We start from the raw sequence: 72,089 nt of genomic DNA on the forward strand, positions 1-72,089 counted from the left end.
GTCGCCCCTTTTAGTCGCCTCTTAGGACAGGCATGGGATACTGCAGGTGTATTCTACATATGTGCAGGGGGTAGTGTGTTTGGTCCGCGAGAGGTATTTTATTTCCCTGAAGTCCGCCGGCAAGCCGGTTATGCCCCCCTATCCGCCACCTGGGACGCGCCACGTGGGAGTATCATCTCACCCCCTGCTACGCCAGCGTAGTAGGTTCGTGGTCAGCAATTAGAGACAAGAAATCATTTATTAATCTGCAGAACACACGGGATGCTTGCTTTGCATGGAGTGTAGTTGCGGGCGTAGTTCCAGCTAAACATCATGTGGATCGTTTTTCTTCTTATCCAGATTATAATTTAATTCTAAATTTAAAATACATACCAATCCCGATGGAAATAAGATATGAGAATATTCGTAAGATTAAAACGAAATCTCCGTGAATGTATTCGGAGCGCAGTACGATGAGAACAACTGAGTGTGCACAGGATAGAAAGAAGGCAATAAAGACTTTACTCTTATACCATTGTACGTTTCACATAAAACGTGTGACAAGAAAGTAGATCTACTACTGCATCAGATTGGCGACATTGAGAAGTATCACTTCTGTTTAATTAAGTATCTTGCACGTCTTGCACGACAGCGTAGTAGGTTCGTGGTCGCGCAAGTAAAACCGGCCCATGATGCTCTCCGCGTGGTGGTATTAATCACAAGTAGTTTCATCGTTCCAAGACAATCATCCCTTGGTCGCCCCTTTCGACAGGCAGGGGATACCGCGGGTGTATTCTACATGTGCCTCCCCCACCCACAGCGGGTGTGTGTTGATGATGATGATGCTTGTTGTTTTAAGGGACCTAACATGGAAGGTCATCGGCCCCTAATGGAACGAAATGAATGACATGAGACATGAAGTTAAAATTTAAAACGTATCCACTGACTAGAGTTAAAAAAGTGGTGATGAAGAAAAATGAGGGTGAGATTAAAACAATCAGTGGATCTAATACGCAATGCCTTATGTTCTCTTAAAAGAAGAGGAAGTACAGGAAATCGAAGGAATAAGGCATTGCCCAGTAGTACAGATATTAACACATAATTTACGTTAGAGGTTAAAATAACACATTAAAATGCGCAACACAAACTAAAATGAAGTCAATGAGATAAAAGCGCAACTGACATAAACAACACTAGGACAAAGGACATCATCACACACGATAAAACAGACCGCTATCCCTCATAAAGCGGATGACGAGGTCTGCTGACTGCTCGTCATCGCGCAAGATAAGGGAGATTGTACTCGGAAGGTTAAGACTACGGCGCAGATCGACCAGGTCCACACACTCCGTAAGGATGTGTACCACGGTAAGATGGTTGCCGCAGGTATACACCAGAGGGGGTTCTCCTTTCAGTAGATGGGAGTGCGTCAAGATACCGTGGCCGATCCGAAGACGACATAATACCACGGCTTCCCTCCGCGAAGCCCGAAGGGAAGTCCTCCATACCTTCGTTGTTCCTTTTATCGCTCTCAGCTTATTGGGAAGTGGGATGACCTGCCACTCCATCTCCCAATGAGACATAACCAGATGCCTCAGCTGAGAGCGAATATCACTTGCTGGAACCTTGAAAGGCAACGGGGGCAGTGTGATGATGATGATGCTTGTTGTTTTAAGGGGCCTAACATCGAAGGTCATCGGCCCCTAATGGTACGAAATGAAAGAACAAAAATTCAAAGGCATCCACTGACCAAAATAAAAATAAAATGTCATGAAGAATGAATGAATGGATGGACAGGAACCCAACAAAACACAAAACAAAACAAACAAACAAAAACCAGTGGAGCGGACTCAATGCAGATCGAAAATAACATTGTTAGCGACCAAGGAACCACTTACAAAGCACAATGATGCTTGGTGTCTAAAGGGGGTGCAAAATCCACGTCTAAGGCCCCACAGAATGGTACATGTCGCGAGTAAAATAGAACCATGGTATGTGTCATGTTGGGGTATTAATCAGAAGTAGCGAAGACTCACGGTGTTCCACAAAAGATGGTACTACTCACAAGTACTGTACTTCGTACAGGTAACGCAGACCTATGGTGTTTCGCACACAATGGCGCCACTTACAGCCAACGCAAACCGATGAGTTTCCTCACCTAGGGTACTAGTCACGGGTGCCGGTCCCAAGGGCCCCGGGGTGTTCCGCACATAGGGAGTACTAATCACAGGCAACGCAGACTCACGGTGTCGCTCATATAGTGGTACAACTCACAGGCTACGCCCAGACCCGCGGTGTTGCCCACATGGGTACAACGCACGGGTACTGGAATCCACCAGGCCAGGCTTTTTACTGCAACGAATCACAAACGTATTTCGTACCATGTTAGTGAGACTACTCGCAAGTACATGCAACCCATGGTGTTCCCCGCATGATGGTACGAATCAAGAGTAGTTTCATGGTTCTAATTCATTCATCCCTTGGTCGCCCCTTTTAGTCGCCTCGCACGACAGGCAGGGGATACCGTGGGTGTATTATTCGTCAGCCTCCCCCACCCACAGGGGGTGTGTGTTTGGTCCGCGAGAGGTATTTTATTTCCCTCAAGTCCGCCGGCAAGCCGGTTAGGACCCCCCTATCCGCCACCTGGGACGCGCCACGTGGGAGTATCACCTCTCCCCCTGCTACGCCTGCGTAGCAGGTTCGTGGCGGGGGCAGTGTAACTGCCTCCTTGGCAGACTGATCTGCTAACTCGTTTCCCTCTATGCCCATGTGGCTGGGGAGCCACACAAACGTAATTCTGGTGCCGGCATCCGAACAACCGGCCAGCAGGTCCTGGATCCGCTGCACCAGAGGGTGCCGAGGGAAACAGGTATCAATAGACTGGAGCGAGCTCAAGGAGTCAGTACACACGAGAAAGTGTCGGCGTTCATTGTACAGTGCGTACCGCAGAGCTCCACAGATAGCATAAAGCTCCGCTGTGTACACACTACAGGTTTCCGGGAGAGCAAAAAGAAACCGATCATTTCCGACAACGAACGCACAGCCCACCTTCGTATCTGTCCTTGAACCATCCGTGTAAACGACGACTGAACCTGGATAGCGGCCAACAACGGACAGGTAGAACCTCCGATAAATCGAAGGGTCCGTGTCTCCTTTCGGACCAGTGTGTAAATCCAGGATGATTTCAGGTCGTCGTACAACCCACGGAGGTACCCCACTTGGTTGTCTGACAAGGCAAGGAATCGAAGGTACGTCAAACAATTCATAACTGCTATCCAAGCGTATCCCAACCGGCCGCGTCGCACGAGGATGAGCAGCGTACAACAAACGGTTGCCATTGTTGAACACGCAGGGATAGCTCGGATGAAGTGGCATCTGTCGCAAATTTGCAGCATACAAAACAAACATTTGCTGGCGCCTCAGGTCTAAACGCGGCACACCAGACTCAGCGAGCAGGCTAGCGATGGGGCTAGTACGAAAAGCTCCCGTCGCCAACCTAACCCCGCTGTGGTGGATACTGTTCAGCTTCGCAAGAACGCTTGGTCTTGCGGAGCCATATGCTGCACTGCCGTAGTCTAACCGGGATAAAATGTGTGCCCAATAGAATCGCAGGAGCACCACGCGGTCAGCTCCCCAATTAGTGCTGCTAAGAAACTTCAAGAGGTTAAGCCTCTTGGTGCATTGCACTTTTAGCTCCCGCACGTGACATGAAGCATAAAAGCAACAAAAAACGAGCAAAAAAAATAGTGGATTCAACTCAAATAAAGGATCATACATAATTTATTACTGTTCAAGGGACCACTCATTAAGCAGAATCCTGAATCGAGGATGCTTGATGTCTAAAGGGGTGCAAAATCCACGTCTAAGGCCCCACAGAATGATACATGTCGCGAGTAAAGTATCATAGTATTTGTCATGTTGGGGTACTAATCAAAAGTAGCGAAGTCTCACAATGTTCCACACAAGATGGTACTAATCACAAGTATTGTACTTCGTACAGGTAACGCAGACCTATGGTGTTTCTCACAAAATGGCGCCACTCATAGCCAACGCAAACCGACGAGTTTCCTCACCTAGGTGTACTAGTCACGGGTACCGGTCCCACGGGCCCCATGGTGTTCCTCGCATTGTGGGTACTAATCACAGGCAACGTGGGTACTAATCACAGGCAACGCAGATCCACGGTGTCGCTCATATAGTGGTACAACTCACTGGCAACGCCCAGACCCGTGGTGTTTCTCACAATGGTACTAATCACGGGTACTGGAAACCCACATGGGAACCACTCTCTGCTGCTACTAATCACAAACCTATTGTGGACCAAATATAGTGGTACTGCTCGTAAGTAAAGGCGACCCATGGTGTTCCCCGCGTGATGGTACTAATCAATAGTAGTTTCATGGTTCTAATATCAGCATCCCTTGGTCGCCCCTTTTAGTCGCCTCTTACGACAGGCAGGGGATACCGCGGGTGTATTCTACATGTGCGTCCCCCACCCGCAAGGGGTAGTGTGTGTGGTCCGCGAGAAGTGTTTTATTTCCCTCAAATCCGCCGGCAAGCCGGTTAGGACCCCCCTATCCGCCACCTGGTACGCGCCACGTGGGAGTATCACCGCTCCCCCTGCTACGCCTGCGTAGTAGGTTCGTGGAAAATTTCGAAATGGGCTATAGTTTTTAACCACTCACGACTGGGATGTGAGAGGCCCCCTTTTGAAATAACCGAGATCCAGCAACAGGTCTCTTCTCGCACGACATTTTTGTCTCTTTCCTCTTATTTACTGTATATCGGATCACGTATACTGTATTATTTCACGAGCTTCGAAATATATTCAGAAATATAAGTTATTAGCACATAATAATGTTATTGGATTTTACGTCCCACTAACTATGTTTTTGAGCACCTTCACCACCGGATTGAGACAGGATCGAACCTGCCAAGTTGGGCTAAGAAGGCCAGCGATCTACCATTTGAGTTGCTACTCAGCCCGGCTATTAGCACATAACAATAATTATAGAAAATATGATTTTCATTCAGTCATTTATATCTGCCACCTTTTTACCGTACGAGCTGTACTAATGGAGATATTCAAGAGTTTATTATAAAGTGTTTCAATAACCAAGCAATGCTGACGAGGAAGTATTGTTATGCCATCACAGAAGCAAACTAACTGGCTATGATGGTTGTTGTCGTTATTGTCTTTATAATATTCGAAATAATAGTAATATTATTTGTGTTACGTCTCACTAACAACATTTACGGTTTTCTGAGATTCGAGGTGCCGTAATTTTGTCCCACGGGAGTTCTTTTACGTGCCGACAATTTACAGTCCCCGGCCTAATTTACAGAATCAGTAAGATTTTCTTTGATGATGATGATGCTTGTTGTTTTAAGGGGCCTAACATCGAGGTCATCGGCCCCTGATGGTACGAAATGAGACGAAATGCAATGACAAAATAAAAATACAAAATCCTCCACTGACCAGAATTCAAAACGTGAGGACGAACAATGAACGGATGGATATGAAGTTAAAACAATCAGTGGAGCCGACCCGCAATGTTTCAGTCTCAGGAACTGACGGAGAACAATGGTACTACTGACGAAGGGACTACTTCTAGAGGTCAATACTGAATTGATGATGCTTGCAAGCTAAAGGGGTCATCGGCCTCTCATAATGGTACTTATCGCTTGGAAAGAAGAACCATGGTAGTTGACATGGTGCGGTACTAAGCAACAGTATCGTAGACTCGCGGTATTCTACACATTATGGTACTACTCACAGGTAATACAGACCTATGGTGTTTCACACATAGCGGCGCCATTTATGGGCAACGCAAACCTATGGTTTTCATCACATACGTGTACTGACCACAGGGACCCGTACTATCCCGTGGTGTTCCTTATGTAGTGGGTAGTAATCATAGGCAAGCCAGAACCCTTGTGTCGCTCATATAGTGCTACTAATCACAGGTACCGTAAAAGCCTGACCGCGTGGTACTCCTGATTGCTACCAATCACAAACCTATTTGGTACCTAACATAGTGGTACTACGCGCAAGTAATAACGACCCGTGGTGTTCCCCGCGTGGTGGTACTAATCACAAGTAGTTTCATGGTTCGAATCCAATCATCCCTTGGGCGCCCCTTTTAGTCGCCTCTCACGACAGGCAGGGGATACCGTGGGTGTATTATTCGTCTGCCTCCCCCACCCACAGGGGGTGTGTGTTTGGTCCGCGAGAGGTATTTTATTTCCCTCAAGTCCGCCGGCAAGCCGGTTAGGACCCCCCTATCCGCCACCTGGGACGCGCCACGTGGGAGTATCACCTCTTCCCCTACTACGCCTGCGTAGCAGGTTCTTGGAAGATTTTCTTTAAGTCATGGAATCTGAAGCGATTTAAAAGTGGTTTGAAGGCTTGGTGCATGCAAGAAAAGAAGCTACATTCAATAGTTAGATATTTACAGTTGGTACAATTGCATTAGCGTTACTCAATTGTTACTACAGCATTGGATGTGCAACTGTCCACTGCTGGGTAGCATTTGGCGCCAAACTGGTTTATTGCAACTAGCGGTTTTTCATTGTTTGTTTGACACTATAATTCAAAGGTAAGCCATAATACTATTTGTATTTCATTAATTCACTTAGAAATGAAGTATTGTTTGGAAATGAAGGAGTTCTTTTAATTTTTTGCAGGTTAGGATGTCTGGTGACATAACACCTCGGCAAAGGGCACAGATAAAGGTCCTAACTGAGACAGGAATGTATTTTCAGCGTGAAATTAGCAATAAGGTAGGTGTGTCTCAGCCTACAGTGAACCGTATCAATAAAAAACTAGCTTTTGGTGAAGATCTGAGTGTAAAAAGGAAAGGCCATTGTGGCAGAAAACCTCTTTTTTATAGAGTGGTGAACGATGCCTTACTAAAATTTGTAAACAAAACCGTTATTCAACAGTAAAAATGTTAAAAACTGAACTGGAAGCAAATGGAGTCCAACACGCCGAAAGCTGAAAGATTTAGACCTCAAAGCGCACAGACCTTGCAAAAAACTAAGGCTCACGCCTGTTATGATGGCTAAGCGATTAAAGTGGGCCGAGGAACACAAATATCACATTAACTATTGGAAGTCGGTAAGTGCTCATCTACAATGTTTATGGTGGTTATTAGAGAGATTTTGGAGGTTATGTAAGGAACTGATGTTATCCTATATTAAATTTCAGGTTTGCTTCAGTGATAAGTCAACCTTTGAAATTCTTGCGCAGAAGTCCCAGTTTGTTCGTCGTAGATCAGGCGAAAAATATCACCGAGATTGTGTTTCCCGGACGGTGAAGCATCCTGATAAAGTAATGGTCTGGTCAGTAATAAGTGGTGAAGGAAAAGGACGTTTCCATATAGTGGAAGGTACCATGCGTCAGGACCAGTACAAGGAAATTCTGCGTACAGAACTACTGCCTCAGATACAGGAATGGTTTCCCAATGGGAAAAAGATGACTTACGCAAGATGGAGCACCCTGCCACACAGCTAAGTCGGTCATAGACTTTCTGCGCCATCACAGCATACCGTTACTGCCATGGCCGGGAAATTCCCCCGACATGAACCCAATTGAAAATGTGTGGGAGTTGGTAAAGCGAGAGATGGCAAAAGAAACTATAACTACAAAAAGGAGACTCATAGAAAAGCTCAATGAGGGTGGTAGCACAAAATTTTGAAATCGCACAGGCATAAGGAGATTTGCTATAATTTCTAAGGAATTTCCTAACTAGTCATGCAAATTTGTTTTAAAGGGTTAATAAACAAATGTTCACTCATTTACTAGAATAAATGTAATAATAATCTATTGCAATTAGCAATTAAATAAAATTTTGTGAAAAAATTGTGTTGATTCTATTAATTTGACCGGGGACTGTATAGCACCACACACGTTTCCATAACATGTTGACTGCATTTTAATCAGTACAGTGGTTCTACTTCAGATACAACACGACACTGTTCACGTAGTGAACCACTATAAAATTGTGTATCCCTGATCCAATATACAGTAAATACGTAGAAAGAGACAAAAATGTCAGTCGGTCACTTTGTTTCTTGGCTTACGCTGCGTGAACCACCAACGATAGACGCCAGGTGTAAGCGTACGAAATGTAGAGCATAGAATCCTTTACAAAAAAAAAGCCCGGGATGGCACATACCTATTTCCAACCGGCTGCCCTCTAGAAGCGACATTATGCTACAGACCGCGGTAAAAAATGTAACTCCTTAAAATTAAATATATATTTCGATATTATCCTCGAGTTCCTCATCAAAATAAATTGTTTGGCCTCCTCAATTATTTTATAAGGATTACAATAACCTTGTAAGGACATTATTTGAATGAATGGTTCAGAAGTTATGACCATTTTAGACTGTAGTGGTAATACGTGTCAGCAGGACGGGCGACCGCTGTCTCATATCACATGACGCACGCAGAAGGCGGAAACGGAAACAAGTGAGCGCGATGCGGGAAGAGACCCCTCTGGCTGAAAATAGTCCGGGGTCTAACTCTGTCGGAGCGAGTTCTAGGTGCCAAGTCGCCGGATAGTGGAGCCCTTTTAGGTGCCGTTGATGCTGCGGCTGTGTCACTGTGGAGAGTGTTCTCAGGGCTGATGGAATGATCCTGGGTGACATTTTGTCCAGGTAATGGTGTGTTATCAGCCAGGAGGAAGGCAGGTTTTATGCGATTAATGCTGACGTGGACAGGCTTGCCTCTTATCTGCACACTCAGGGTCCTATCACTCCGATCGAACACTCAACGTGGACCAGTGTATGGCGGCTGTAGCGTACCGCTTAGGTACACATGAATACAAGTGTTCTAGTCCCTGAAGATGAACGTGGAATGTTGATCATGCCGTGACGCTGGCAAAGGATGTAGTCGACTCATCTGTTGGCGGAGTCTGACTACGAAACTTGAAGTGTCCTCAAGGCGGTTGTCTGTCGTGGCACAAAGCATTTCTCTTAGAAGTCTAATTGGTTCTCCGTAGACTAGCTCTGCCGAGGAAGCGCCACGATCTTCTTTATGCACACTTCGGATACCAAGTGTACCGGGCGGTACACCCCTACGCCGCACCTTTAAATCATGCGCCAATAAATCCTCCTCTACAGGAGAAACTCTGAACTTAAAACTGGACCTAATTAAACCTTTCCTCTGAAGATGTCACTGTGCGAATTTCGACGTGTTTTTGTTTACTATTTAAAGAAGTTTGGACATTCTCTCATAGATGCCTCTGCAAAAAACTATGATCATGCACCCTGGTGCGAAGTGAAGGAACTTTATTTGAAGAAATTTTGTATTCGCAAGTTTGTTCTTTTCTAAATTTAATGCATTCATTTTTGGGTTGGCAATATTTATCCTGTCTTTCAGCCTGTTTTGATTTTAACCAGTCAAGAATTTCTGTAATTAATTTTCTACCAATCACAGGGGTCTTCTTCGATTTTGGTGTGTAACTCTAAGCGACCCAATAAAATCAAGTGGGTGTGGTTGTTTTATTCATGAAAGGTCTCGAACTTTCCCCGAGGGTATAAAAACTGCTGATTTACACGTCTCCTGGCCACTTCAACATCTAACTTATGCCCGGTTTCTGGAACGTGAGATATCGAACCTATAGCGGTATCGAATGGTTAACTTGTGTTTTGGCGTTGCACGAACGTAAGATACATCTATCGGTTCGACAAATCGCTTGCTAACTTAGAGGGCCCTGAGCAGGAGATATCTATTTGTTAACTTGTTGGGCGCGTGCGCAGTACTTCAGTATAAGCAGTTAACATTGCGTTTGTTAAAATTTTCTATGGCTTTCTCATCTTCTTCCGTCGGCCTAATGTTCTAATGAACTATACAGTAGTGAAAATGAATTCAAAGAAAGACTGAGGCTAAACAAATATACTGTCGTAGGTATGGTAGAGGTTACAGGCGACAATTTGCGTCCTGTGACAAATAATTTTCCATTGTCCCCTGTTGATCAATTATTAATTACGATAACCTTTAAGATTCAGTAATACTGCGTCTTGTCATATTTGTATCTGTGACTGCATTCGTGTCCATAAAAGCACTGGTACCAGTAACCGAGTATAACAGATAATTACACATTTATCGTAGTAGGCCTACTGCAGGCTTTCTTGCATTGGCAGTGAGCATATACTTTTATCGTGGGATTGTTTTTAATTAACGATATTACATTACAAGGAACTAACAGGTTATATAATTATGATAATTACGCGATGTATGTCGTTATACTTTGATCAAACAATGTTCATATTTTGTAATAACAGGGAAGAGATACGGTATACTTATAAGGCTCAGTGCAAACTGCATTGTGCGTGATATGTGCCATTCGTGTGCATATTTCATTAGAAATCCTCAAACAATATAAAATTCTTCTGACAGCCCTTAAACACCACGAAACTGACACCCACTTCTGCAAGAACTAGTCGAATATCAATTTCTTCCTGCATGGCAAAGAGGGGATAATAGGAGCTGCACAGAAAGCTCAAATGCGATGCATTACTTGTGCGCATGCGCCTGACAATCTAGGGAACACACCTAATGCACAAAAACAAAGCAGTACGAGGGGTGGCATCTAGTGTGTATTTATGAAACTTGATCAACCAGCCAATAGTTGACAAGTCGATAAGTTAGCTGCTGTTCCGCTGTGCAACGCAGCGAAGATGTATCGAGTCGACAGCTGTAACAAAGCCATAGTTATCGGAAAGATATCTCATCTTTCCAGAAACCGGGCATTAGTGTATCGACGTGTAGCAGGAGGCGGGAAGCGCCTCTTTCATCAGGCAGCAGCTCTTCCGCAAGGTAATGGCCCTTTAACATCTATTTTCTTGCTAGCTCAGCAGTTTAACCCGCTGGAAAGGTCCGAAACTTTTACCACGTAACCTACTTTTCTGTCACGTAATTTTTGCCGGCTTATGTAAATATCTTTAACTATAAATCGGGGATAGAGAGTGCCTTACCCTCTCGAGCTCCCATTCATTTTGATTTGAGGTGACTACGTTTTGGTAACCGATTTTCTTCTCTTCCTTAGTGTTCAAATTTCTTCCTTATACGGGACACCTCCATAGTTTGGGAACAGCCCCTGTTTCATCGGCCTAGAAGTTTCATGTAGGAGTGCAAGTACACGCCTCCATTCAACTTGGTGTTGCGGGCCAATTATTTAACCTGTTATTTTCTGCTATGGCCCAGTAGGTTGGGTACGAGATAACCCTGTTTCATTTGTTGTAAGTTGTGCCTTGACGGCGATTTATTGTAAAGTCTGAGATTGCCTTAAATAGGTTTGAGAAACTGAGAGCGCGTCTGCTCTTTTTTGGTGTTGTAAGAAGTCCTCTGGGAGGCTTGAGGTTGAAAGTTGGGAGCAAGTGCTCCATGTGGTAGGGGTTTTCTGCCCCTTTGATCAAATTGTGCTGTTGTAAAACTAGGGGCGTGTAGCCCGAGAGAGTGTAAGTTCTGGGATCTTGGATCTTTCTAGTCTTGTTTATAAATTGTTATTACCAAAGTAAATGTTGTTAAGATTTTGTCTTGATTGTTAAAATTCAAAAATATGATCTTTATTTGAAATTTTAAAGTTAACTTTGATTCTGTAGTTAGACCCATTCATCCCGGCACCTTCTTTCACCTCTGGTATTCCACCAAACCACGCCAAACACCAAGTAAGAAAATTGGTAAAGCTTGCAGCCAAGATATATACCATGAAAGCACATGATGGGTGCCTTGAATTGACGGTGGAAACTTTCAACCATTCCACTGCCCCAAGGATACCAGCTGGTTGTTCGGTAGCGTGAGGTTTCGGTGAGAATCCCCAGGTTTCGGAACAACAGATTCAAACTGTCTGCCTTGGTCGGCCGTGATACGGTGTGGTGATCCAAAGCGATGTGATGCGTTCCAGTGGTCAGACTTCTGGCCAGCGGGTGAATCGATCCACTGCTGTCAGACAGTATCGGTAATTTCCAGCAGGAGGGAGTGGGCCGATGATATCCAGATGGACGTGCTGGAAGCGAGCAGACGCTGGGGTAAAGTTGCCAACTGGAGCGTTGTTATGGCGCGTGACCTTCGAGCGTTGACATGGCTGGCAAGCTCGTGCCCATGTACGGCTGTCTTTGCGTGTGGGGCCATACAAAGCGTTCTGATGCTAAACGGGCAGTTGCTTTGGCACCAGGATGACTTAGACCGTGAAGAGAGCCAAACCTTTGTCTGCGAAAAGGTGCAGTGATAAATGGTCTGCGTCGACGCGTTGAAGTGTCACAGAACTAAGTGGTGCTGGTTCCCGGTCTCCGGACTTGCTGATTCGCGATTCAACAGATAAAGGAGTTCTACATCCCTTTCCTGTGATCGTGCCAAAGCGCTGAATTCCAAGGTGTTACTGGCAATTCCGTTGATGGGAGTTAGTGCATCTGAGACAGCGTTGGAGGAGCCTTCAATGTGCTGAATGTCCCTTGTGAACTGAGCGATGAACGATTAACTGATTCAGCTACACGGGTGGGAGTTTGTCGCGACGTTGCTGGAAGGCGTAAGTCAGGGACTTGGGGTCTGTATAGATTGTGAACTGCTGGGCTTCCAAAATGTGTCTGAAGTGCTGCACTGCTTCATAAACTGCAAGCAACTCTCGTTAGTAGGCTGGCCATTCGGTTTGCTTCGGAGACAGTTTCTTAGAGAAGGCTAGAGGCTGCCAGGCATCGTCCACGTATTGCTGGAGGCAAGCTCCAATAGCGCTGTTGGATGCATCTGTGAACAATCCCAATGGTGCTTGCAGATCGCGATGCTCTACGAGGGTAGCTTGACCGAGGCTTTCCTTACAGGCGGCATAGATGCGTTCCATTTCTGCTGTCCAGGGTACCCGTTGAGATGGTGGTGGTGACTGTTTTAAGAGGAAGTACAACTAGGCAACCATCCTCTATATAACACTTGTCAGAGGGAAAAATAGAAGGGATCCGACATTTCGAAAAATGAAGATATCGGTCTAAGAAAAACAAGGGCCACGAAGGGCGTGAAAATGAAGGACTCACTAGCCCTCTCAAACCTAATAGCGTCGGGGTCGGAAAAGAACAAGAGTTGACCCAGGGAGGTCGGATAGGATAGATGAAAGTGAGGAGCCTGGCACAAGTAATTGGAAGCAATGCCAGGACTCAGCTAAGGGCCCCGTGGTCGCCAACCCACGCTCCGAAGTTCAGAGCCTCTGGGGCTACCAGTTGAGAGCCGTGTAAACTGGATACAGCTACGCGGAGTGGAGACCGGTACTGCGATGCTGAGGGAAGGAATCGACGATAGAAATTGGATCATTCCCAGGAAACGTCTGAGATCACGTGCAGCTTTCGGGAGAGGAAAATTCTGCAGCGGTGTGATGCGTTCCGGCAGTTTCGTATCAGGTGACTTTCGGAGATGCTACGACACTCTGGGTAGCATTGATGAGGATGCCATACTCAGAGAGGTGGTGGAAGAGAGTTCGCAAGTGGCGCCCATGTTCTTCAGGACTGTTAAAGAAGACCGAGATGTCGCCGACGTACACAAACGTGAAATCCAAACGTGATAGTACTTCGTCTATGAATCTTTGAAAGGTTTGGCCAGCACTGCGTAGTCCGAAGGTTATGAAAGGAAACTCAAACAGTCCGAAGAGCGTTATAATTGCGGTCCTTGGAATGTCACTTGGGTTCACGGAAATCTGGGTGTAGGCTTTCACTAGGTCGATCACGGAGAAAATTGTGCATCCGCGGAGCTGATGGCTGAACTCATGCAGATGCCGAGGTGGATACTTGTCAGGGACGGTCCGTGAGTTTAAGACACGATAATCTCCGCCGCCAGCCTTCGTTCTTCTTCGGTACCAAATAGATCGGTGACGACCAAGGACCCTCAGAGCGTCCTGCTGTACCTTCCAGAAGCATGGCATCAAACTCCTTAGCAATCCGGGGCGAGACGACGAGCTCGGTAGGAAACAGGTGGTCCTGGTGTAGTGCGGATGAAATGTACCGTAGAATGGCGTATTTCTCGCGAGGCTCCAGATGGACGAGTGATATCAGGAAATTTCTTTAAAATTTCATGAAACGTAGTCGGTACATTGAGAGATTCACATTGGGTTGTAGAGACTTAGCAGATGGGAAGTTTACTGATAAGCCTGTGATGCCGTCCACCAACCGTTTGTTACGACAGTCTGGCAGAAGATAATAGGCGAGGAAGTCTGATCCTAAGATGGGAAGGGCGACGTCGGCAAAAACAAATAGTCCCGTATGTGTGGATTGTGGAATTATTGGCAGCTGGGAGTTCATAACTGATCTGATGGCCACGCCCCTTCAGGAATTTATGCGGAAAACAACACAAATCCGACCCAGTATCGATCAAAAATTGATGTTTACTGCTCTTGTCTGTGATAAAGAGGCGGTTTCCATCTGTCGGGCAACCATTTACCGCCGTCGCTGGTGCCGTTGGAGTTTGACGGGAAGCTACAAGGTAATTCCTCCTTTTCGCGGAAGCGGCGATGGTACCAGCAGATATCTTGTGCACCGGCTGTCGGAGAAGACCTGCGGCTCTTGCTAAGACAGCTTGGGCGATTCCGGGAACGAGAGCGTGCGCAGAAGGAAGTTTGCAGTGCTGCCATCTGGTGTGAAAGTTCATCTATCCTCTTCGCGAGCTGGCTCACCTCACTAACTGGCGGTGTACTCACGGCGTGAACAGTGGCGGGAAGTAACACGCGTGAAACTTCAAGAATTTTGTCGGCCAAGACGGCAACCTTATCTAGCGGCATCTCACTCTGTTTGTAAAATGGCCTCTACTTGTGACGGCAGGCGCTATATCCATAACTGTCCTACGAGGTTATCTTGTACTTGTGTGCTGCCCGCGAGAGACCTAAGGTGTCGTAAGAATTAGGATGGCTTTCGGTTACCGAGCTCCTCCTCTATGAGCAGTTGACGAACGCGTTGCTCTTCCGATAGAGAAAGACGCCGAATGAGTTCGGTACGCAGATACGCGTATGCATTTTGCGCCGGAGGGTTGGTAATAAAATATTCAACTTCCGCGCCATAGCGACTACCCAGGTGTGGACAGTGTCTAGTGGCCATAAAAAGAGATTCTCCTCTTGCGTATGGTGTCCGTTATATTCTCCATGTGTAGATACAGTTCGTTGTGTTGTCTTCTGTACTCTCCTTGTTCTTTGACCAGGCCCAAGATCTTTCATAAAAACTACCTCTCTTTAGCTTCCAGGCAGTTTGATGCATATAGCGCCTCCGGTCGAATAACGGTACAGTACTGCCCGAGTCCAGCCTTGAAGGACACTGATCATTTATTGTAGATGTCTGGTTAGATAGCAAATTACTTCCGTTTAGTTTATCTTTGACATTAAAGCTTTCTTTTCACGAATGTTGGACTCGAACCACTCACCCAAGTATTTAAATTTCTTTGCCTTCTTTATTTTTCCTTCGTTCACCTTAAGTTCTCTGGGTGATGACTCACTGTTCGTTATGAACTGTGTTTTCTCAAACAAAATCGGAAAGCCTCCCTTTGCTGCTTGCATCTGTAATTGACTTATTTGTGTGGCCGCATAAGGAGAATTAAAGAGAACTGCAAGGTCATCTCGAAAGGCTAAACAGTTGATTGCCAGGTCCTTGTTCTTACAACCTCGTCTCACCCCATTCTTTAACACCGTCCTTACACATTTCTTTACGCCACTCGCAAATCATTTTCTAGAGAACACAGCTGAATAGCAGAGGTGACAGCCCATCTCCCTGCCATACCCCTGTCCGTATTTCAAAGGACTCGGAAAACTATACCCTGAAATTCACTTTGGAAAATGTGTCCAACCGGGTTTTCTGAATGATTGTTCTTGTCTTATCAATTTAGAACATAGATCAGGGTACTTCAATCCAGAGAGTCGTGTGTCTTCTTGGAGTCAACAAAGGTCACTCCGAAATTCTTACTTCTCAGTTTCATGCACGAATTGATTTTAGATTCATGATTTACTCAACACAATTTTTCGCTTTCCTAAAACTTCCTTATGCTTTTGCTGGCAGGACCTAGTGTTTACAATGCACTATGCCTTGGCTAGAGCAATTTTGTTACTTTCATAGATCTGTCTCCGTCTTATCCTTGGCTATGACAATTTAAAAATGACTCAGGTATGAGCGATGCTAGTAATGCCAATCCTTATGCAGCTACTCCCTGCTATGAATGGTGTGAAAATGATGCTCATAGGGTCGGTTGGTGTATGCATTTCAGCGGGCTTGGCAGACTGATATGTAATAGCAACACTGGCTCGGTGAGGAAAGCAACGAGAAACTACCTCACTCCTCATTTCCCAAGGTGGTGGTGGTGATTGTTTTAACAGGAAGTACAACTAGGCAACCATCCTCTATATAACACTAATCAGAGAGAAAAATGGGAGGGGGCCGATACTTCGAAAAATGAAGCTATCGGCCAAAGGAAGACAAGGGCCTCGAAGGGCGTGAAAATGAAAGACTCCCTAGCCCTCGCAAACCTAATAGCGTCGGGGTCCGAAAAGAACAAGAGCTGACCAAGGGATGTCGGATAGAATAGATAAAAGTGAGGAGCATGGCACAAGTAAGTGGAAGAATGCCAGGACTCAGCTAAGGGCCCCGTGGTCGCCAACCCACGCTTCAAACTTCAGAGCCCCTGGGCCCCTTTCAGTCGCCTCTTACGACAGGCAGGGGATACGTGGGTGTTATTTTACCGCCCCCACCGACAGGGGGATCATTTCCCTAGTATGCCTCTTCAGTGATGCCTAGGCCATCTGTGACAGCTGATGGCAGAGCTGTTCAGGATCCCAACAGCGGAATCGCTGACGGACTGAACACACATACATACAAACCCTCCTTGGTATTCTCTCAGTCGCTATTCCACCTGTGCTTCAGCTCTCGTTTAAGAGCTTTCTCGAGAATCTTGTATGTTTTCGAGAGGAGAGATATGCAACGATAGTTGTTTAAGTTCGCTTTGAATCAGGGCCGACGTTCAGTCACTTGGCAGTTTCTCTCTTTCCAACTCCCCTGGATAATATCCATAAGCTTCTCAACTGCTTGATCACCTGCATACTTCCAAAGCTCAACTATTGAAACCTCACCTGGTGCTTTATTATTCTGAAATGATTGAATGATCCGCCTAATATTTTCTCTGGTTGGAAGACTTGAGTCTAGATTAACGGACATATTTTCGTGAAAGGAAAATTTTGATGTTGAGAGCCTCACAGTTACAAAGGGACTCAAAAGTATATTGCCAGGACCTTATAGTTGTCTGTCACTATAAGCAACTTTCCAATGGGAATTCCTAAAGTGATGACTGGGTGGTGTGTATTTACCGAGATTTTGCTTGAAGGTTTTGCAGAAGTCGGCGAGTGTTGTTCTTTGTGAAATCTAGGTCTATCTGTGCCAAATTTTTTGTGGAAAATGCTCGTTTTACCCTGCATCAAGTTTAGTCAGCCTGCTTTCTTGCGACCAGGAACACTTCTGTTTCCTTTGTTCCTCCGCTTGCTCCATCGCAGCCAAGCAAGTCACCTTTCGTTTATGGTATCATTGCATTCACTAGTCCAACAAACGATGCTTCCACGAGTTCGTCAGCAGGGTGGTTTCTTTTGACGCTTCAACTACGGCTTCTTTGAGTTGTTCCCAATTCTGTGGCTCAAGTGATTCAAGTTTCTGACTGAATTCTCTTCGAGTCCTTAATTCTTCCACATCAAACCTGTTGGTCTGTCTTCCCCAAAATCTCTTGGTGGATTCTGGAATAAGCTTTATTTTTATCTTTTGAGATAAAGTGGTCAGTCAAGATTCGGGCATCTAAACATCTGGGGTGTGGGCGCCGTACTATTACATTGCAAGGTAACTTTTTAAAACCAACATCATTTCTTCGCTCCAGCAAGCTGGGTGCGGTTGTGAATGAGCCTTCTCCAGTTTGTTCTATCCATCCACAGATGCTGCTCATATATGCGGGCCCAGTTCACATCTCTAATTTCAAGGTCCTTCATTATCGGTTTTTCCCGAACATCACGAGGTCTTCCCCTTGATCTTTTCCCGGAACATTGTGGACAAAGTATGTTCCAGGGGTCCTGTGAGGCTTCATCCTTTTCATGTGACCATACCATTCAGTTCTAGTCTCCAGGAAGCTTCTTTTCAATCAAAGCTGTTGTCGGATGTCCACATTCCTTATTTCATCCATTTTGGTTTTTTGTAGACAAGAACGGAGGAACTTCATTTCCGTTGCCTGAAAACTACTCTTTGTTGGTCCAGTAAGTGTTGCTGCTTCCGGACCATACGTCAATATAGGTAGTAGACATATTTTGTACAAGCTGATCTTGGAAACTAACGGACGTACAGCGTGATAGAATTTGGAAGCTTTCTGTATTCTGTTACTAATCCCTTGATGTATGACACTGTCTGATGGCGGAACACTGCATAATACAGGAAGATGTCTACAATATCCATCGCCTCATCTTCAATTACTAGATGAACAGTTGGAGAGTTTGTACTCATCACAAAGCCAAATGTCTTCATTTTGCTGATTATGAGGCCAAAGGTTGTAAAAGCTTCATGCCAGAGATCTAGTCTAGTTTGTACTTCCCCTTCTGTCTCATCCCATACCATTAATTCATCAGCAAAATCCAGGGTATTAGTTAATGGATCCTTTCTCTTACCCACTTTTAAAACTTCATCCATTATGATTATGAAGAGAAGTGGTGAAAGACAACTTCCTTGCTGGACTCCACTCTTCGTTTCAAACCAACCTGACCTACCATCCTGGACCTGGAAACAACACTTGGTTTAATCATATAATCGTTGTACTTGTGCAATGTCATTGAGCACTTTCTTATGTCTGAAACTTTCCAATATATGCCAGCATGGTACATGGTCATGTTTTCTCGATGTCCAGAAAAAAAGTTTTAAGTGTTTTACCTTTCTCCCAATACTTCTCACAGATCATTCTGGTGGCAAAAATGAGGCCTATGGTTGATCTATGAAGTCTAAATCCATGCTGTCCCTCCTGAAGTGTAGGTTCAACATATTTTCTAATCCTGCTCTCAAGATTTTGAGGCCATGTGACAGCAAGGAGTTATACCTGTGTACTTGGTACATTTCTTACTATCACCTTTTTTCAACAATGGGATGACAACACCTTGCTTCTAGTTACTGGGTATTACATTCTCTTTCCAGATTCTATTTAGTAATCTGTACATCCACTATTGCCCTACCTCTCCTAGTGCTTTGATCATCTCAACACTCAATTCATCTGATTCAGTTGATGTGTTGTTTCTCAGCTTAGATAATGCCGTCTCTACTTCCCACCATGTCAGACTAGTGGTATTTGTGCTGCCAAAATCATAAGGTTCGTCATCTAATGGAGTGACATGTTCATAACAGTTCAGCAAAGTTTCAAAGTGCCTTTGGAACTCCTGTAATATTTTGGTCTTATTCCTAGTCACCTCACCATTAGGAAGTTCTTCACATTTGATAATTCATTTTGAGTTGTTCTATTCTTAATAATACTGTATAACAGTTTCTTATTTCCACGCTGCATTATTGTGGTAGCCAGATCTTCCTTGCATTTCTGCTACAACCAACTGTTTGACCAGTAATTTTTTCTTTCTGTAAAGTGACAGCTTCTCTATTTCATGTTGATCTCCCCCACGTTCTTGCTTGATATGAGTAATCTTCTTGCACGGTTTATCATTGATAGCCTCCTTTTTAATATTATCATTCCACCAGGCAGTTTCTTTAGGTTTTCTTATTTGACTCTGTCGTCCACACTTTTTCTGCTGTACCAACCACAACCTTCTTTAGAGTATCCCATTCTTTAACTACCAATTTCAGTTCTTCTCTCGGCAGCAACATGCAGACACCTTCCCTGAATTCTTCCTTTACACTTGGCTCGGTTAGTCGAAAAGTTTTTATTTTTGGGACTCTTTTGTTACAGATTATAAGAGGTCTTCTATCTGCAACAACTGCAACCAACAGTCTATGGTCTCCACCAAGGTCTTCACTTGGAATGACCATAACATCATTGACATTTTTCAATACATTTTGATCTATCAAAATATAATTATTACTGTACCTATTTTATCATCCCAGCAATATCAGGTTGTTTCACAAGCATAGATCTAGCATATATATATGTTTCCCATTCCATGAGGGAAAAGTATGGATTCATATCCTGTTCGTTGTGAGCCATCTCGTGAATTAAAATCACCCGTTACAATTAGATTGTCATACTCAGTGTGTTACACCAAATTTTTAAGGTGGCCTTTTCCTCTTTTGAGCACTCTACCTGTGGAGCAAAGACTTGGATCACATTTTACGTTTCCCTCCTAAGTTCACAGATAACTTAATTATCCTTTCACTAACAAACTGAACTTCACTACAAGCATCTATGCAACTATGCATTAAAAAACCACCTCCATTCTTAGACTCTACTTCATTTCCAGACCAGTAGAGACTATAGTCCAATCTGATATTCATTTTCCCAGTTTTCTTCCACTTTGTTTCACTCAGGCCCATGATCAGAAGTTTCCTCCTTTCCATGAGGTCGACCAGCTCTTAAGTTTTGTTTGTCAATGTCAGGATATTTAATGTTCCCACTCTCATACTTTGTCTTCGTTTGGTTTGGGTAGCTGGTGTAACATCAAGCTGTGTACCATCATTCGCACCAAACTGATGTTGTCGTAAATCCTACATACGAGGCTCGTATCATTCTTGCAAGAGACTTCTTCAGTAATCCCTCTATTGACCTGCTGAGCCTAACACAGACGGAGATTTTCTTTCAGTGTTTTCTCCCTTAGCCTTTGGTGTCCAGTCACCTCAATCTACAAGGCAGCAGGTTGTACTCATATAAATCTCTGAATACAGGGCTGCCTCTTCCACCATCTCCACCGCAACAAAGTCCACCTTCTCCGCTGTAGAAGTCGTTGAAGTCTTCACTCGTAACCCTGAGCTGGGACCCTTACCAGATGTTACACACCGGGTCAATGTGCTCTGGGACTCACATAGGCAGGGGCGCCACTCCCTGGGTAGGACTGCCTCCGAAAAGGGTCCCTACCTGCTACCTAATTTTAAAACTGTAGCGAGCGTAATATTATGTTGTTCGATTTCTTGCACTTTGTGTTGGAGATGAACATAATATATTACAGCTCTATCATGACTGTGTGGATGCCATTTAACATGAAGTTGCATATACTAAGGCTAGATAGTACTAAGTCACTGATTAGCGGAAGAATGAATATCCACTGTTTAGTGCAAGAATATCATCTGTTAAAAGGCATGAGAACTCGTGAAAGGATCTTCCGTCATAAAGTTGATTTTTATTGTTTGTTCTGCACGTGGCTTGAACCTGACTGTGAAGGCAACAGTGAATGGTTGTACTTTTCAAGACAATCAGATAGCAAAGAAACTCAACATGTCTCAGTTTCTCTAGCATGTAGGCACAAGATTAGTTCCGTCTGCAGGCAATGAATTTGAAGCTAGCACTTGAGTTCAAACATAGCTTAGATCACTTGAAAACATTTTCCGAACCAAGTTACTTTCTGACGGTTAAAACAAGGCACAGAGAAGATGTATTGTTTGTGGAGACATAGAAAAATCCCGCACGACAAGGCCGGGAGGAAAGACACTTCACACGAGTGTAGTGGCCGTAATGTTGAACTTCGTCCCAAAATTTTCTTTGAAAATTTACCATACTGTAGTGCATTACGAGAAGTGACATGTTTAGTTTTTAACTTCAAAGTGGTGTATTATATCAAATAAATGATTGAGATTTATTTCAACAGTGTAGTGCAAGCTTAACTGATTTTACAATTTTTAATGTTTCTTCCTTCTTGAGAAAAATATGTAATTTTTTCTCTTTTTTTTTTTACAAAATACCTTGTTTTATCATACCTGAAATATATTAAACTTGTACTGTAAGGATTCGGAAAACGAACAGACTTTTCAATTTATTTGTAACTCAAATCATATTCATTTTGTGCCATTCTGAACGTAGCCATAAATTCTGCAAATCAGCCTGCTCATGGCTGAGGAGCAACGTTTAAGGCATCAGCAGGGTAAGTGTTAAGACTTTTATACTCTGGATTTCTCTCGGAAATATACGAGAAATTTCAACGGGGTCAATATGGAATTCACCGAGATGGGGATGTCAATGTTTTCTGTTTCTTAGGAAGGTGTTTGAAAGCAGTTGACTTCATAACTAGGTTGAATGCCTTGCACAGCACTTCCAGCCTTTCTTCACTGTGATTCGTCATCCTGCGGGCTGGGTAGTCTCCAACAATACTCCTGAACACCTTTTCTTTCCCGAGCGTAGCATTGAAGTCTCCGAGAAGGATGTTTATGTGTTCTTTGAGGATCTTGGATGGAGTATCTTCAAGCTCTTCCCAGAAAATTTATATTCCTTGTGGGTCCGTCCTGTTAACTTCATTAATTGATGCATGGACGTTCACCATGGTGTAGATTTTATTTGTGCTTCGAAAAGAAAGGATCGAGATCCGACTGTTGGGGGATGTGAAGTTGGTGACAGACTAAAAACTTCTTACTAATCACAAATCCTGTACCTAGGTGGGGGATAGACTTTATAACGTTTCCCGACTTTACCATTGACGATCCTATACCCTTGGGATTCAAGGGCTTCTTCATCTACAAACCTTGTTTCTTGAATTTCTGTGATCAGTATTTGATGATCTTGCAGGGTGTCAATCAACCTCCAAGCATGCCTGTGCAGGTTCCCCAAAATCCGATGACCTGCAAGAGACGCGCGTGACGACGGTGGATTGGTTACCATCTGGGGTAGTTGCTTCTGCTGATTTTTCCTCCATGCTTTTCACAGATGAAAAACTGTAGATGGGAGCCAGCTATATTTCAACCGATCAAGGTAATGCCAAGGTTGTAAGCCTTGGAACACCCAGCAATGATAGGCTCGCCGACCCAATTTCCTGCTGGGATTGGTTACCCAACATTCCACTGGGTTGCTTGGCTTAACGGGGGCACCATTTGTAGGTTACATGTCAGAGTTGGAGTACAGTTAGTAATGGTAACTGTTTAGGAGGAATTACATCTTGCGGACCATCCTCTCTTAACATTAATCACAAACTAGAAAGGTTTGATGCATTGAAGAGTGATATCAGCAAAAGAAAGGGCCCCAAATGCCAAGATAATGACACACTATGTATCACAAACGTAATGTCTTCATGGTCAGAAGAAAATAAGGGTTTAAAACAAAGAGCACCAGGCAGGAAAAATGAAAAGTGAGAAGCCATGCAATTGGCAGTAACGTCACTCAAGTAGTGGCCTGTGGTCACTGATGCTCCATCATTAAAGTCCCTCAGCATGCCCTTTCAGTCTGATACTGTGGAGGTATTCCACCACCCCCAAACCACAGTTGGGAGTATTAAAGTTATACAGTAACAACCATGAATGTAACAACAGAAAGTGTTCTTCAGTGGGATTAATGTGAAACAAATGTCCTGTTTTGCACATCATTCAGCCTTTACGTTAGTCACTGCCACCTTACTCCAACTCAACCGCACAATTAAAACAGTGTCATTGACAATCTGTTCAAAATAAACCAATTGTTTATGCACTAATTTCACCTTTTCTGGAGAAATACCAAACGCCTGCATAAAAATAACACAGCAAGCCTCAACAACAGTAATTGTATACACATGAGACTTTCCTCCATTTTGAACATATGTCTTTTGTTAGTAGAATACTATTTCACTATAGACGTAGTAAACCAAGTATTAGCATCATGGAGTAGTTCAAATTATTTGTCTAATTTCTTCAACACAGTAGCTGGGCGATTTTTGTGGACAGCTTTAAAACATCCTTAGCACTGAAGTAATCTTCATTCCTGTTTCTCCTGAACTTCATGACATCCATAATTTCTCTTGGATGCTTTCTTCTATGTACCTTCCTTGATGATTGTGGTTTTGAAATGGGCAGATCTTCAACTGATGACGTCTCACAATCCTGCAACAAAAGGCAAACAATTTCAAATTATTGCAAATAAACCATATTAGTGCCACAAAGGTTGGAGTTATAAAGACTAGATTAACTAAAGTTGGACTGATTAGGTTAGGCTGGAATATAAATTAACAAGAGCCTGTAGTAACATACTCATGTAAATCTGGTGCAAGTTAGGAATGTCACATAAATACAAATGAAGTTTCATTTGTAATATATGTATGTCTATGCTAGACTAATGAGCCATCCATTAATACAACTCAAACCAAAGAAGATTTAGCACACCTGGAGAGGTGGTAGCGATTACTGTAATAAGAGAGACAATAAGGCAACCATCGTCCTATCAGAAGGAATCGATGAAGTCTGACACTTTGAGGAATAAAGGTATTGGCAAAAGAAACAGAAGGGTCACAAACGGTATGAAAATTAAGACTCCCTAGGCCTGGCAAATTCAATACCGGAGTTAAAAAACCAAAAGATCCGTCCAAGGAAATTTAGATGGGAATGGTAAAATACCGAGCCTGGCACAAATGGAATTAATGCCATACCAGGAACTTCAAATGCAGTTTAATAACATGGAGATATAGAACTACAATAGGTGTTCATGAACCTTATTAAGGGATCTAGAGGCATGACAATCGTATTTTACTGATTTAACCAGTTTTCAATGTTATATACTTGTTCCGGGGTTTATCATGGATCGCAGAGGTGAAAGACGGTGCCAGGGTGAATGGGTCTAACTACAAGGTCAAGAATGAATATAAAACTAAACTCAAGGTTATATTATCTAGAATTCAAATCTTAATTTTTACAGGTACAAACGTTAAACAAGACTGGTAAAAAAAATCCAAGATTAAGAACCTTAACATCTTGGGCTTTCAGCCCGTAACGTTACATTACCTGAACTACAAGCTCAAATTTACAAAGATCACAAATTTACTCAACGGCAGAAATCCCACTAATTCATGGAGCACTTGCTCCCAAAATTACAACATTTAGTCTTCAAGAGGCATTCAGAAATCTTACTTTGAAAAAGAGCTAACAGTCTCTGTTTCATCTGGCCTATTCAAGGCAATATCAGAAAATTACAATCATTCGCCATCAAGGCACAACTTACAAATGTGAAACAGGGGTATCTTGTACCCAACCTATTGGTCCTTTGCGGAGAAGAACAGGTTAAGCAAATGGCCCGAAACACAAATTGAAAGGAGGCGTGTACTTGCACTCCTAGGTATGAGCTCTTAAAACATAAAGGGCACTAGGCCGATGAAACAGGGGCTATTCCCAAACTACTGAGGTGACTCATATAGGGACTGATTGATGTCTTAGGGAAAGGAAGAAAAACAGTTACAAAACGTCGTCACCTCAAACCAAAATAAATGGGAACTCGAGGGGGTCCTTTACTACCTATAGCCGATTTACAGTTAAAGTTTTTATGAAGTTGTTATATTAGCCAGCAGAAAGTTACATTTTTAGAAAAGGTTACATGGTTAACGATTTCGGACCTTTCCCTCAGGTTAAACTGCGGAGCTAGCAAGAAATAAAGACGTTATGTGGCCATTACCTTGTCGATGTACTGCTGCCTGATGAAAGCGGCAGCCCGCCTCCTGCTTTGACACACACACACTTAGTAAGCTGACGATCAATTGGCCAAGAGAGGTGAAAATCCGTAGTCTATACACCCTCGGGATAGTTCGAGACCATTCAAAATTAAACCTGCCACACCCTCATTTTTACTGGTTAATTTAAAAGACACTCAAAATTGAAGAAGAAGAAGAAGAAGACTGTGATTGGTAGAAAATTAATTACAGAAATTATTGATTGGTTGGATTCAAAACTGGCAGAAAAGATAAACATTGCCAACCCAAAAATAAATGAACATCAATTAGAAAAAACTTATGAATACAAAACTTGAGGGGTTCTTTTAGGCACTAGATTTAAATGCATGGCGTTGGGGTGTAGCTCCCGGTACAATATGCTTTTTTAATTACATTCTTAGATTAAGCAATGTTCAATGATTTGTACATGTTATTTTATCTCATGTTCTCAAGCAGCTCAGGATGATCTATTTTTAGACTGAAACCGGCCCTGCAGATGGTGTATTTTTAAATGTAAATACATTGTACTGTTAACAAGTAGTATTGATTAGGTGTAATTATTCCCATTTTTTTTGCTCACAGAACAGATGTCACTCTCTTTGCCTCATGGTATTGTGCCCCACTCTGCATGAAAATCCACTCATTTGAGCCGTACCTCTCCTCCGTTTGAGGGAGCAGTCTTCCATATAGCACCCTTAAATACGGGTCATACCGGGCGAGTTGGCCGTGCGCTTCACAGCGCACAGCTGTGAACTCGTATCCGGGAGATAGTGGGTTCCAATCCCACTGTCGGCAGCCCTGAAGTTGGTTTCCTGTGGTTTCCCATTTTGACACCAGGCAAATGCTGGGACAGTACCTTCATTTGGCCACGGCCGCTTCCTTCCCATTCCAAGGCCTTTCCTGTCCCATCGTTGCCATTAGACCTATGTGTGTTGGTGTGATGTAAATCAAATAAAAATATTAACAAATACTGGTCATGCCTCACTGTATCCTCCACCAAGTACAACTTTCCAATTGCATGCAATTTAATGCACTCTAAGCCATGATAGAAGCAGGATGTTTCATCATTTGATGGTTTTTCCTTGTTTTTTATCCTCCAGCTCAGAAAGTTGGCAGGTTTGATCCTGGTTCAGTCCAGTGGTATCTGAAGGTGCTCGGATACTTCGGCCTCATATCTGTAGATATACTGGCACACAAAAGAACTCCTGCAGGACGGAATGCTGGCACCTCAGAGTCTCCGAAAACCATAGAAATAGTTAGAGGGACATAAATCCAATATTATTATTCTTATTATTATAATTATTACTGCTACTGGATTCCGTGGTTTACAGGGCTGTAAGAAGGTGCTGAGGTGAATGAGTGGAGAGTGAAAGGATCAGAGCAAAGTTAAAACACTGAATTTTAAAATTTTATTCCTTTCCCTTTCTTATTTTCAAATTTGGTATTCAGAATATTTGGATGAACAACAATATAAGATGAGCTCATCAGCTCCCACAATAACAATGACAGATTCAAAAATTTACAAGCTATAAGCAAAATAGCTCTGAAGGTACACTATTTTACAAGAGCATATTAGCTCCACTCACATTATATAGTAGTTTGAGCGTCACACTTTAATACAATCCAGTCTCTTAGAGGCACCAGTTTCTTACACAACCATACTTGACAAACTTCAAATAACATGTTTACTGCCATTTCTGCTTGACAGTCCGTTATACACTCATCTATAAATAATAAGAAGTTAAACAGGGGCAATTAGCTTCCATTTTAAATGGCCTTAGTTTATAAAATAAAGGGTTTGAGATGATCGGCCATGAACAAAAGCGAAACACTTGCACTACTTTTAAAATACACTTAACACGTTGAGTGCCAAGTGACCCCATTTGAGTACGTGAGAGTAGTCAAGTTTTTGAACTTCCCGTCCCCATATGAGATCGTACGTTCGTTCAAAATCAAGAACTGTGTGCAGTAAGTGTGCGTTTCCAAGCTGTATAAAGTCTCTTCCTAGCATCTGTTGGCCGTCTATTTACGTACATGCATAGTCCACCTTCAATTCATCAATTCCTGTTTTGGCACGACCCCATATCGGTACGTCAACAGTGCATTGTAGGGTAACAAAGTTATTGTCTACCTAGTGCATATATTATATAATTGTTCTTTGTTCTTCATAATATCGAAGAGAACCCGTTGAAAATTTGCCGGAAATACCCATTCCACGCGTCTCTACAATACAACGATCCATCAGGAAAATATTCTTGCTTACTATAAAACAGTTACTTCCAATCAGCGTCGGGTATAACTGGCTGCCGCTATACGCACGTCTCGCCTGCTGGGTTCAGCCGACTCCAGTGGCTAGCGATGTATAGGCATAATCATAGACTTTGAAGGTCAACAAACGAGTTTATTGCGCCGCGGTATGGCAATTCCACCCTAACATTTTCTGTGCAAAACCTCAATTTCATCTTCAACTTCTTTAAAGCATCCTTGTTGCGTGCCACTGAATGCATTTTTTTGTACAATACAAATTTTTAAGCTACCTTTGTCTTCATAACGCCAAATATTGGCTTTAGTTAGGCCTGTGCCATATTTTCTTGCAGCGGCACAATTATACATTTCCCAGTGTTTAATGCCAATTAACTTAAAATTAGCATCATAATATTGACGAGAACCTGTTGAAAATTTGCCGGCAATACCTATTCCATTTATCTTTACAATGCGACGGTCCAACACGAAAATATTCCTGCTGTCTATAAAACTTAATTTTACTAAGCGTGAGGTACAGTAGACGCGTTATAACTCGGCTACTGAATAGCCGTGGCCTCTCTAAGAATTTGAAGGCCGCCATGTTTTGATGCCATTCGGCAGATTTGAGAAACCTTTCGCAGAGGGTAAAAAAATGTCATTTACAGAAAGCCCTCCGCTGCTCCTTAGACAACAAAGAATGAGTCGTTACACCCTCAATCTCATAAACAAGCAACTTTCTACAGTTTAGTTATTCGAGCATTAAATATTCCACTATCCCCTTCTAACCGAAAAAAAGAGTTTGAATATATAAAAGAACTTGCAAAACTTAACGGCTATAAACCTAACCTGATAGATAAGATCATTGGTAAAATAAAATCAAAAAATACTACAAATTTAATTCCAGATAAGCCCAAAATAATAAACACTGCCACTTTCACCTTCACTAACCCCGCCATACACAGCATTACTAACCCATTTAAGAAGCATAACATCAGAATTGCCTACCGAACTCGCAACACTAATCGGAATATATTCTTTAATTCCAAATTGGTAAATACTTCTCAAGACAAATTTTCAAACTCTGGTATTTACAGACTCAAATGCCCCCAGTGTGAATTTTCTTATATCGGACAAACTGGCCGCAGTTTTAGAACTAGATACTTGGAACATTATAATGGCTTAAAGCATAAAAAGTACTCTGCCATGAGCAACCACATGAGGGATTCCGGCCACAATTATTCTACAATTGAACAGGACCTCCACGTTATAAAACATGTAAATAAAAGCAGCTTAATGACTGAATTGGAAAATACATACATTTTCTTGGATCAACATTTTAATAATAATAATTTGAATGATGTCCCTGAGAACAACAGCCCATTAATTGAACAAGTCCCCAATTTTCTCACTAATCTTAATATAAATCATAACAATTTCACAAAAATCTTCAATTATAAACCTTTAAATACCCCTCCAGTCATCATAACAGATTCCACCTTACCCCCTACCCATAATACAGCTCCGCCGCCAGCTTCCAGCACTCTCATTGTTGCGCCTACCCCTCCCGTCCCAACTTACTCTTTGCCTAGGCAAGCACACAGATACAACACACACAGCAACGGGCATAAATTTAACAGAACCCCTTGAACGGCTAATGTCTCCGCTCAACGCTCATCCAACACAAGAGGTAAGCGATCTTAGTCGCCCATTCTGAACACCCTATTTTCAAGGCCCCAGTACATCCTTTTCCTTTTTCCATTTTCAGATTTCAGTTCACGCACTTGGCATCTTATTTTTTCCGTTTTGGTCTTGAACTCCCAGCAAAAATGAAGCGGCTTCAGGCGTGATCAATAGTGTTTGAAGTGTTACTACTCCATGTCTGCTACAACATATGATTTCTCTCGCCCGTTCTCGCGTATCTATACAAGAGTGGGATTTAATTATTTCTTCACTTAAAAGAATATAACCATTATGTTTTGTTATATATGAACATTCTTATTAACTGACTGGCAGCCATGAATTTCATACTACACTGCCAACTCTATGTTGCACCTTATGTTTTTACCTCTGGCAACACGATTACGTGGTTTTTTTTGTGTTTTTTTTTCTAACTCAGCCATGATGAACAACATTCTGATTGACTGACTGGTAACAATGATATCCTAATGATTTTAATTATTTCACTACCATCTCTGTATTATAGCCTACTTTCTGTTCTTATCCTCTGTCTCAACTCGATTGTGTTTTTTTCTCTTAGCCTTGTTGTAACATTCCATGTTTTTTCACACTTGTTTTAAGCCTATTTTCATTTTATAAATATAAATGTCGATTCTTAGGGTGCCATATATGTTAAGGACACTAGGTTCAGGGCCCTGACCTAACTTTAGGCTCAGATTTATTTTCAGCTGATGATGCTTACTACAGTTAAGCGAAACATGTCCCACCTTACAACGCCTGTTGTAATGTTTATTTCCTAAATATAGGAAAGATAAGTATTGGAAAGGTGGTGTTAACTATTATTCTTGTTTTAATGTTCATAGCCTGTGGGACACCATTTTCTTGAACGTGGTACTGCGAATATGTCCTCCCCACTCGGACACGGAATAGACGGAGGGACAAAAAATCCTCAATAAATACCGGGAAGTTACCTCGGAATCTCCATTGATGCAGGACTGAAAGGATGCCATATCGCCAGGTGGTGTCGTAGGCCTTCTCCAAGTCAAAGAAGACAGCTACCAAGTGCTGTTTGCGGAGAAACGCATCCTGGATAGAGATCTCCAGGCGGACCAAGTGGTCTGTTGTGGATCGAGCGGCTCGAAAACCACATTGGTACTCGGACAAGAGTCCTTGTTTCTCCAGACACCACACGAGTCTGCGATTTACCATCCTCTCAAATAGCTTACACAGGCAGTTTGTAAGACAAATCGGTCTGTAACTTCCTGCATACTTAGGATCTTTTGTCAGGCTTGAGGACAGGGATGACTATGCCCTCTCGCAAGTGAGACGGAAAATCATCCTCTATCCAGATTCGGTTGAACACACGAAGGAGATATAGTAAACTATCATCACTAAGGTGTTTCAACATCTGGTTATGGATGTTGTCCGTCCCAGGAGACGTGTCCTTGCAAAGCGCTAAGGCGCTGCGGAGTTCCCACTCCGTAAAGGGCACGTTGTAGTCCTCTGAAGCTTGGCTGGCAAAACTAAGGTGATGACGTTCTGCCTCGCGCTTCAGAGGGAGGAAATCAGGATAGTAATTCCCGGAGCCAGAGACATCCGCGAAATGACTGGCTAGATGGTTAGCAATCGCGAGAGGGTGAGTGGCGACACTGCCTGCAATGCAAATTCCCAGTACAGCAGATGATCCTTGAATACCCGAAATTCGTCGAAGTTTCGTCCACACTTGAGATGATGGAGTATGTGACGTCATGGACGACACATATCTCTCCCATGAAACCTTACTTTGTCGAATAAGAACTCGCGCCTTAGAGTGGAGTTTCTTAAATGCTACCAAGTTGGCCACAGTAGGTTGTCGACGGTACCATTTATGAGCACGGCGGCGTTCCTTGATGGCTGCTGCTATTCCATCGTTTCACCAAGGAACGAGTTTTCGACGAGGAGTCCCCGAGAAGAACGGAATGGACTCCTCAGCAGCAGCAAGAATAACTTGGGTGACGTAAGTTATTTCCTCGCCGACGCTCCGCCTGATATCGTCATTAAAGACAGCTAGTGATGTGTACTTTGGCCAATCAGCATGTTTAAGTATCCATCGAGGGGGAGCCTCGACGGATTTATGTTTCAACAAAGTAAGGATGATGGGAAAATGGTCACTGTCACAGAGATCATCGTGTGTATGCCACCGAAACAGTGGAACCAACGTTCGGCTGCATAGACTTACGTCTATGCGAGAATAGGTGTCGTAACGCACACTAAAGTGAGTTGGTTCCCCCGTGTTCAAAATACATAAATAGAGCTCTGTTACTAATGTTTCCAGCTCTCTCCCCCTGGGGCAAGGCGCCTCACAACCCCATATGGGGTTATGGGCGTCAAAATAGCCCAATAAGAGGAAGGGAGTTGGAAGCTGATCTATAAGATCAGTGACATCAGTTATGTTAAGAGCTTGACCTGCTGAAAAATAAACATTACACACTGTTATGACAGGCAGTAGAACGCGAGCAGCTACAGCCTCGAGGGGTGTTCATAATGGAACCTCTTCGCTGTAGGTATCAGAACATACAAAAATGCCAACACCACCAGAAGCCCGGTGAGCATGGTACCGTTCTGTCGAGTATAGTCGGAAATTTCTCAAGACCGTATGATGATTCAGGTCTGAAGTTGGTCTCCTGAATACAGACTATACTCGCTCCGTACTCACTAATGAGCTGACGTAACTCAGCAAGATGCCTATCATAACCGTTACAATTCCACTGTAACAGTGCCATACTGTGGACTATAAAAAGAGTGTTAGGTTATGTGCGACAAAATGCTAGTAAGCCTACACACTATCTACTTCTACATCCGTAGATGTAGAGGACAGCGCGACATCCATCCCGTCATCAAAAGATGGCAGGGGTGCTGCCCAGAACTTCAACGCTTGTCGGGGCGAGTGGTTCCCCTACGACGAGAGCGCGCACGTTTGGGAGCAGGAGTGCCTCCTGGCGCAGACTCATACCCCCCTGATGGGGGGCATGACTTTTCCTTCGCAGGGGAAGGCCGAGAGCGCTCAGCACGGGCGCTCTCCTTTTCCTTCTTTTTTTCGAGTTTAGACGGGTTGGTAGATGGTTTCCCAGCCCTGGTCGACGAAGCCGCTTCCGCCTTCTGGGGCACGACTTTCGTCAACCTCCTAGGGGGGGGACTTAGTCTTCCCCACTTGCTGTGCCAGCTGGCAACTGCCATCCTGCACAGACTTCTGGTCGGTCGAAGGTGGTGTGGTCCCCTCCTTCGAGCTTTGACTAGTTGCGACATTGCTGGGAGCAGCAACAGTCGCCTTGGGCGCAGCAGTCTGGACAGGTGTCGAGGTTGTAAATGACGAACCTGGAAGACTCTTGAGCTATCAAGCTATAGTCAAGTGTACAGGCAGGTGTATTCGTAGAATTAAACTGACGGCCCGCTTCCTGGTAGGAAAGACCATCCAGGGTCTTGATCTCCTGGATCTTCTTCTCACTCAGGTATGTCGGACAACACCGATTCCGAGGAGAACGAAAACCGGAGCAGTTAGTGCACTTGTATGGAGTTGCGCACTCCTCCGCGCCGTGAACTACTCGTCCACATGTACCACATACAGCCTGATTCGAACAGCGAGATACCATATGTCCGAATCGCTGGCATTGATGGCATCGCATAGGAGGGGGGATGTACGGCCTCACATCGCAACGATAATTTGTTACCTTGACTTTCTCTCGTAACACTGACAACTTGAAAAAATGAAGGCACCAGTGGCAACGTCTTCACCGTTGACCTTGCGCGTAATGCGCCGGACGTGTGTCACGCCACGGTTCTTCATGTTGTCCATCAACTCGTCGTCAGTGTTCAAAATACGGTCGCGGTGAAAGATGACTCCGCGAACCAGGTTCAAGGACTTATGCTCCTCCACTTTGACGGGGATTTCGCCAAAGTGCTCGCACTTAAGCAACTGATCAGCTTGCAGTGCTGTACGAGTCTTTAGAAGCCAACTACGCGTCGCATTTTTCTAAGTTCATCCAGTTCGCCGTAGACGCCTTCGATGTGCCTACTAAAAAGGATCGACTTCACCAGCTTAAAATCGTGCCCATCGGTTCTGGTAGCGACCAGAAACCTAGCGAAGCTGGATCCCATTCCTTCACACTGCGCATGTTCCCAGGGAGCTGAACCTCTCAGACTTAGGTGGGGGACCACATTGAGAGAGCCGACTTCGTTTTAAAGTCATGCCCGATAGCTTCCTCCCCGAATGCCACCCACTCCGATCAGGGGTCTCAGTAGCCGAACCAAGCAGCCAAGGCAACACCCACCTGGTAGTAGCAGGTACTGCCCGCGGTCCGATGTTTGACGATGCCTAATACGGGATGACTGAGGCAATGAGCACTTGGACTCCCTTCCTGCATTCACCCACAATAGCATGTACCCCATAGCGTGTACAGAGCACTAAATATAGAGAAAAAAATAAAAAATAATTAATAATATGTCTTTCTGGCATTCGGCTGTGCGGGGACCTGTGTTGTCAGGCGGATACTACTGCCAAGGTACATGGCGCTCCCACCACGCAATGGTCCTGGGTGGACATTTGCGGGCTTTTGGGCGTAATCGCACACGTAAGAGGCCCATCTCCGGGCAGCAAAACATCAAAATTTGGAAATGGTCTACATCTGACCCTCGGAAAAATAATAAAAAAGAAAGGGACCATGGCCACATGACCCTTTAAGTCGCCTTCTACGACAGGCAGGGATTACCTGTGAATGTACTCAACCCCTGTCATCCACAGGAGGTCCAACACATTATACCAAACCGCAATCCATGTCCGCGCCTAGGTCGCCCCCTTTAGTCGACTCACACGACAGGCAGGGGGTACCGCGGGTGTATTCTACATGTGCGTCCCCCACCCGCAGGGGGTGGTGTGTTTGGTCCGCGAGAGGTATTTTATTTCCCTCAAGTCCGCCGGCAAGCCGGTTAGGACCCCCCTATCCGCCACCTGGGACGGGCCACGTGGGAGTATCACCTCTCCCCCTGCTACGCCTTCGTAACAGGTTCGTGGATAGGAATTTTAAGAGGGGCGGATGAAAATTGTCGTTATAACGGGGTTCTCGTTATACACTGTACTCGCTATAGTGGAATTCTACTGTATTCGTTAACCAAATTCTGTCACACAAAGATTTATACAAGACTAATCAAATGTCATGCTTCATGCTGTGGGTTACTGTAGTCACGTCCTAGTTCGTGGACCATGGCCAACGGCTGAGTGGCCTAGTAAGTGGTCCTGAGGGTCCGGATACCAGTTGCTATGGAATGGGAGTGGGCATCTCGGACATATTCTGAATCATGGCCCTGCTTGTGCTCAGGCGGATAGGACTATACAATCCACCAGTGGTCTATAACCCGTTAGAGGAGAGATTCTCACTTGGACTATGTGCATCCTGCTTCATGAATTTACCAAGCTCAGAACATTTTAAGCAAGCCTCAGACCTATGGGAGTAACGGAGTCCCACTCCCATTTGACAGGCTAGGGACTCCTTGGAAACAACTTGGCGAACGAAATGGAATTCGATGGGGAGCTATCAATATTAATGGGGCTTGTGGAGGAAAGAAAGTAGAACTGGCTGAGTCAGAAAAGAGGATGCATCTGGATGTGCTAGGAGTAAGTGATATTCGGGTAAGGGGAGATAATGAGGAAGAGATATTAGATTATAAAGTGTACTTGACGGGTGTTAGAAAGGGAATGGCAGAGTATAGGGTAGGGTTGTTTATCAGGAATACCACTGCACGCAACATAGTTTCTGTTAGGCATGTACACGAGCGAATGATGTGGGTAGATTTGGCAGTTGGAGGAATTAGGATGAGAACTGTCTCAGTGTATTCACCATGTGAGGGTGCAGATGAGGACGAGGTTGACAAGTTTTATGAAGCATTGAGCGACATCGTGGTAAGGGTCAACAGTAAGGACAGAACAATTCTAATGGGCGATTTCAATGCGAGTGTTGGAAATAGAACCGAAGGATACGGAATGGGTGATTGTTAAATGTAGGGAAGATATGGAAGCTAATGGGAATGGGAAGTGTTTGCTGGACTTCTGTGCTAGTATGGGTTTAGCAGTTACGAATACATTCTTCAGGCATAAGGCTTGAAACATGCTCATTTAGCATGTTCATAACATGTAAGTTTTCCTGTGATTGCTAAGAGTTTTAATCAACTCTTGTTTGACTTCACTTAACTATTTTCCAAACTGTAACACAGAGGGCAGCACCCCTGCTTTGAAAACGGATGGTCCATCTTTCCGCGATTCTTCGACTTCATCTCCTTGGCTTGATGTGTTTGTTGTGGCTGTGACCAGAGGAAAAAAGAAAGATGGAGTCGACTGTGATTGGTGTAGCTTTCCTTACTTACAGCTGGGCATTTATGAGGTTTAAACTCTACCTGTACTCATATTCCTTTTTTGTAATTTATCAACTTTAACTGCAGGTAGTGTGAGCTGTGTTTTCGTTCTTATTTTATGCTTATCTTGTGGCTATTTCAAGTGCCTTGTAACCGCGACTTATTGGTATACATCTTTGCCCCAAGAAATGAATGGGATGTGTGCTTGAGGTAATTATTGTGGTGATGGTGATGAGGTAACTGGGTCACTGAAAAAATTCTGACTATACGATTATTATTATTATTAACCCATTTAACCACCACATTGTTTTTAATTCATTTTAATTCAATTTATATTTATGTAGTATTTAAGAAGAACAAGGTACCTGATTATAATGTACTTAAAAAATAAACACTTACTGAATCACCTAAGCTATAATAATAATAATAATAATAATAATAATAATAATAATAATCGTATTGCCTCAGCTACCGTGTGCAGACATTTCGATTTGACGCCATCTGGCTGTCTGCTCGTCAATTTCGACGTTCCGTTTTACTCTAGGTCCGCCAGATGGCAGACAGAGTAAACCAGATCTCTCTTGGGCATCTATGGCTGAGATTTAATTTTGTCGGGTAAATACCAAATGTATCACCAGAGATCTTTTACATGCTGACATCGTACGACATGGAGTGTCGAATTGTCATTTTTCCGCCCTTCAAAAATCCGACTACCTCTGCCGGGTTTGAACCCGCTATCTTGGGATCCGGAGGCCGAAACACTACCACGGATCCACAGAGGCAGCTACCTAAGCTATGTAAACAGCTGAAGATGTTCTAAAAAAGAACGAAACATGTACTGTGTGTAATTAATTTGCTAAAATGCAAATATAAGTATCAAAAAGGTGGAAAATTTTTATTGTTATAAGTCTTTGTAGCTTTTAAAATACTGAGTGTTTTAAAAAGAACATTAATAATACGCAACTCAAAAAAGGTTGTGTACCACATGCATTTTTTGTATTCGTGAAGGATGTTCACTCTTAAGTGTTGTTGCACGACAGGCATACATCCAAATGACATGTTAGTGGATGTGGAGATAATACACAGTCTCAGAACAGTCCAGAAGTGTGTGCTGGTACAGTCACCTGCGGACGCAACATGACAAGCAGATTTGTGGCCTGTGCAGTATATATTCTCGAAGAGTCATTATTGCTTTTGACCATACGCACACAGTCACATTGCATCAGCAAGGGTTCCCTGTGAGGGCAATTGCCCACCTGGTTGGTGTACACTACAGTGGCGTTGTCAGGACATACAGCTGCTATCGTGTGAGAGAAAATGTTGAAGATCGTCCTTGCAGTGGTCGTCCGCGGTCAACAACAGCAGCTGACGACCGTTACGTACGAATGCTGACATGCAGGAACCCAGCAGACACAGCAACAGAACTGCGTAATGCCTTACAGCAAGCAACTGGAAGGGCTGTCTCTTCGCTGACAGTCAGAAATAGTCGCCATAGGGACCGCCTACACTCAAGTTCCTAGGCGAGAACACCTGCACGTACACCCGTATACTGAAGTGCCAGGTACAAATGGGCAAGAGAGCACTTGGACTGGACTCTGGAAGAATGGCAGCGGTTCCCCTTCACGGATGAGTGCCAAATGTGTCTAAGGTCAGATTATCATTGGAGGAGGATTGGGAGAGAGCAAGGTATCGCCAGACTATCCTGTACGCCATCCCACGTGCCTATCAGGGAGACAGATCCATTAAGTTTTCGGGCGGAATTATGTATGAACATCTCATGTCACTAATCGTCGTAGAGGCTGTACTGGTACACAATACCGGAACAGAATCTCCGTGCCCACTGTGCAACTATCCTGACAACATTTTGGCGACAGATTTGTTCTGCAAGATGACGTGTGCCTGCACTGCCGCAATCTTGTGAACCTCTTCCACAAGGAGGCCCACACCCATCAGATGGCCTGCGGTGTCTCCGGACCCGAATCCAATTGAATGTGCCTGGAATATGCTGAAAAAGGCAGTGCGATGACTAACAAATCCATCTCTCATCCTGACCGATCTCCAGAGGGCTGCTATCAAAGAATGAAATGAGGATTGACCAGGATAGCCCAAACCCCTTGTAGACAGCATGCCACAACAGGTCCGATAATGCTTCACTGCACGGGGTGGAATAATAATAATAATAATAATAATAATAATAATAATAATAATAATAATAATAATGCCATTGGCTTTACGTCCCAGTAACTACTTTTTCGGTTTTCGGAGACACCGAGGTGCCGGAATTATGCCCTGCAGGTGTTCTCATACATGCCAGTAAATCTACTGACACGAGGCTGACGTATTCGAGCACCTTCAAATACCACCGCCTGAGTCAGGATTGAACCTGCCAAATTGGGGGCAGAAGCCCAGCTCAGGATGGAATAATAATAATAATAATAATAATAATAATAATAATAATAATAATAATCATAATAATAATAATAATCGTATGGCCTCAGCTACCGTGTGCAGACATTTCAATTTGACGCCATCTGGCTGTCTGCTCGTCAATTTCGACGTTCCGTTTTACTCTAGGCCTCCACTAGATCGCAGACCGAGTACACTGAAATTCTCTTGGGCGTCTATGGCTGAGATTTAATGAATTTTGTCGGGTAAACACCAAATGTGTCACCAGAGATCTTTTACATGCCGACATCGTACGACATGGAGTGTCGAATGGACTTTTTTCCGCCCTTCAAAAATCCGACTACCTCTGCCGGGTTTGAACCCGCTATCTTGGGATCCGGAGGCTGACACTCTACCGCTGATCCACAGAGGCAGCTTAGGATGGAGTAACACCATACTTAAGATACAGAATCAGATTTCCATATCTGATAGGCAGATGAATGTTGCTGAAGAATTAGCGTTTGTATTGCACCTGTTGTTGCTTTTTCTTGATATCAATTGTGGTATACTTGACAAAGTGTGTATCTGCATCCCATACATTGCATGAAGTATACTACCCCATTTGTACATGACACATACGCGTGAAGAAAGAACAATACTTTATATGAATTTCACAAAACTTAAATGATTGTCTTATACCTTTTAACTTTTATATATTTAAATGTGCCATTGTCTTCTTTGCATGAAATGTATTTTAAATAGCATATAATTGAAGGAGTCATTCAACACAGATTTCAATTACCTAGCTTACTGTTATTTCAAACGCATTTCACTTTGTTATTGTAATTTCAAATTCGGATTCACATTACTCATTTTGACAAAGTTTAAGCCTAATAAAAAGTATACTGTATAAGCACATGCAGCTGCATTTAAGCATATTTAGTCGACTATAAACAACGCAATATGAAAGTCTTTTTAAAGAACTATTACTAGTAAAACTTGAACGTTAATGCTATATTCAAGGTCAGGTGTAAACAACCAACTTTTTCATATATTGTAATTCTTTTAATGTGTTAAAGATAGATATCTTTTTAATATTCTTGATCCTCTAAACTTAGACGTAAGAAGCAGAATTTCACTTCTAGACATACTACCTAATGTCTATCAAAATATGACATGTTTATTTGTAAGATACAACTGTTAAAACATGTATTCTAATGTGTATGTAAATGACAGCTGAGGATGACTTGTAAAAAAATTTAGTATTGATAAGGTGGATCTCTTTCTTTCTATGACATACTATAGATACCAATACGGAACATCATGAAATTTATTAATCAAGACTTGTCCATAAAGAAAGAATTTTTTTAAGAAGTTGATAGGCAAGTTCAATCTCCACTCTAACATTACACAATTAGCGTTCTCTTCTGAAAATGTTTGGTCCATGTGCATGCGGTAGAGGTGGACTATCAACTTGCTTAAAATGTGATTCACCAGGCGAGTTGGCCGTGCGCGTAGAGGCGCGCGGCTGTGAGCTTGCATCCGGGAGATAGTAGGTTCGAATCCCACTATCGGCAGCCCTGAAGATGGTTTTCCGTGGTTTCCCATTTTCACACCAGGCAAATGCTGGGGCTGTACCTTAATTAAGGCCACGGCCGCTTCCTTCCAACTCGTAGGCCTTTCCGATCCCATCGATCCCATCGTCGCCGTAAGACCTATCTGTGTCGGTGCGACGTAAAGCCCCTAGCAAAAAAAAAAATTTGATTCACTGTGCTGTGTGACATGTCCAGGTCTCTAGCTACCAGTGTACTGATGCGTGGGTCTGTGTCTATTATGCCCAGTACAACGCGTCTCTCTGCAAATAACCTTACTCCTTGTGGGTAGGGTTAACTTCCAATAAGTAACCAGGGGATCCTGACCCCTACAGAGCGCGTCCCCAGGTGGCGGATAGGGGGCTCCTACAGTATGTAGGGCTGGTTGAAATAACCAATACAACCCGCGGACCAACAGGTAGCCCAATTCCTGGGGGTTTTAAAATACCGGGACACCCTCTCTCCAGGGGTCATAAATATGGAGGGCCCTTGCCCTGGGTTAAGGGTGAAGACCTCAACGGCGTCTACGGCGGAGAAGATGGACTTTGGTACGGCGGAGATGGCGGAAGAGGCAACCCATCCTTCTGGGGTGTACAGATGGAACCTACTGCCTTGTAGGACGAGGAAGGCATCCTCAAAGGCTAAGGGAGTAAACCCTGAAAGAAAATCCTCTTATGCGTTAGGCCTAGCAAGTCAGCAGGAGAGTATTGAGTATAGTTGCTTTCAATAAGAAAAAGAGCCTCGGAAAAAATATTATAGACCGGACTGACACGTCCTCTCAGACAACTGTAGAGTATGATGACCGTAAGGCTGATGATATACAATGTTCTGAAAGGAAACCCCAAATAAAAAAGAGACCCAAATACCGAATTGGAACTATGAACATTCTATCATTAACTGGAAAGTTAGAAGAACTCCTAGACATGATGGATAGAAGAAAAATATCAATATTGGGATTAAGTGAGACCAAATGGAAAGGGATTGGATGTAAGACACTTCGTGGAGGTTATAAATTATACTGGAGTGGACAGGAGAAGGTAGCGAAAAATGGTGTTGGATTCTTAATTAACGAAAGGACTGATGCTACAGCTGAAGTTATCTGCAAAAGTGATAGAATCATCAAAGACTTTGAGAAAGCCAGGCCACTAGAGAGGACACCACCTACTGCACACCATTAGAACTTCATTGACGGTTTCCACTAGATTACTACAATTTACTGTGCATCTGTCTTCCACCTAACACAGCTTCTCATATTTTTATATGCGGCTCTTCCGACCCCTCTATAATAAGGCAAAACACCAGCCAACATTATGAAACAATAATGAAGAAAGGGACCGCTAGATTGAGAAAATATTGAGAATGCTGCTATTTCTAAAGCCTTAAATTTCATGGTGTTTTTTCTCCTTATCACAGGCTTTTCGCCTGCAGGTTAATTCAGGCTTGGTTTCTCTCAAAATGTTTGCTCCCGCTCTCCTCCTGACCAATTTGAGGTGATGGGTTTCCACTAAGATGATTTTGACAGCGATTTCAAACTGTTTTGTGATTTTTATAAACCAATAGTTTGTAAACTATGAGGTCCACAACCTCACCATGTGCTACTATTATTCATTTCCATCTACATTTGTTTTCTCATTCCCTTGTTTCTTAGGTTAACGCAGTTTTTAGTATCTATTATTATTTCAAATTAACACCTGTTTCACTGAATTTTGTCACAATAAATTGTTTTTTGCTCTGCATATTGATGTAAATATTGTATATTTGTGCTAATTTTGTTTCCGTATAGGCTCTCTTTTGTTTGTTTTTTCATTTGCGCTTTCATTATGTTTTTTAGCATTTTTTCAAATCATATTATGTAAATTATTCCAACCCCCCTAATTTTTTTCACTGAAGATGGCTCAAACGAGCCGAAACATGTCTGATCTTGTTTACTCCGTCTAATGACGGAATATATGATGTATTGATTTGGAGGATACTTTCATTTTTCGCAAACATTGTAAAGTGAAAACCGTCAATACGGAATGATTCTAATATCTTGTAACTCAAGATCTATTTCGAAAAGCTGCTGAATGGAGATACAGAAAACATAACGGACAGAGGAGAGCCAAGTCGAGGAACCACAACTGAACCACCAATTACATGGCTTGAGGTTGAAAATGCGCTCAAGAGCATGAAGAAAGGAAAGGCAGTGGGCGTAGATGAACTAAGTGCAGATATGCTGAAAGCAGCGGGAGTTCCAGGAATCCAATGGCTCTATAGACTGCTCAACAAGATATGGGAGGAAAATACTATTCCTGAGGACTAGAAGATGGGCATCATTGTACCTCTGTTCAAGAAAGGAAGCCAACGAAAATGTACTAATTACCGTGGTATCACACTACTGTCTCATGTCCTGAAAATATTGGAAAAAATAATAGAGACCAGAATCAGAGATATTGTTGAACCAATTTTGGAAGAAGAGCAGTATGGTTTCAGACCAGGAAGGTCAACTACAGACCTTATATTTGCAATTAGGATGCTAATGGAAAAATACTGGGAGAAGAACAAGCCTTTATTCCTAATATTTTTGGACATTGAGAAAGCATACGATAGTGTACCAAGGGAAAGAATTTGGCAATGCATGAAAGAACTTCAAGTGCGAGACAGCCTCATAGACAAAGTGAAAATGTATAGTGGGAACAGAAGCTGTATTCAAGTAGGATGTGGTTTGTCGGACTGGTTTGAAACAAACAGAGGAGTGCAGCAGGGCAGCTCATTGTCACCACTTCTATTTATTATTGTAATGGATGTAGTAATGAAATCTATTGAAAGGAAAGAACACGGAGATATCAAAACCTTCACATTTGCAGATGATGTTGCGATCTGGAGTGACTCAGAAGATGAATTGGGAGAGATAATACAAAGCTGGAATGAGGAGTTTAAGAAATATGGTTTAAACATCAGCAAGACCAAGACGGTGGTGATGAAAGTGTATGGAGAAGGAGCAGAACCAATAGTCATGTTAAATGAAGCTCAACTGGACAGCGTTCCAGTTTTCAAATACTTGGGTAGCGTTATATCAAATGACAACCTAGCAAAACATGAGGTGAACAATCGAATCAATAAGGCAGCACAATTTTACCACCAGGTAAGACACCTGCTGTGTGATGAGCAAATACCCATGAAAACAAAAATGACATTGTACAAGTCCTATTATACACCAATTCTTACATACAGTCTCGAAACCACAACACTGACCAATAGAGATAAATCCTAACTTCAGGCAGCTGAAATAAAATTCCTACGCACTATGATCCAGAAAACCAGGAAAGACAAGATTAGGAATGAGAAAATTAGAGAAGTAGGAATAGACAATTCTCTCCTAAATAAGATTCAGATATCAAGACTGAAGTGGTTTGGTCACATGAAGAGGATGCCAGTAAACAGAACTGCAAGGAAGGAATTTGACAGAAAGGTAGAAGGAAGACGACCCGTGGGAAGGCCACGAAGGAAATGGATAGATTTAGTTAAGAGCGATGTAATGCTGAGAGGTCATGATTGGGACAAGTTGGTGGAGGAAGAATGGTACAAGGACAGGATGAGATGGAGGAGGCTCATATACCACACCCGGGAAACTGGAGATGGTTTAGGATGATGATGATGATGATAACGCGTCTATCACAATTTCACACAAGCCTGTTTCACTGGCTTTACATTGGACGCAAATAGCTCAACTTGAGTCCGTTTTACTACAGCCCGAAAAGTGTATGCACAAGGGTGCCTCCCGTCTCATTCTAGATACCTTTCAGCCTACACTCTAGCTGCCTTCCAACTCCAAATTGTAAAAACTACAAAATCTTCACAGAAAAATTTACAACAACTGAACAGTGCAACTCTGCATGTCTGGCTGCCACATGATAACAGTAGTAACAGCCATAATCAAAAGTATGTCTGCTAGTATACGTTTGGCCCTGAAACAAGGTATAAGGGGGAGAACCTAACTGGTACCGTGTTTAGGTGGAGTGAGGTTTGTCCCAAACTCACCTTTGTATCGTCCTTTTTTTGTTAACTTTTTGCTGCGAAGTCAAACTCAGTTGTGTCGACTGGTCCAGCTACACCTGGACTGGTGGAGCTCATTTCAGCAGCCATAGCCATTCTGGTACTTGTCATACTGGTACATATCCTACATGACATTCTCGTCTGACAACCCTGTAAAAGAATATTGTAATTAGTCCACCTCAATACAATAAATGTTAAGTAATAACACATTAAGGCCTGGTTTCATCAATACATGTTAGTACTTAACAACCTGATAAATCATTTAAACACACAATTTACAGTATTAAAATTTGCACTTCATCAACAACTGTTAATGTTTGAAAAGTGCCTCCAGGAGGCTTGATACTGTAAATTAGGGAGCAAGTGCTCCAGGTATTACGGGATTTCTGCCCTTTGTAAATTTATGCTCCTCTGTCAAGTTTAATCTGGAAGCTCAGAAATTGTAAAACTAAGGGGTTGTAGCCGAAGTGTGTTAAAGATTTGAAATCTTGGATTTTTTCTAAGTCTTGTTTTTTAAATTGCTATATTATTATTCTCTCATAAGTGAGAAATTGTTGCTTTTTTGAAAATATAACCTTCCATTTCAGTTTAAATTCTTTCTTGACAAAGTAGTTAGACCCATTCCCCCCAGCACCTTCTTTCACCTCTGCTGATCTACCAAACCACGGTAACAATATCATTGACAATTTACGTGGAAAGTCTGTTGCTGATGTATTTGAAAAATGTTTCTTTGATGCGTTTGGGTGTTTACAAACAAGAATTCTCTCCAAAAAGTGGCGGTGGCCACGTTTTACCCATATGTTGGATGTTGCAGTCATAAATACTAGGAGAGCATACCAAACGGCCAATGAAGAAGATAATGAATCTCAGCTAGATGTACGAAGGAAGATAGCGCTAGCGTATCTTTCTAAAACATCAGGTTCAACACCCAAACACAGACGCCCTCAAAGCAGCTAACTCCTAAAAGGCAGAGTAAGCACTGTAGTCAGGTTCCATTCAGGAAATCATTTCATTACACCGATTGCAACTCAGAGAAGATGCGGGCATTGCAAGAAGAAGACAAGGGTTTGTGTACACTGCGATGTGCCACTGCATGATAAATGCTTTGTTCCATTCCACACACGATGAACGTTAGCTGACATAAATTTGAGTGCCTTACTCCTGTTGCACATTTCATTGGAGCTGAAGGTTTATTTCTTGTGGCAGAATTCTGCTTTGTGACCAATTTTCTGCGATACTGTGAAAATCCTATCTCAACTTTTTTTTTTTTTTTACATCTTATGGTTATAAAATTTGTCGGTGAATAGATGTAGAGTCATAAAATAAGTAAATATGTTGTGAAGCAATAAATGAGTGCCTATGAATGCACAGTATCTGTTATTTTTCATAAATAAAATAGTGTAACCTTCTGCTACCGTAAGTTGCCAATGTCCCAATTTCAATGTCCCAAAATTGGTTGTTTTACGTCGCACCGACACAGATAGGTCTTTAGGCGACGATGGGATAGGAAAGGCCTAGGAAGTGGAAGGAAGCGGCCGTGGCCTTAATTAAGGTACAGCCCCGGCATTTGCCTGGTGTGAAAATGGGAAACCACGGAAAACCATCTTCAGGGCTGCCGACAGTGGGGCTCGAACCCACTATCTCCCGATTACTGGATACTGCCCGCACTTAAGCGACTGCAGCTATCGAGCTCGGTCCCCTTAGTTTTAGGATCCTGCATCGAAATATAATAAAATCCCATTTTCTCGCTTATTCTTGCCCCAAACATTTAAATAAGTCAAAAATAGAGTAAAATTCAGTTTGAATTAATTTTGGTAGGTAATGGGTAAAAGGGGCCTAAAATCTAGGTCATCGGCCCCTAATGGTACGAAATATTACAAATTAAAAATTCAAAATCATCCACTGACCAAATTAAAAAATGTCATGAAGAATGAATGGATTGATATGAATTTAGAACAATCAGTGGATCCGACCAAAAAACTATCATAAAATAGTATTACCGACCAAGGGACCCCTTCTAAAGCACAATCCCGAATCAAGGATATTTGTTGTCCAAAGGGGTCCAAAATCCAGGTCAACGGCCCCTCATAATGGCACTTATCGCTAGTAAAGTAGAACCATGGTATTTGTCATGTTGGGGTACTAAGGGCTGATCTGATGTGAGTCTTACTTCATAATAAATAGGATTGATAGGTGGAACATCTTTCTTGACCTATGGTGTTTCTCACATAATGGCGCCACTCATAGGCAATGCAAACCTATGATGTTCCTCACCTAATCACGGACGCCGGTATTCCCATGGTGTTCCTCATATGGCGGGTCCCCACTGTCACTGCTGTGTTTACTTTTGTTACCAACATGGCGTCCACTTGCCGCGACATGGAGCCTAATGATATTTATGAACTTTTATGAGACAGTGGCGATACTGACAATGATTTGTTGATTCTGATGGTGACATTAGTATTCCCGAATCCAAGAATGATATTTCGATGAGGAGGAAATTGAGGTGGAAGATAGTGGAGAAAGCGATGATGTACGGGATGATGAACGGAAAGTTTATGAAGAAGGCGACTGTGTTTTTTCCAAGTATTCTCACAACAGTGCTATGGGATACATGCCTCCTACTACAGGAAAGAAGCTGGTAACTCCTTTGTATTTCTTTTTTGTTGCTGTTCCCGGTTTCACTGTTCTCCGAAATATGTAAGGAAATTAACAGATATGTAACACACTGTATTACAAAACGTATGCCGTTGCAACAACATTCCATATGGTGGGACTGGGTAGATGTTACCGTTGCTGAAATGATGGCATTTCATGGTGTTGTTCTGAACATGGCATGTACAAAAAGCTAAAAGAACATTTTTCAGATCTGTGGCATCGACCTTCTGTAAGGACATTTTTTCTTGGAAACTATTTCTTTAGATATTCTGGGGCTTTCATGTTTCACCCCCTCCAATATCAAGTGCACCAACAATGGTTACAACAGTCTTACAACATGTAGGGAAGTCATTCTTGGAATTTTATAGGCCAAGTCAGTATCTGACAGTTGACGAATCGTCTGTAAGCTTCAAGGGGCGTGTCCTTTTCAAAATGTACAATCAACAAAAACCAACAAAGTGGGGGATCAGGACATATGTTATTGCTCACGCATTGAATGGTACGCTTTGTCCACGACTCCTTACTTTGGCTCCTTTACTATGCTAAATTTACTTTTCCCTGGTTTGACATTTGGCAGTAGCATAGTTTTACAGGTGGTTACAGATGTACTTTAAGTCACTCAAGCTGTAGGTTTATCATTTGTTTTCTGATCGATTTTATACTAGTATGAAAATGGCAAGAGAACTGTTGAAAAGGAAAATTCGTGCCTACCTGGGACTGTGGTATTGAATCGGGACTACCACCTCAGCTGAAGGATAGGAAACTAAATCTGAAGAAGCATGAAATCCATACTCTGCGGAAGGAAGAAAAGTTCATGGTATTTTCGTGGAAAGACAAGCGCACTGTCAGTTCTTAGAACATGGCACAACAAAGCAATGGTGGAGGTAGTCAGACACTACCAGAATGGGCAAGGAGAAGAAAGAATTTTGAAGCCTGTTGCCATTGTAGATTACACAGCCAAAATGGGAGGGATTGATCATGCTGGTCACTACTGCTCATCTTACGGTTTCGTAGTGAAAAGTCAAGTCTGTGTTGGAGGTAGCTATGTTGAACAGTTTTCACCTATATAAGTTGCAACAAAAGGCAGAAAATAAGCCTGAGGTGAATCACAAAACTTTCAGGGACAGAGTTATTATGGGGATTGTTGGGGACGTTAGGAAAACAAAAATGCCCGTAAGCATGGCCGACGGAGCAGCTGTGATGAAGAATTTCGACTGAACGGGAAGCTACACATCATAGATGCTCGTGAAGACAAAAAACCAAGGATTGTGCTATGCGTCCCGACAGGAAAATGAAAGGAGGCAGAAAGGAGACTTTTTTTTGAGAGACCTGTCCAGGGAACCCAGGACTACACCCGAACAAAACCTTCCGGAAGTACCATACTTTGAAAAAATATCGCTGATAATGTGGTTAACTTCACTGATAAATTTGCAGTTCATATTATTAATGTAAAAATTCAGCTTTTTACTTTTGTGAGTCATTCCTTCCCATATTTGCCCAATGTCAAATTGGACCTGTGCAGGATCCAGGCAGAATATCAACTGAACTCCAAAGGGTTAAATCTAAATAAAAAATACCTCACTTACCGCACCTCAAATTTTTGCTATTACCGCTTAGTACGATCACATTTTTTTTTTTTTTTTTTTTTTGCTACGGGCTTTACGTCGCACCGACACAGATAGGTCTTATGGCGACGTTGGGAGAGGAAAGGCCTAGGAGTTGGAAGGAAGCGGCCGTGGCCTTAATTAAGGTACAGCCCCAGCATTTGCCTGGTGTGAAAATGGGAAACCACGGAAAACCATCTTCAGGGCTGCCGATAGTGGGATTCGAACCTACTATCTCCCGGATGCAAGCTCACAGCCGCGCGCCTCTACGCGCACGGCCAACTCGCCCGGTGATCACATTTTTGCTAGCCCTGAAAATGTTTGTCATCCCTTGTGAAAAAAAACAACAAAAACATTATTTCCAACTCATTAAGAGCCCTCATCACAGTTGTGAGATAAAGGAAAAAGGCCTTGAATTCCGAAACTTCACAGGATAAGATGCACCTTTGGGGAGCAAGCTGTCAAACTGAGGAATGGTCCAGTCTGCTTGCTGGTTAGCAGCGACATTGCTGAGTAACACAGTGAACCTGTTTGTGCTTATATTTTGTATTCCATTCAGAATTTTTTAGAAATATTTTTTGTGTTGAGTGGTAGAGTGAATGGTAACAAATATTTGTCGCATGATCTGGATTAGAAACAATAGTGTGAAGTTGACAAGCATGGTGCTTTATTTGTCTTGAGAGAGCCTAGTTATAAATAGAGAAAAATTCTTGGAATTTCTTACTAATGAAGGCAAAATTAAAATCTTTCAGAAAGTCGACTGGCATCCGTATCTAAGGTCACAGAGGTGGCGTGGCGCAAATGTTAAAAATCACACGAGTCTTGACTCGACGACTCGAGTTGGTCGAAGATTTATCTAATTCAAAATGGCAGGCAGTCATTCAAAGGCTTGCAGTCACACATGGTCGAGTATACCCTATAACTCTTACAATAATATATGTATTTATGACTCTCCTGTTCAATACATTATTTCATCTTTCAACTACTTATCAGTCATCTTCAGCGACCTATATTAAAACATTACCAAATTATAATATATGTGTACATTGTAAAGTCCTTATTATTTGGGATATTTAAAGTCCAGTAAAAGACTGTATCAGTGTCCATCATACATAACATTGCAAGCTATGCCTTTTGTCTGTTGAAATAAATAGCTTTTTGTTGTATTTTAATTTATAAGGACTATTAACTCTTTCAGCTCGCATGTCGATAACAGGTTGAAACTGCCGTTCAGCGCTAAAACTCGTGTCGAGCTCTGGTGATGAACTTTCCGAGGCAAGTGATGAAAGTCATCTGAGTAATAAGGGAGGTGATAATGTGTTGCCGCGACATGCACGTCACCAGCATGTACAAAATTCTAATACTGCTTGGAGATTGTGGACTACAGACGATTTAGGCCTGCCTAAATACCCTTTTAGGTCAGTAAGTGGACTTGCAAGCCATGACATTAGGCCTGTTACAGAATTACAGTACCGGCCAATATTTTTTACATACCGGCTACTAACCTCCATTACGAATGAGACTAACGAATATGTGAAACTTCAGATAAACTAAGATATTCAAATGAGTATTTGTCCTTGTTTTTTACATCTGATACTCCTAATACACTTCTCTTTTTTTCCTTACCTAAATTAGGGCAATGAAGATTACGGGTGTTCTAACCCTACTCTTTGAGCTAGTTATAAAGTTGATCTACGTTTAGCAAGGACTGGGAAGCAGTTTATGGATACGCCACTAACAATAAGCACTTTGTTGGACATAGAGGAGACAATGAATCGTACATCAGCTCCAGCATTTAGCAAAATATGACAACAACTCAGCAAATTAGCAACATTGCCAGGAATTTGCATGAACAATTGCCAGCAGAAATTGCAAACTTCTCAGCATACTCCATCACACTTGAGTCGAGGGATATTAGCAACATTGCTCGGTTAGGCATTTTGTTTTTATTTTTTTTGCACGGAATAGACGATAACCTACATATAATGGAAAAGCTTCTGGGTAGGATTTTAATGAAGGACACTACTATACGGACAGTTATTTTACAAGCAGTCGAAACGGCAGCCGAAGGAACAGGACTCGCTTCGGAAAAGCTTAATATTACATGTTATAAATCTCATTGTTGGTCCGCATTGAAAATTTACAGTTCAACAACAAGAAAGGTGTTTTAATTCAATCCACCTATTCAATACTTGTATTTCCACTTATAGTGGTTACGTAAATAGACTCACAGTTAAATGGGATATGTTTCGCCCTCAATTAAGGGCATCTTCAGCCTAAAAACAATCAAGAGTACAACTAATATTAAAAGTGGAAGCTAAAAGTTTAGCCAGTTATTAAAATTCGGGACATAAAAATGTGAAAAATGATACAATATATAAAGATGCTAATGTAAACACTGTCAATGATTAAACTAAAATCTTGTCCGGACACTAAAACTTCTATTAAAATTCCAATTAAAACAATTCCACTAACATTTTTAATGAATTGTATACAGAGAGACCTTCCTGTCTAAACATGTTTACCTACACGATATACTGGCAATGAAGTATTCACTTTTACTTGTGATCTGTGGGATATTTTAGTGCCCTGTGCGCCCGTCAGACACAACCCATGCAGTCATGCAAGATTTCTCATCATGTTATTCTGTCACATTTACAAACTGCAGTCATACAGAGCGTTTTGTTAGTTCCTATACCAAATATGCAGCAAAGGAAGAAGAGCATGAAATATTGGGATTAAAAGAATGGTGTGCATATTGCAAAGACACAAAGATTCGTTACAATATAAATTTATTAAGGATGAGGTGTGTGTTTAATAGAAAAATTGTTGATGTAAATTGTATAATATTGTATTCTAGGAAAATGTTCTTTTCTCTTGTTAATTTAAAATTTAGTGCTTGAAAATAATGTATTTTAGTGTACCATTTGCCACCGAGGTAGACAACTCATTTGCAAATAAAGAGATTTTGATTTGATTTGATACTCGTGCTGCCAATGGAAAAAGTACCAGTGTTTGGAGCCCGCTGTATTTCTGAGGAATGTTCTTGAATATGACATGTAAATGTTCCAGTGAATTGAACTAACTGTTAGGACGAAATTGTCCAATTTTCATACATTTTGAGTTGTGTTAAATAGAACATTGTGTAAAAATTCAGCAGTAACGAAAAATGCATTTCAAACTAGTATCAATATGATTAAATATTTTGATTTTGTGAACAAAATTGGATAATGCTGCATTTATAACGGAATAAGATTAACGAGATTAAACTAACTTCAAGGATTAAAACGTATTTCAGTCACCCGTTCACTGGCGAGTTAACGAGCAAAGGCAGCATTTCTTCCTCAAAAAATGTTGAGTAGTTTACAATTACATTCAGCATACCATAAAATACATTACAAAACCTACTCCCGGATAACTTGCTTCTCGGCGCCACAAAAGAAAAATAAATAATATGAATGTTTACCTCGTATTATTTCCTGGAGACTGATGTGGTCAAGACTAAGGCTGGGCACCAACAAACCCGCTCCTAGCCCCCTAATATTTATAATTAACGAATGATGAACAGATAACGAAACATACATCATCCACACTACTCGCAATTACTATACAGCAAGTAAGCAGATGATACACCAGCGAGGCCACGGCCATTTACCAGAACTTTCACCTGAATATGGCGTGGCCTGACGTGGCATCATTTGAATTCATCCAAGGCAGGGTCGCCACCGGAAAAAATATTTTCGTACTAAATCATCCCCTAAAAAGGTACTAGATTATGGTAAAAGGAACTAAAGGAACTAAATATTCACAAAGGCAGTAAGTTATAGAAATTAAAGTATACTTATCAAAAATACACATTTATTAAATGAGAACAGAACATACCGGTTTTCATCTTCATATTTCACTCTTCTCTTAATCCTTGGAAAACAATGCCGAAGCAATAAACTGTTTTGAAATGTGAATATTACGTATGTTTTAGTTTCTCATTTGTCAGAAGGAGCCCATTCATCATACAGGATTGGAGTTTGTTTCTAGAATTGGTCTTATTGGTAGTAACAGCAGAAAAAAAAAACCGGTCTGTTGGAGCAGAAGAATGTAGTAAACAGAACACTGCCTTCACAAAATTCGTTAAATTTGGAAAGGTGTAGTCGCCTACAGGATTTTTAATTTCAAAAACACCGGGCGAGTTGGCTGTGAGGTTAGAGGTGCGCACTTGTGAGCTTGCATCCGGATGGTAGTGGGTTCGAACCCCATTGTCGGCAGCCCTGAAGATGGTTTTCCGTGGTTTCCCATTTTCACACCAGGCTGAAAACCTTTTAAGTTTATGTGGACTTCGCTTACCACTATTTCCCATCTAATTTTATTAACACTTTCTGTAATTACAGCCGGGAAATATATAGCTAATGGGATTATACTGATGAAACTGCCACCTCATTAGTAATTTTCCAGGTTCGCCATGGACAGATTTCTTAAAATAGGATCACGAAAATCCACCGTCCAAAAAATCTGTTTACAAATTTCAACATGGCTCTGAAGCTTCTTATCAATTTCTTTCTTGTTCTTTTGCTGCACTAGAAGAGTTTATACTCTACCCCGTAAAAGGTACAAGATTTCCATAAAAAGAACTAACGTCCTAAAAATGATCATGAAGTACTAGATCTAGTACTAAAGTACCAGAGGTGGTAACCCTGCAGGCCTGACCACGGCCACCTAGATCAATGCTGCGAAACCGTTGCAATGGTTAGTCAAGCCATCGCCCTCTACTATGACTGCGCTAATACGCCTTCTCATTCGTCCAGTTCGTTGCCTACGTGATTAGTAATAAGGCCTCCGCGTGGCAGCTTATGCAGCGTGCAATACGTTCTAGTTCCAGACTCGCCGCTAGACTGCGTGTTACTCCTCCACTGTTTAAAATAGACTTATACGGAAATAGTGAACAAAAAGTTAAGTTAGTGAGTTTTTAGGTGATATAGGCCTTAAAATTAATTATATAAAGCGTTGATTTGTGTATTCAGCTTGTGGTGAGTACATAGTTTCTATTTAAACATAAAATTAAGATATTTTTTTATGAATATTCATGAATATACAAGGTTCTGTATTTGGCGCCGAGAGAGTTATTTACTGTAAACATTCTATTCACAGGATGTTTATTGCACGTGATAAACAATGGTTTATTGCTGTGTTCCATTCTGCAAAAGTAAACTGCAGAAAGGTCGTGGGATTTCCTTCCACGAGTTCCCAGTAAATGCAGAATTACGAGAAAAATGGGTCAAAGTTATATCTCGTCGGGGTGACGAGAAAAATAGCATGTGGCAACCTTCCTCAAAATCTGTAGTATGTAGCGAACATTTTGAAAGTACGTGCTTCAGCATTTAAACTAAAATCAGACGCCTTCTTCCGAATTCAATTCCAACGCTTTTTTCAGGGTACCCATCGTATTTTCATGACAAGAGCAGGCTTAATAAAACGCGTAAGCTACCCAAGAAACGAAGCTATGAAGATGCATTCACGTAGCCAAGTACAAATGTTTCACATGACGTACAAGAAGAGCAAAGAGAAGACGAAAAAGCCATCTCACGTTCAGTCCAAGTTGACATGACCCCCCAGTATAAAGTACAGTCAACTTCCACAACTAAGGTAAATGCGAGACAACTGGCATCGCGTACTCTCAAAAGGAAAAACCTTATCATAAAACAATTGAGGTGCAAGAATAGGAAGTTGCTTGCTGAAGTGAAGAAACGAAAGAGAAAATCGTATGCAGATAAACTCTTTGCTACACTTCAGGTTTCTAGTGAAGCGAAGGACTTGAAAGCTACGTTTTTACTTGAACAACTGAAGGCATTTGGCAAGAAAAAGATACAGTATACAGAAGATATTATAAAAATTTGTGTTCTGTGGCAGAGGAAATCGCCAAAAGGCTACGAATTTGCTAGGCAGATGGAAATATTGCATTTGCCACACAAAAGTTCGCTAATGAAATATATTGGCAGATCATCTGGAGAAACAGGAGTTACACAGGAGATAAAAGATAGGTTGGAAGCAGAATTACAGACACTTTCTACGAAACAGGAAAAGGTTGGCTCTCTTATTATCGACGAAATGGCAATATAGCCTAAACTTATATATGATCGACAATTAGACCAGTTTCATGGGGGTAATGAACTTGCTACGGAAGGAGAATTAGCTAACAGATTGCTTTGCTTTATGTTCAGAGGTCTGGCAACAAGATTTCGAATTCCCGTGGCGTTTTTCTTTTGCTGTAATTTGGACGGAACTGAGCTCCAAAGAAGAACACTGCAAGTAATAGCAGCCGTAGAAGAACTAGAATTTACGGTGTTGAGAATCGTGACCGATAATGCCAAAGTGAACGTGTCTATGTATGAAAAGTTATGTGGTGGGCATGTTAAACCAGAGACGGCCCATCCTTTAGATGAAACTCGCAAACTATTTCTGAGCTATGATCAAAGTCACATAATCAAGAATGTTCGGTCACAGTTTCTAGAAAAGTCATTTCAAGATGACGGAAAAGAAATCTCAGGAAAGCACGTAAAAACTCTGTACAGACTACAGAGGAACTTAATTTTTTCTCCAGTTTGCTACTTGACCAGAAAGATGGTATAACCCTCCAATTTTGAGAAAATGAACGTTAAGTGTGCGAAACTTTTATTTTCAGTCTCAATTACAGCTGCTCTGGAAACCTGTAGTTCTGTTGCAAGTGAACATTTTCCCGATAAGGAGAGTCTTAATGCTACGGTACACTTCATGAATGTAATGAGAAAGTGGTTCGATATCCACGATGTTTGCAATCGAACTCATGCTCTATTCTCACGAAATTCTGATAAGTTGCATTTCTTTTCCGTTAGTGATGAAAGACTTGAATGGCTAACTGATACCTTTTTGCCTTATATTGAGAAACTTCAGGGTGCAGGAAGAAACAAAAATGAGACGTTAAGTACGGAGACTTACCGTGCTCTTGTCATTACTACACAGTCGACGGTTGCGTGTATCAAGTACTTGTTAACTATGGGCTTCCACTATGTGTTAACGCGAAATTTCTCCAGTGACGATGTTGAACTGTTTTTTAGTCACCTCAGGCAATTGGGAGGATTTAATGATATGATGGATGCTCGTGCTTGTACGCATGGAATTGAGACCACGCTGAAAAGTGGAATCATACGTGCATCTATGCATGCAAATGTCGAGATGAATCCTGATAATTTTTCACAAAATTGGCTCGGAACTCAGCATAAAGAGACTCAGATGGAGATGGCAGAAATTCAGCTACCGAATGCTGTGATGGAAATATTAATGCGCCCTTTAAGTAGTAAGTACGAATAATCACATTATATTAATTCCAATGTTAACATGCTTTTTGAAACAAAAATTTTCTTTCCTATTTTTTTTTTCCAGCTTGTCCAACAACGTTGAAAGCAGCATCCGTGACGTTTGTATGTGGTTATCTCGTAAGAGTGGCTGAAGAGAACACAACTTGCGATCACTGCCTGGACATGCTCACAACAATCACCACAAACGCACCACTGAATATGCTGATTCAGAGACAAGATAGGGGCGGACTTAGATACCCTAAGCCATCGTTTATCTCTCTGGTGCTACTTCTTGTGGATTTTTGCTCTAATGCTATTCCACTTTTGCCGAGAAGAAATGTTAGAGCAAAACTGTTTAAGTACTGTAAAACCAGGTTTTTTAATGAACTGAAATGCAGTGAATGTGACAATGATAAACTTTGCTCTCTTTTGCTCATCAAGTTGTTGAATCCTCTATTGGACAATGTTGGCAGAAAAGTGACGGACAAACACGGTCGTGCGAAGCAGTACAGTTTTAAGCCACTCAACAGGAAAGTTATGAAGTTGTAGATGTAGCCTACACGACGTGACGCAATTACCACAAGAAACATATCGGTAAGTGAAGTTTTCATAACATTAAATCCTGCTATGTGAATACTGAAGTGGTTTTAAATATACAGTGGAGTATTTTCATTTCTACTTGGAAGTGATCTTTCCGGTCACTATTATACGACGTGACTGTATGAGCTCTTCTTGAATTACTGTGTGATACATTTATTTTTATTTATTAAATATCATAGAAATATCGCTTTTCTACTCAAAACTCAATGTTTTACCTCCTTAATGTGCTTTTATGTGCAAATTATTCTCGTAATGCCAATTGGGATTGTGCTAAAGAATGGAGGGCTTGCCTGACATCTAGCGGCGGTATTTGAACTGCTACTGCTCTGCCAATTTAGTGCTTGAAAACACCGCGCATGCAGAGGCCTGTACTTATCTCGTAGGCAACGGTCCAGTTATACATGTAAACGAGCGAACACGGCGTAGTTAACAGTTCAGGCGCATGGGGCGCTGGCAAGCTGGCATTAGTCTGCTTTACGAGACTATTTCAGCGATCATTGCTAAGAGGGCCGGAGTAATTTGAGCCTGTGTTTATGTTACTTTGTGGTTTTCTTTGTTCGTGGACCGTCTTATGCTTATGTTCATAATATGGTTTACTGTTGTGTGCCTTTATGTAAAAGCAAAAGCAGATCGGGAAATGGGATTTCATTTCATGAATTTCCTCTCAAGGAGCAACAACGTCAAGAATGGTTAAATATTATTTCAAGGAAGGATTTCTCGCCGAATTTCACTTCAAGATCATCGGTAGTTTGTAGTGTACACTTTTTGGAAAGTGACTTTTGTCCCGGTTTAAAAGTAAGGCGTCTGAGACCCAATGTTGTTCCTAGCGTTTTTCCCGCCTATCCACCACACAAGCTTCCTGCTGAAAAGCAGATTAGGCGTAGTATTCATAAGTCACCAATTACTCACAGAAGCAAGAAAAGGAAGTGTGATGAAGGCTCTGAATCCACTGGCGGACTGGGCGAGGATTTACGTGAAAATGAAATTCAGCTGACTGTCAGTTATTGTTCAGTAGGGACACAGACAAATTCTGACCTTGAAAGTAGGTTGTATAAGGCGGGAAAAGAGGAAGCAAACCTTCGAATGAAATTGTGGCGGGCTAACATGAAGATAAAAGTGTTAGAGGACAGACTAAAGTTAGCACATAATAAGCTAGAACAATATCAGAATAAGTATTACGATTCTTTACCTCCGTAATTGAAGCACAGCAAAATGACGCCAATAAATCTCATCTCAAAGCATGCATTTTGCTAGACATGCTGGAGAATTTTCGCAAAAAACTACCAAGGTGGTCCGAGAATATGATAAAGCAATGCGTGATTTTTCAATCTGTCTCTCCTAAGGGCTATAGATTTGGGAGAAACTATATGCTTGCCATACCGAGTAAATCTACACTTTCGTGCTATGTAGGAGATATAAACTGTGAGACTGGTATAACACCCTTAATAAAGGAGCGCCTCTCAGCTGAGAGCCAGCGCCTAAATGAAGCGGAGAGATTGTGTTCATTGGTAGTCGATGAAATGTCCATCAAGCAACAGATGTTATACGACAAGAAACTCGACTCCTTCTTTGGGCAGAAAGACACTTCATTCCATGTTGAACAAATAAAAACCACTCAAGATGACTGTCATGCATGTGAAAAGAGAAATCCAGTTACCCTGGCCAATAACCTTCTCTGTTTTTTTATTTCTGGTGTGACTACTAAATACAGACTACCAGCAGCATTCTTCTTCTCTAAGAGGCTTTCAGGTACAGAGCTACATACTTTGACACTCACAACAATAAAGGAAGTTGAAGCTTGTGGCTCTTTTTCGTGTTGCGCATTGTGAGTGATAATCATAAGACGAATATCACCATGATGAGAAGAATGTCTTCTTCAAACGAAATCAAACCGAATCATCTGTCATCCTGTTAATAGTGAAAGGCCTCTTTTTCTTGCCTTCGATCAATGCCACATTCTAAAAAACGTAAGAAATTCTTTACTTGAAAAATCTATGTTTGATGGTTCCCAAGACATAAGTGGTGATTTTATAAAGAAACTGTATGAGATTCAATCAAAAGAAACTGTGAAACCAGTTCCTTTTCTTACTCGCAAGCACATTGAGCCGTCTAACTTTGAAAAAATGAATGTGCGGCGCGCGAAAGATATTTTCTCGACTGAAGTAATAACAGCCCTAGAATACTTAAAAGACCATTCATATCATAAAGACGCGCGCGATTTTGTTAATGCAGGTGCCACTATCAAATACATGATATCAATAAAGAAATGGTTTGATATACATGATGCCAGTAGCCCACATGTAGCAACATTGCAGCCGGACAAGATGCATTTCTTCAGCTTGGATGACGAAAGATTGGAGTGGCTGGAAAATGAATTTCCCCAGTACCTCAAAGAACTTAAGACCGCCAGTGAGAAAGCCGGAAAACAATTTCTCAGCAAGGAGACGTATGAGGCCATTCTGTTAACGACAGCATCAACAGTGGGTTGTGTCAAGTACCTTCTTCAGTCAGGATTTCATTTCGTACTGACCCGAGCATTTAACAGTGACTCTATAGAGATGGTTTTTAGCGCTCTGCGGCAAATGTCAGGCAGCAATGACATGCTGGATGCTAGAGCTGTCATTTTCAGTCTCAACCGAATTTTGAAAACGGGAATCTTAGCTATTCCTGCAAGCAGTAACGTGGAGGTGGAGTCTGGCACTTCTGTGATCGGAAATGCGGAAGAGAGAGTTCCAAACACGCCCCAAGGTCAACGCAATGTAGTGCATTTACCAGATCAAGTTACGCGTATCCTTGAGGATATGCACAAGTCCCCTGGTAAGTTACTTCTATAGTTACGGTAGCTAATGTTTAATTATATTGTACAATAACTATTTCTTTATTGTTGGTCTGAGGCACGATTTAAAATCCGAAAATTTTCTCTTTCAGATCTGGGCTACCCATCTATGAAGTTAGCATGCCTGTCGTATATAGGAGGTTTTGTTGTTCGAAAAGCACTCCTAAAAATCAAGTGTGACTTCTGTTTGATTCTGTTGACAAGACCGAGGTGTTCATCAGTGCTAATGGACTTGATTTATAAAAGAGATGAAAACAGCAGGCTGCAGTACACATCTGATTTGCTGCTGTGGATTTTGAAAATTATTCATGATTTTGTATTCAAAGCACAACCGTTTATGCATAAAAATCCTGGTGCGTCTATGTGCGACTATTTAGTGCCTGTTTTGCGGGATTCTCCTCACTTCAGTTGTCCTGAAATCGGACATTCACAGTGAATTAGTGAAGTTATTTGCGAGTGTGCTATTCCTGTATTTTTAAATAGCATAGCCACATCAACAACAGAGATCTTTGAAAGACCGAAATACTTGAACTCGAAACCCTTAAACAGAAAGGTTCTGCGTATGTAGCTCTCAAACAGACAGGTGTTTGTATCTTTCCTGTGGTACCGTTGACATTATTTTTTACGGCTTTTTCCGCTGCGGAGAGACAGGCGCTTCATTGAATTATTTATTAAGATGTAAGATGTGATTTAAATATGTTCACCGAGTGATTGGCTAAATATTTAAAAAGATATATATAAATTACTTTACATGTACTGTAATGGACAATCGTGTTTGAATGCCAGCGAAACAGCGCTCCGCGGTTAAAATGGGAACTAGGCCCATATCGCTCATATCGCTGTATTGGGAAGGCGTATTAGCGCAGCCATAGTAGAGGGCGATGGTCAAGCAACCGGCACAACACCGTCTCAATCCTACACGCTGCCTGCTCTGTGCGCGAGAATTACAGGGAAAAACCAAGACCGCCTCCGATCCTCAGACCAGGACGAAGAGAAATAAATAGTGTGTCGACTCCCTCTGAATAACATGTTAACAGACACGGTGCACATGTTCCACGCCAAGCAATTTTTGACGGCTTTATGTGGAAGTGTGGAAACAGTTTGTGCTCTTTTTCGGTAGTTTTATACGTGCAAAATACCTGGTGTTAACTTTTCGTGAGCTAAAAAGTGAAAAATATTTAGGCATTTGAGAAGTAGGACGTATACTGGGGCATATGCTTCAATTTTCTTCCGTATCAGGATATGCCTACAACTTGCTATGTCCCGGTTGCAAGTCGGGGTACGATAAAAAATATCGAATGAGAAGCGGCTTTTTTTTTCACCCCCAAAAGATCCCTCTTTCTCTAAGTGGTCGAAACCTATCCCACGTCAACATCTGCCTTTAAGTGATAAAAGTCGTATCTGTGATCTGCATTTTGCGGCCGAACTAATCAAAAAAGGGACAATTTCATTATTAATGGGGAAAAAGTGGAAATTCAAAAACAAAGATGGAAACTGGATCCAACAACAGTCCCACATATTTTTCCTAATCTTTCGAAATACTTATCACGAAACATCACAGTAAGAAGATCTCCAAATTAGATATTCCTTCCACAGGTGACTTTTCCTAGTATTAGCTCTAAATGCTCTAGTGCTGGTGATAAATCGCAGGTTAGTGCTGATAACAAGAGGGTAGTGATCTTAAACACGAGAATTAAACATCTCCAGAGGAAAGTTACTGTATTAGCAGAAGATTACAAGAAAAAAAGATAAAGAATGCTGAACTAGAAAGGGAGATTAAAGAAATTAAATCACCCAAAAAAACAGGTAAATTCCCCTAATGAAAGACTAAGTAGGAAACAGAAGATAATAATTGATACCATAGCCTACTGAAGAAGAGCAATACCACAAGTACAAAAGGCATGCGTTATGATCAGAAACTTCTACTGGAAGCACGCCTGTTGAAAATTAAGGCACCGAAAGGATATAGGCATTGTAGACAGCATGACCTTCTGCCACTGCCATCACAATCACATCTTCGCAGTCTGTTGAAAGGCATGAAGTGTTCATACGGTAGCAGTCATCATTCAGTCAATGCCATTTTTCAAGCCCTTAACACTTATGATGATGATGATGATGATGACGATGATGATGATGATGATGAAGTTAAACTAAAAGAAGAAATACAGTTTAACGGCAGTTTAAAAATAAATGAATACGTGGACTTTGATAATCTCACACCAGAAGATCAACAAGCAAATATTGCAAATCATGCACTAGTGTTTATGTTTGTACCACACTTAAAGCACTGGGTGCAACCTATTACAATATATGCAAATCGCAATTCCACACTTGGTGACATACTGTCAAAAATAATATTCCAAGGTATTATTCAACTGGAAAATGCTGGGATTCACATTGTTGGATTTGTGTGCGATGGGAGTCAGGCAAACAAGAAAACATGGCAAAATCTTGATATCAGTGGTAAACTAAATAACTTAAATGTAAGCATTCCAATCCTGTGAGCTCCTCCAGAAAGATTTGGGCATTTTCAGATGCACTTCTTATCCTGAAATGCATTAGAAACTATTTTCTTGCCAAAGAAAATTCTACCTATAAAGGCCACAATATCAGCTTCCACTATCACTGGCTAGTTTATGAAAATGACACCCTCCAGGATTCTGCAGGTTTGCGAGTATGCCCAAAAATAACCTCATCACATATCAACCCTAACGATTTTCAGAAAATGAATGCTCGTTTGGCGTTCCAGTTATTCAGCAGGGCCATGGCAAACGCAATTCATTTTTAGAGACAGTCACAGCACTGGTTTTGAAGGAAGTGAAGCCACAGAAATTTTAACAAGTGACCTCAATGATATTTTTCATGCATTGAATGCCAAAACACCCAACGAAGCATTATTTCCTGATTATGATAAATTTTATCGTTTATGTGAACTGAGGGAGATCATAAAAGCACCAAACAATACATTTGCCTCTGATGATGATGATGATGATGATGCTTGTTGTTTAAAGGGGCCTAACATCGAGGTCATCGGCCCCTAATGGTACGAAATGAAATAACAAAAATTCAAATTCATCCACTGACCAAAATAAAATTTAAAAATGTCATGAAGAATGAATGGATGGACATGAACCCCCCAAAAAAACAAAAAAAAAACAGAAACAGTGGATCAGACTCAAAAAGAAGGTAGTTAATTAGAGTATTACTGACCAAGGGACCATTTATAAAGCACAATGATGCTTGATGTCTGAAGGGGTGCTAAATTCACGTCCAAGGCCCCACAGAACGGTACATGTCAAGAGTAAAGTAGAACCATGGCATTTGTCATTTTGGGGTACTGATTAAAAGTAGCGAAGACTCACGGTGGTCCACAGAAGATGGTACTACTCACAAGTATTGCAATTCGTACAGGGAACGCAGACCTATGGTGTTTCTCACACAATGGCGCCACTCATAGCCAACGCAAACCGATGAGGTTCCTTACCTAGGTGTACAAGTAACGGGCGCCGGTATTCCCGTGGTGTTCCTCACATAGTGGGTACAAATCACAGGCAACGCTGACCCACGATGCCACTCATATAGCGGTACAACTCACTGGCTACGCCCAGACCCGCGGTGTTGCTCACATGGGTACAACGCACGGGTACTGGAATCCACCAGGCCAGGCTTTTTACTGCAACTAATCACAAACCTATTTCGTACCAATTTAGTGATACTACTCACAAGTACATGCAACCCATGGTGTTCCCCGCATGATGGTACGAATCAAGAGTAGGTTCATGGTTCTAATTCAATCATCCCTTGGTCGCCCCTTGTAATCGCATCTTACGACGGGCAGGGGATACCGCGGGTGTATTGTACATGTGCGTCCCCCACCCGCAGGGGGTAGTGTGTTTGGTCCGCGAGAGGTATTTTATTTCCCTCAAGTCCGCCGGCAAGCCGGTTTGGACCCCCCCTATCCGCCACCTGGGACGCGCCACGTGGGAGTATCACCTCTCCCCTTGCTACGCCAGCGTAGTAAGTTCGTGGACATTTGCCTCTGAGAGAACACTTGAGTCCATGCGTGTGGCACTTAAAAGCACAATAGAACTTACACAGTATTTGTGAGCCGCGGTTTTTCGTATGTGATTACAGGCAAATTCAACCAAGACCCCTTGGAAAGACACTTTGGTATCCTACGATCCATAAGCTGTGATGATCATCCTTCTACAGTGGACTTTTTGCATCTGCACATGTTACAATCAGTGTATGTCCCACTAAGCAATGCTGTACCTACAGGAGGTAACTGCCAGTCTGAAGTACCCTCAATATAATTTTTCAGTCAGATTAGAGCCATGGCAAAAGCCGTTAACAAAGATAATGCCAAAATCATAAGTACAGCTCAGGATAAAATTTACAGCAAGCTTACCTTTGATCAGCCATCCTTATCAAGTTGGAAAGGTGAACAAATAGTCCCTTTCACCAGTTCAAATATGAATGTTATTTATCACTTCTGTGCGTATATTGTTAAACATGCAAACAAAGTGACAGACTGTACAGCATGTATTGTGTCTCTGCAAAATAATACCGCGGAGGCAAAAGGTAGCCCGTTTTCAGCCTTAGCAAGTCTATAGGAATATTGTAACGCATCCAAATATCTCATTTACCCATCAAGTGAATTATTATTGATCTTTTCTCATGTAGAGGAAGTTGCTGCGAGAAATATTAGTGTACAAGAAACATTATGAGGCGAAATATTTCAAGAATGCCTGGATAGTTTACCTCCAATTACTTTTTCTCATAGACTTGGGTGCTGTACTGAACATGCCTAGGACTTGGTACCAATGATGATGATGATGCTTGTTGTTTAAAGGGGCCTAACATCGAAGGTCATCGGCCCCTAATGGAATGTGATAAACGACATGAGAGATGATGTTAATATTTTAAAAACATATCCACTGACTAGAGTTTAAAAATGATGGAGAAAAATGAGGGTGAGATTAAAACAATCAGTGGATCTAATACGCAATGCCTTATTTTCTAATAAAACAAGAGAAATTACAGGAAAACAAAAGAATAAGGCATTGCCTGGTAGTACATAATTTACGAGAGACGTTAAAATAACACATTAAAATAAGCAAAACAAACTAAAATTAAGTCAATAGGATAAAAGCGAAAGTGACACAAAACACACTAGGACAAAGGACAGCATTACACACGAGAAAACAGTCCACTATCCCTCATAAAGCGGATGACGAGGTCTGCTGACTGCTCGTCATCACGCAAGATAAGGGAGATAGTACTCGGAAGGTTAAGACTACGGCGCAGATCGACCAGGTCCACACACTCCGTAAGGATGTGCACCACGGTAAGGTGGTCGCCGCAGGTACACACCGGAGGGGGTTCTCCTTTCAAAAGATGCGAGTGAGTCAAGATACCGTGGCCGATCCGAAGACGACATAATACCACGGCTTCCCTCCGCGAAGCCCGAAGGGAAGTCCTCCATACCTTCGTTGTTCCTTTTATCGCTCTCAGCTTATTGGGAAGTGGAATGGCCTGCCACTCCATCTCCCAATGGGACATAACAAGATGTCTCAGCTGGGAGCGAATATCACTTACTGGAACCTGGAAAGGCAACGTGGGCAGTGTAACTGCCTCCTTGGCAGCCTGATCTACTAACTCGTTTCCCTCTATGCCCATGTGGCTTGGGAGCCACAGAAATGTGATTCTGGTGCCAGCATCCCAACACCCGGCCAGCAGGTCCTGGATTAGCTGCACCAGAGGGTGCCGAGGGAAACAGGTATCTATAGACTGGAGCGAACTCAAGGAGTCGGTACACAGAAGAAAGTGTCGGCGCTCATTGTACAGTGCGTACCGCAGAGCCTCATAGATAGCATAGAGCTCTGCTGTGTACACACTACAGGTTGCCGGAAGAGCAAAAAGGAACCTATCATTGTTAACAACGAACGCACAACCCACCTTCGTATCTGACCTTGAACCATCTGTGTAGACGACGACTGAACCTGGATAGCGGCCAACAACGGACAGGAAGAGCCTCCGATAAATCGAAGGGTCCGTGTTTTCCTTTGGACCAGTGTGCAGATCCAGGATTACTTCAGGTCGTCGTACGACCCACGGAGGTACCCCACTTGGTTGTCTGACAAGGCAAGGAACCGAAGGTACGTCAAACAATTCGGAAATGTTATCCAAGCGTATCCCAACCGGCCGCGTCGCTCGAGGACGAGCAGCGTACAGCAAACGGTTGCCATTGTTGAACACGCAAGGATAGCTGGGATGAAGTGGCATCTGTCGCAAATTTGCAGCATATGTAAGTAGAAGTTGCTGGCGCCTCAGGTGTAAAGGCGGCACACCAGACTCAGCGAGCAGGCTAGCGATGGGGCTTGTACGAAAAGCTCCCGTCGCCAACCTAACCCCGCTGTGGTGGATACTGTTCAGCTTCGCAAGAACGCTTGGTCTTGCGGAGCCATATGCTGCACTGCCGTAGTCTAACCGGGATAAAATGTGTGCCCGATAGAATCGCAGGAGCACCGCGCGGTCAGCCCCCCAAGAAGTGCTGCTAAGAAACTTAAGGATATTAAGCTTCCTAGTGCATTGCACTTTTAACTGCCGCACGTGTGGCTCCCACGATAATTTACTGTCAAATAGGAGCCCAAGAAATCGGTAGGTGTCAACAACTGGAAGAACGACATTACCTAGATAAAGCTCAGGATGAGGGTGAAGTGTACGTTGACGACAAAAGTGGACAACGGAGGTCTTTGCGGCAGAAAACCGAAAGCCATGTTCTAAGGTCCACTTCTCCACCCTCCTAATAGCTTGCTGTAACTGTCGCTCTGCGACTGCCATACTGCACGAGCTATAGTGCAGAGCAAAATCATCCACATATAGGGACGGTATGACGGCTGGACCAGCAGCCGCGACAATACCGTTTATGGCAATTGCGAACAGAGTGACACTAAGAACCGATCCCTGTGGTACTCCATTTTCTTGAACGTGGTATTGCGAATATGTCCTCCCTACTCGGACACGGAATAGACGGAGGGACAAAAAATTCGCAATAAATACCGGCAAGTTACCTCGGAATCTCCATTGATGCAGGACTGAAAGGATGCCATATCGCCAGGTGGTGTCGTAGGCCTTCTCCAAGTCAAAGAAGACAGCTACCAAGTGCTGTTTGCGGAGAAACGCATCCTGGATAGAGCTCTCCAGGCGTACCAAGTGGTCTGTGGTGGATCGAGCGGCTCGAAATCCACATTGGTACTCGGACAAGAGTCCTTGTTTCTCCAGACACCACACGAGTCTGCGATTTACCATCCTCTCAAAGAGCTTACACAGGCAATTAGTAAGACAAATCGGTCTGTAACTTCCAGCATACTTAGGATCTTTGTCAGGCTTGAGGACAGGGATGACTATGCCCTCTCGCCACTGAGACGGAAAATCACCCTCTGTCCAGATTCGGTTGAACACACGAAGGAGATATAGTAAACTATCATCACTAAGGTGTTTCAACATCTGGTTATGGATGTTGTCCGGTCCAGGAGACGTGTCCTTGCAAAGCGCTAATGCGCTGCGGAGTTCCCACTCCGTAAAGGGCACGTTGTAGTCCTCTGAAGCTTGGGTGGCAAAACTAAGGTGATGACGTTCAGCCTCCCGCTTCAGAGGGAGGAAATCAGGATTGTAATTCCCGGAGCCAGAGACATCCGCGAAATGACTAGCGAGATGATTAGCAATCGCGAGGGGATCAGTGGCGACACTGCCTGCAATGGAAATTCCCGGTACAGCAGATGATCCTTGAATACCCGAAAGTCGTCGAAGTTTCGTCCACACTTGAGATGATGGAGTATGCGACGTCATGGACGACACATATCTCTCCCATGAAGCCTTCTTACTTTGTCGAATAAGAACTCGCGCCTTAGCGCGGAGTTTCTTAAATGTTACCAAGTTGGCCACAGTAGGCTGTCGACGGTAACGTTTATGAGCGCGACGGCGTTCTTTGATGGCTGCTGCTATTTCATCGTTCCACCAAGGAACGAGTTTTCGGCGAGGAGCCCCCGAGAAAAACGGAATGGACTCCTCAGCAGCAGCAAGAATAACTTGGGTGACGTAAGTTATTTCCTCGCCGACGGTCCGCCTGACATCATCGTGAAAGACAGCTAGTGATGTGTACTTTGGCCAATCAGCATGTTTAAGAATCCATCGAGGGGGAGCCTCGACGGGTTTATGTTTCAACAAAGTAAGAATAATGGGAAAATGGTCACTGTCACAGAGATCATCGTGTGCATTCCACCGAAACAGTGGAACCAACGTTCGGCTGCATAGACTTACGTCTATGCGAGAGTATGTGCCGTAACGTACACTAAAGTGAGTTGGTTCCCCTGTGTTCAAAATACATAAATCCAGATCTGTTATAAGTGTTTCCAACTCTCTTCCTCGGGGACAAGGCGTCTCAGAGCCCCATATGGGGTGATGGGCGTTAAAATCGCCCAATAAGAGGAAGGGTGGTGGAAGCTGATCTATAAGATCAGCGACATCATTGATGTTCAGATGCTGGCCGGGTGGAAGATAAACATTACACACTGTTGCTATGACAGGCAGCGAGACGCGAACAGCTACAGCCTCTAGAGGGGTTCGTAATGGAACCTCTTCGCTGTAGCTATCAGAACGTACAAAAATGCCAACGCCTCCGGAAGCCCGGTGAGCATAGTATCGTTCTGTCGAGTATAGTTTGAAATTCCTCAAGACCGTATGATGACCAGGTCTGAAATTGGTCTCCTGAATACAGACTATACTCGCTGCGTACTCACTAATAAGCTGACGTAACTCAGAAAGATGCCTGTCATAACCATTACAATTCCACTGTAACAGTGTCATAGTGTGGACTGTAAAAGGAGTGTTAGGTTATGAGCGAAAAATGCTCGTTAGCCTAAACACTATCTAATTCTACATCCGTAGATGTAGAGGACAGCGCGACATCCATCCCGTCATCAAAAGATGGCAGGGGTGCCGCCCAGAACTTCGACAAATTTCGGGCACGAGGGGGTCCCCTACGAGGAGAGCGCGCAGGTTTAGGAGCAGGAGTGCCTCCTGGCGCAGACTCATACCCTCCAGATGGGGGGCATGACTTCTCCTTCGCAGGGGAAGGCCGAGAGCGCTCAGAACGGGCGCTCTTCTTCCCCTTCTTTTTTTCAGGTTTAGACGGGCTGGGAGATGGTTTCCCAGCCCTGGTCAACGAAGCCGCCTCCGCCGGCTGGGGCACGACTTTCGTCGACCTCCTAGGGGGAGGAGACTTAGTCTTCCCCCCTTGCTGTGCCGGCTGGGAGTTCCCAGCCGGCACAGACTTCTGGTTGGTCGAAGGTGGGGTGGTCCCCCCCTTCGAGCTTTGACTATTTGCGACGTTGCTGGCAGCAGCAACAGTCGCCTTGGGCGCAGCGGTCTGGACAGGTGTCTTGGTCGTAAATGACGAACCTGGAAGACTCTGAGCTATCAAGCTATAGTCGAGTGTACGGGCAGGTGTATTCATAGAATGAAACTTACGGCGCGCTTCCTGGTAGGAAAGACCATCCAGGGTCTTGATCTCCTGGATCTTCTTCTCACTCAGGTATGTCGGACAATTCCGATCCCGAGGAGAATGAAAACCGGAGCAGTTAGTGCACTTGTATGGAGTTGTGCACTCCTCCGCGCCGTGAGCTACTCGTCCACTTGTACCACATACAGCCTGATTCGAACAGCGAGATACCATATGTCCGAATCGCTGGCATTGATAGCATCGCATAGGAGGCGGGATGTACGGCCTCACATCGCAACGATAAGTGGTTACCTTGACTTTCTCTGGTAACACTGACAACTTGAAAGAGACAATAAAGGCACCAGTGGCAACGTCTTCACCGTTGACCTTGCGCGTAATGCGCCGGACGTGTGTCACGCCACGGTTCTTCATGTCTTCCATCAACTCATCGTCAGTGTTCAAAATAAGGTCGCGGTGAAAGATGACTCCGCGAACCAGGTTCAAGGACTTATGCTCCTCCACTTTGACGGGGATTTCGCCAAAGTGCTCGCACTTAAGCAACTGATCAGCTTGCAGTGCTGTACGAGTCTTGAGAAGCAAACTACCGTTGCGCATTTTCTTAAGTTCCTCCAGTTCGCCATAGACGCCTTCGATGTGCCGACTAAAAAGGACCGACTTCACCAGCTTAAAATCGTTCCCATCGGTTCTGGTAGCGACCAGAAACCTAGGGAAGCTGGATCCCATTCCTTCACGCTGCGCATGTTCCCAGGGAGTTGAACCTCTCAGGGAAGCAAAAGTTAAAGACTTAGGTGGGCGACCACCTTGAGAGAGCAGACTTCGTTTGGAAGCCATGCCCGATAGCATCCTCCCCGAATCCCACCCACTCCGATCAGGGGTCTCTGTAGCCGAACCAAGCAGCCAAGGCAATACCCACCTGGTCATAGCAGGTACTGCCCGGGGTCCGATGTTGGACGATGCCTAATACGGCATGACTGAGGCAATGAGCACTAAGACTCCCTTCCTCCAGTCACCCGCAATAGCATGTACCCCATAGCGTTTACAGAGCACTAAATATAGAGAAAAAAATAAAAATAATTAATAATAATATGTCCTTCTGGCATTCGGCTGTGCGGGGACCTGCGTTGTCAGGCGGATACCACTGCCCGGGTACATGATACTCCCACCCGCCGCGTCCTGGGTGGTTGCTGGCACGGGCTTTCGAGCGTAGTCGCACACATAGGAGCTCCATCGCCGGGCAGCACGCACATCAAATTTTGAATGGTCTACATCTGACCCTCGGAAAAATAATAAGAAAATAAAGAGGGGACCATGGCCACATGACCCTTTAAGTCGCCTTCTACGACAGGCAGGGATTACCTATGGATGTATTCAGCCTCTCCCATCCACAGGAGGTCCATCACATTATACCAAACCGCAATCCATGTCCGCGCCAAGGTCGCCCCTTTTTGTCGCCTCTTACGACAGGCAGGGGATACCGCGGGTGTATTCTGCATGTGTGTCCCCCACCCGCAGGGGGTAGTGTGTTTGGTCCGCGAGAGGTATTTTATTTCCCTCAAGTCCGCCGGCAAGCCGGTTAGGACCCCCCTATCCGCCACCTGGGACGCGCCACGTGGGAGTATCACCTCTCCCCCTGCTACGCCATCGTAGTAGGTTCGTGGGGACTTGGTACCAAAATTAATTTTTCATTACATACGATGCCGATTTTATTTCCGAATAAAAGAAGTACGGAAAGAAATGCAAGCTTGTACGACCGCAAAACATACCCGGAAAATTTCCAAGGTGTCCAGTTAACTGACTGATGGGGTGAAGTACTATACGCGCACTTTTTCTTGAGCCCGGAGCTCCCTAGTGCTGAATCGGTAGACCTCGGTTATCTTCGACATCCATATCGGCAACCTTTGAAACACAAACTATGAAACACTTATTCATCGCTGTGCGACATCTGGCGTACACTTTGCAAACTAGTACTGTTGTTGTTTACACAGCAAAGCCAAACTATATAATTCATGCTAGTAACAAGATTCGCATTGAGAAATGTTATATAATGTTAAATAATGTATGTGTGACAATTGTTGACGTAAGATAATAAATGTTTAGAAAATTCATATCGATCGATCATATTATCGATTCAATTCAGATTTCATTTCCATCCAGTTGGCAATATAACTGGAACTGGCAGAACTCCCTCCTTGCTCCTCACCCCGTAAAAATCGGGCTCAAGAAAAAGTGCGCGTATAGTACCGGTACTGGTGCGATTCATTAATCTGAGCATGTTGAAACGGGAACGCCCTACGAGCATTCACGTTTCATTCATTTATTAAGAGGAACTCGCTAACACCCGGCCGTAAGCATTTAAAACTTGCGCCGAGCGCACAGGCATTGTGTACTGCAAGCAAGCTCGCGCTGTTCCAGAACACCGGCCAAGGTCAAGCGACGTCACGCAGAAGGTTCTTTCGTGTTCCATAGCATTGCTGCATAAACGAAATGTAATATCAATATTTCAATAACGTCACCTTGCAGGCAGGGATAATGAACGCTGCTAGCCGAAATTTCGTGTCAATCGGTGCAAAGATGGCCAAGATATAAAAAATTACTTGGGGCCCACGTGTGTAGCCACGCCCACCAACCTTCGGCAATATAAGCGAATCACCAGCCCGGGGTAAAGCAGAGTGTGTGCAGAATGTGCAGTATGCAGCTGAAGTGTGCCGTAGGCAGAGAGAGTGAGGGAAGTCGGCAGTAAGCCGTGAGTTCAGTGTGCGTGTGTGTGTGTGTGTGTGTGCAAGTAAGCACGTCGCGATATAATTCGTAACTCGGTCCGGCTGTATACTTGAGTTCAGAAACGTTAGTGTTAGAAGCTTTCTCCGTGGGCTTCATTTAAAGACTGTGTTTCTAGCATAAACTGTGCCAACCTCGATTTCATTTAAAGACTGTGTGAAAACAGCGATAGTGTTTCTAGCCAACCTTGATTTCATTTAAAGACTGTGTGAAAGCAGCGATAGTGTTTCTAGCCAACCTTCATTTCATTTAAAGACTGTGTTCCTAGCATAAACTGTGCCAACCTCGATTTCATTTAAAGACTGTGTGAAAACAGCGACAGTGTTTCTAGCCAACTTTGATTTCATTTAAAGACTGTGTGAAAACAGCGATAGTGTTTCTAGCCAACCTTGATTTCATTTAAAGACTGTGTGAAAGCAGCGATAGTGTTTCTAGCCAACCTTCATTTCATTTAAAGACTGTGTTCCTAGCATAAACTGTGCCAGCCTTGATTTCATTTTAAGACTGTGTTTCTAGCATAAACTGTGCCAACTTTGATTTCATTTAAAGACTGTGTGAAAACAGCGATAGTGTTTCTAGCATAGACTGTGCCAGCCTACATTTCATTTGAAGACTGTGTTTATCTGTGTTCGTAATAAAACTGTGCCGACCTTCATTTCATTTAAAGACTGTGTCTATCCGTTGAACTGTGTTCGTAATAAACTGTTCCAACATTCCCTCTTAAAGACAGTATTAACTTGTGGAATACGGTATCGTGATTTCTTTCCGAGGGACCATGCCAATTCCCATCATAACCTGTTCAGAATCACGTATGATCTTAAGTGCCAGTGATGATCTTCTAAAAATTACGACGTAACAGAACTTGGACTGTCGTTTATTTCAACAAGTGTGTGAATATTGTGCTCATGGTGTACAGTGC

At 42.9% G+C, this 72,089-nt stretch overlaps 1 long non-coding RNA gene across 1 annotated transcript; it reads right to left on the bottom strand.

Moving 5' to 3' along the window:
* Nucleotides 1-21,847: 21,847 nt before the first annotated feature.
* On the bottom strand, nucleotides 21,848-51,778 carry LOC136872552 (uncharacterized). Its single transcript, XR_010859950.2, has 3 exons — nucleotides 51,578-51,778; nucleotides 43,835-43,999; nucleotides 21,848-23,943 (listed from the first exon to the last, which is right to left on the bottom strand). It is a non-coding gene; the product is annotated as an uncharacterized lncRNA (long non-coding RNA).
* Nucleotides 51,779-72,089: the final 20,311 nt, after the last annotated feature.

This window comes from Anabrus simplex, chromosome 4 (genome assembly GCF_040414725.1).
Source record: "Anabrus simplex isolate iqAnaSimp1 chromosome 4, ASM4041472v1, whole genome shotgun sequence".
NCBI classification, from domain to species: Eukaryota; Metazoa; Arthropoda; class Insecta; order Orthoptera; family Tettigoniidae; genus Anabrus; species Anabrus simplex.